This window comes from Cricetulus griseus, chromosome 6 (assembly GCF_003668045.3).
Source record: "Cricetulus griseus strain 17A/GY chromosome 6, alternate assembly CriGri-PICRH-1.0, whole genome shotgun sequence".
In the NCBI taxonomy this organism is placed as follows: Eukaryota; Metazoa; Chordata; class Mammalia; order Rodentia; family Cricetidae; genus Cricetulus; species Cricetulus griseus.
The window spans coordinates 9,423,667-9,495,755 of record NC_048599.1 but is presented as its reverse complement, the minus strand read 5'-3'; the positions used below and the strand labels follow the sequence as shown (position 1 = coordinate 9,495,755).

Below are 72,089 nucleotides of genomic sequence, written 5' to 3'. Positions count from 1 at the left end.
AATGTTGTCACTGGAGCCATGCCATTCATGCTTTACATGTGGAGTCTTTACCTTTATTCTCCCCCTCTGCCTCCTGATCACCTTGATCACCCATACCACACTTTTCTACCCTCCCAATGTTCTGCCCAAGTACACGGCATCGCAGCCAAGCAGTCTGCACTAATTCGTCCATGAGGTTAGATAAATCTTTCCCTCTTTAACTCCTTCTTGTCACTGGGATGATGAAAGCAACCAGTCCACCTGGCTGTAAACTCCCAGTGTCAAGCAAGGAACCTACACTGAGCCCCAACATTTAGAGATTTGGGCTAAACATGCCTAGAGTTGCCAAGTCTTACACTTACTCAAGGAAACCCAAAATCTGATCTGTTTTAGTGATAATATCTGACTTCCCAAATATCAATATCTAATGATCAATAACTCATGTTTAATTTTAACTCCTCTGAGCCAAGTTAGGTATGTATGTGGACTCAGAATTGACCCAAAGTTATTGGATGGATACCTCTAATCTGGTTATGACCTCTTGTTTTTATTTATTCATTTATTTTATGTATGTGAGTGTTATACTTGCATGTATATGTGTGCCCACCATGTGCCCTCAGAGGGGTTATGGACATCTGTGCAATTTTGTGCTGGGGAACAAACCTGGTCCCTCTGCAAGAGCAGCAGGTGCTCTTAACCGCCAAGCTCTTCGAACTCAGCGACTTCTTACTTTTGAAAGAGAATGTTGAGTGATGTTCAGAAGGCTGTCAGGGACAGCTATGGCGATCACATCCACACAGCTTAGAAGGCTGAGGTGACTGAGACAAGGGAATTAGTTCCCTCTAAAGTATGCAACATAGGAAGCTCGGCTGTGACCTTCCAATGAGATTGTAAAAATAGTTCATTCTAATAGAAGCATCCACTTACCTCTGCAACCACAGGGGTTATTGCTAGCTAACTTCCCTTCAGGAGGTGGCTCTTAAACTCTCCTATTTCTTCTGGAGGAAGGTCTTTTGGGGTGACAATAGCAGAACAAATAACGGCCATGAGCCAGTGAACATTTTGTAGTAAAGGGTGAGGGAGTGTGGTCAGTATCTATGTGTATACACACTCACACTTGTGCTGGAAGATGGTGGCTCAGGTGTTAGTACTACTTCTACTGAGCATGCTCTCTTGATGAGATCATCCCTCCACAGAGTTACCCCTGAAGGTCTAACTCCATTGGTTAGTTTACTTTTGTTTGCTTTCCCTCCCATGTCTGGGTTGGCCCACCCATGGACCAGCCTGTTTTATAAATAAAGTTTTTTTGGAACCCAAAAATGACCATCATTTTCACCTGGTCCATGGCTGCTGTCAAGCTAAGACAGCAGAGTTGAGTGACTGTGGCCAAATGAAAAAGATGTGCAAAGCCTAGTATTGCTTTTATGGGCCTTCAGAAATGGCATGCCAACCATCTGCCCGATGCTATAAGGCAGCCATGTGCCCCTGACATGTTGCACAGCACAATCAGTGTCTTGTGAAGGAGACTTGAAAGATGATGTTAAGAGCCAGGAAGCAAAATGGTGATGGAAGAAAAAGCAAATTAATCACCTGGGAGTAAACTCCTAGGGTGTTCTTTCTCCATCTCGGGGGGGGGGCATGGACCCAGTCCTGGAGTGTCATCTAGCAAGAATGTGGATATCTAAGGGTAACCTTTCCAATGTGGGCAACTGTATTCAAAAATCAATACCTTTATTCGCCTTGAATCCCAGCACCCAGGAAACAGAGGCAGAGGCAGGAGGATCACTGTGAATCTGAGGCTAGCCTGGTCTACCTAGTGAGTTCCAGACCAGCCAGGGATGTGTAGTGAAACCTTGGCTTAAAAGCACAAAGTGACTTAGGGCTGAGGCGATGGCTCAGTCTCGGTTAATAAAGGTGTCCAGTGAGCAAGTGTGACACCCAAGTTTGATTCCTAGCAACTACTTGAAAAAGTCAGGCATGCCAGGCCTGTCTGCAAGGTCAGTGCTAGAAGGGTGGAGACAGGAGGGTCCCAGGAACTCAGTGCCAGTCAGCACAGCGAAAATGGTGATCTCCAGATTCAGAGAGAGACCTTGCCTCTACATAAAAACTTGAAGGAGTTGGGAGTACTAGAGGAAGATATCTAACTTTGGCCAGTGGCTCCCATGTGTGCATTCAGGAAAAAGTGCATACACACACAACACATGTAGAGCACACACACACACACACACACACACACACAGAGAGAGAGAGAGAGAGAGAGAGAGAGAGAGAGAGAGAGAGAGAGAGAGAGAGAGAGAGATTCCCTATAGGTATGTACAGGGACCACCTGCACCTACACGAGATGTCTATTTGTAGCACCTGTTTGTGACATCTTTTGGATTCAGGGAAGGGGGTGTTTTTACCTTCCTTGTCTCTGGCCAGGTTATAGAATAATGAACAGAGAACAGAGCTTTTGTGTCTGGGTCGTTAACAGGAGGAATCTGGTTGCAAAAGGCTCATTCCTGGTTATAGTTAAGTGCCAGCCCCTTCTGTGTGTGCCTTCAGACCATGCCAACACCTAAATCACTGCAATAATCATGGGTAGGGAGAGACAGAAAGGTTAAAAGAACCCTCACAATCGCTTGCTTTTTTGCCCCGCCTAAGCGTGTTGGAGAGCAATATCATTCTGTAAAAACAATATGACCCCATTTCTAAAGCAATATTCATGCTAAGCCAGTCAGCTGTTAAATATACCCAGCAGTTTGCATTATGATGAAGCTAAGCCAGAATTTCAATTATTTTCTGGACACATTTAAAATTATAATACTTTACTGGCTTCTCGTTATAGTTCATCCAGATTACTCAAACCATCGTATCAATCTCTTGCAACTGCTAATGCCTTACAGATTCGTGAAGTTAGGCAAAATAAGAGAGTGACCAGGGTAATGACCTTCATGCAGGCAGTGCGCTTTGAGGCATCTATGTCCCTGTGCATCCTGATGGCTTATGGTCAAATGCTACCCTTTGCTGCCTATGGTGTGTAGGCAACAAGAAATAAGAAATGGACTGCTCTCCCAGTTTCCAGGACAATGTTTGACTTTGTGCAAATATTCCCAGTGGTCCATCCATCCCACAGATTTTACCTCTTCTGCCAAGTGACTTTTTAGAAGCCAGTCTTCACATAACCAAAGATGACTTTGCTATTTTAACCCTATCTGGGACATGGCTACAGGCAACCTGTAAAAAACCTCAGTGTTTCCATCTATCCTCCACACTCAGCTTTCGGGCGCATGCCTTGTCCCAGACCAGAGGGGCAAGGCTGGGGAGATAGCTCAGTGGACAAAAGTGATTGTCACACAATACCGATGACTTGAGCTGGGATCTGCAGAGCCCATGTGAAAGCCAGACACCATCAGTGACACACCCCCTAGTAATCCCAGTGTCCACCGAAAGGGAGATATCTGGGAGGGGAGAGAGGAGACTCACAACACGTGAGCCAGCTAGCCTGGCTAGCACAGCAGTAAAAAACAAGAGACCCCAAACCAAACAAGGTAGAAAGAGAAAACCAACATCTGAGGTTATCCTCTGACTTCCACACAAAAGCAGCAGAGGTATGTGCATGCTCACACATGCTCACACATGCACAGGCGCACGCGTGTGCGCACACACACACACACACACACACACACACACAGAGAGAGAGAGAGAGAGAGAGAGAGAGAGAGAGAGAGAGAGAGAGAGAGAGAGAGAGTTTCTTTTAAAGAACAATTCTGGTATTATGTTTAATGATCAGGGATTTGCCGATATTCCCACCATCCAGTCCTTGAGCCGTGGGTCTTCCTGAATAAGGCATGCTTCTAGCAGTCCCTCACCACCCACAAGGCCTCCACATGCCACCCAAAAAGTGTGGAGTATTGTGTGTGGTGTGAAATATGCCTTTGTCTGTGTATGGCTGCCTGTCCAAAGAAACCTATTTTAAAAGAACTTTTATCTACTCAAGTGGCCTTTGCAATGATGAATAAATATAAGAAAACAAAAATTTAGTTTTCAATGGCTTTCTCTGCACTGTCCAGCGAAAGAGCTGTTTAAATAGAAATTTGAGTCAATTAAAATGAAGTAAAATGGGAGAGTTCTTTTTTCACCAAACAAGCCACATAAGGGCTCTGTAGCCACAGGAGGCTGGTGGCATGAGGAAGGGGCAGGTCAGATAGTTAAGCCCTTCATCATCACACAGACTTCTAGGAAGCATTGACCAGAAGATTTCAGTTGGTTGGAAAAGTCTATGTGAGGACCATTTCTGTCGTTTGTCTACCAGGCATTATTACAGCAGTGGGGGCCTCTGTGCCACCGATAGCACTCAAGATCATTTCAACATGAGTGACTGCTTCATCTTTAAAGCAATCTGAATGTTACATAATTACTCAGGCTACAGAATGAATTCCAGGATAGTATAAGCTCTGGAGAGACGCTGTCTCAAAAGGCCAAAATATAGCTGGGCCTGGTGCCACACACCTGGACTCTCAGTTCTCTAAGAGACAGCAGGATTGCTACTAAGCTAGCCTAGTCTATACAGCAAATTCCAGGACAGCCAAGGCTACGTGGAAATACTGTCTCAAAGCAAACAAACACTTTGTGTGTCTGTGTCTGTGTGCCTGTACGTGTGTGTGTGTGTGTGTGTGTGTGTGTGTGTGTGTGTGTGTGTTGAATATGCTGGAGAAAATCCATCTCAAAAGCAAGCATACTCAAAAGTTTATGTATGATACTTCTAGAACTTCCTTATCATGAAAAGAAAGCATAGGAATTAAAGAAAAAAAAAAAAAACCCTAGGGCCCTTCTGGAGGAAGGCGGAAGGCAAGTGGCTGTGGAGGGTTCCCAGTGATGGAACTGTTCTATACATGACTGTTGTGGCAGTCATGAAAAACTCCATATAGGATAAAATCATGAAGTAGACTAAATATGTGTTCACATACATAGACAGGACTGGTGAGATCTGGATAGGTTGGCAGATGGTATCAAGCCCATTTTTCTGGCTGTGATTTTACTCGTGGTCATCATGAAAGATGCTGCCCTTGGGTGTAACTGGGCAAATGGTACCCAGGTTCACTCTGCATCCATTTCCTAACGCCATGTGAGAATCTGCAACCGTCTCAAGAGGAAAAGTTTAAAAATACATATGACAAGCACGTCACATCCCAAGTGTTTTGAATATAATTTCTTAGGATAAAGTAAAAGGAACAAATGCCATGATAATCCATTATTCAAAGGAAAAATGCAAACTTAGAATACCAACAGGGATCTGCATATGAAAGCATACTGTGGGATGGTACGGAAGAAACCTAAGAGTAGGAAATTCTGCCGTTGTGATTAGGAAGACAGAGGCAGCCAGGACCAAGTCACAATGACCAGCAGAGTGCACCTTGGGTAGATTACCTTAGACCTCAGTTTTCTTGTCTACAAAATAGGAGTAATAATTACAGATCCCATGCTATCTGAAGCCCACGGCATTAGAATGTACATAGAATGCTAAGGCATTCTTTATGGACGGTGTTATTATTGGAGTTTGTGTACCTGGTTTTACAAAAGCTGGAGAGAGTAAATTATTCACATGATGGCTTAAATGTGGGTCACTGTGTTAGTTATTTCTGCATAACTGTGACAGCAGCTTAATGGGGGGATTCATTTCTCTGAGATCCATTGCGGAGGTTTTCCTCAGCCATGGTGGGACTGTGGCAGAGCTAAGAATCCCCTCTCCCAGCTGCCAGAGCAAGAGGAAGGGAGATCTGAGGCCAGTGGAACCTTCAAACACATAACCTCGATGCCCTCGGGATTTCTCCAGGAGTTTCCTGGGTTTCCAACGCCTTCCAAAATAGTGCCACCGGCTGAGGACCAAGCTTTTAACACATGAACAGGGATGGGGTGGGCATTCCATGTTCAACACGTAACAGTCATCAAGCTCTCACAGGAGAGCATCCGAGAATAAATACGTGGCTTGTGTGACAGCACCTAACTCTACAGATGAAACCGAGAGCAAGACAATTCTAATGCAGTTTTAACGACAGGCAGCGGCTCCGACTTAGCCTATGAGCCGTCAGTTGCCAAACCCTGGCTTAAATTTCTTTCTTCTGGCTTTGGTGGTGAGGGAAGACTGCTGCAGGCTAGCCACTTTGCCTTCTCTTCCCTTAATCTTTCTGCTCACCTTCTCCCTTGCTTAGAGACCATCCCATTAGGAAGCCAACCCGAGGTTAAGTTGGAATACATTTGCTAATTGTCCCACAGCATGCTCTTTTATTGATGGGACCCTTTCACAGGTCTCCTGGGCCTTGTACATAGTAGGCTTTCAATAAATATTGAGTGATGGATTGATTGGCCCATTAGCAAAGAGAGCTGAATACTGACGGAGGCCGGTGCGTCTGGTGACCTCACCCTGGTGCTGGGAGAAAAGAGCATCACCGCCCACACAGACACACATTGACTCAACACTGCAGGGCCTGCAAGTGAATTTTTTTTATTAACTATTATACCCTTTGAGCCTCCTGGTCCTCACAGCACTGTTAGGGGATGGGGCTCTCTAGAGCTTGACTTTAACAGTCAAGCTGATGGAGACTCAGAAATCAAGCAGTTGCCCTAAAGTTGTATGACATGTGGCCTGGCAGGTGTCCCCCTATCAGACACAAAGCTCTATCTGTGCTGTTGCAATGGCCACTAGAGAAATGTGGAACAAACGGAAATGTGCCCTGGTTGCTATTGCAGTAGCGTTTCAACTCTGAACTGTAACAGGAAGAGAGAATCCGTTCAGACGTTTGGTTCTATGTTATTCAGGCTATAAGGAAAACTCTCCATTTATCCCATTTACATCAAAGTGTATGGGAGTCTCTGAAACCATGACATGCAATACAAATATAGAGATGATGTAAAGAATGAATGCACACGTATTTGATCGAGCATATGCAGACTCCTGTATAATTTGTGGAAGGCTCGCAGGGCTAGGCAAAAATCACTTCTTTGGGTTGGGCTGTAAAGGGTTAATACACTTGAATCTGCGGCCTTTGGACAGGGTACCACAGGCTCCTTCACTTCCCAACACTCCACCTGTGCAGCAGAGTCAAGCAAAACAATCTGTGGAGCCCACTCACTCTCTCCTGTCTCTCTATCTCTGTCTCTGTGTCTCTCTGTCTCTCTCTCCTTCCCTCTCTCCCTTCCTCCCAGCCTCCCTCTCCTTGCTTCTTCTCCCCACTGCCTTAAGTTCTAATTCCATCCTTGCCAGTCCCGCAGTGGCTCACTCCTTCTCTACACACACCCTCTGTAATTCAGCATCCAAATAAATGAATAAACAGATTTCCGTTTTCTCTAAAGTGGGGTGTGTCCTCCTTGCTTCTTCCTCAAATCATCCCCTTTTCCTCCTTAGCAGCTGAGGAGAGTGGAGTTTTCACACTGCTCCAGCAAGCAGCAACACGTGCGCACACAAACACTATACCCACACACTCCTTAGGTGCTAATGAGGCCAGAGGTCCTGAGAACTTTGGAGGCTAGGTCTAAGTTTGGGTCTCAGCTTTGCCCTGTTCTGACAATAATTTGGGGTAATGGCCCCTTATTTATAAAGAAATAAACCTGAAAAACTTCCCCTGCACAGTCCTTATAAGAGTCAAATGGCATACCCATGAGTAAAACTCGTCACATGGTGCCAGGCATTCCGTGAGCAGGGGCTGCTGCTGTCATGAAATATATGTTCACTCAGTGTACAGGTATGGGTTCATCTGTCCTCCAGAGCCTGTGGTTGGTACTCATGGCAAATCCTTTTTCTGCAAAGGACTTGGCCTCGTGAGTTGTGTTTAGAAGCCTCTTGATAGAAGTGGCTGAAGCCAGTGAGCAGCTGGCCACTTAGGGCATGGGATCACCAAAGGTGGTGTGATTATTTAATGGGGCTCGGGAATCTGATAGTTGCTTTAAAGTGGGAACTGGAAACCTCAGCAGTGCTGACATTGGAGTCTGGAGAACTCTTTTTTCTTGGGGCTCCCTGTGAGTACATGGAAGGGTGACCAGTTACCTCCCTCTCCTCTTTCTACTCGATACCATCACCATTCCCATGGCATCTGAGATGAAGGTGCTTACAGAGACAACCATGTGTCCCCTGGGAGACAAAAATCACCCCTGTTGAGGTTTAGATCTTGAGGTGTCTGAGACCACCTTCCAAGGTGAAATTATATAAACACTAGAGTGGTTTTTTTTCGGGAATTGAAGCTTCAAGAGTTAGGAAAATTGGGTAGGGGGGGGGTCACAGGTTGATAAACCAGTGTGAGAATGCAATTCGCTTTGTATGCAGAACTTCCTGCTCCAACAAAGGGCTTTGGAAAAGAAAGCGCTGATCTCACACCAGCTTATTGAATAACATTTCTGCAAGCTCCAAGCCTCCCCGAAGAAAAGCCAGGCACCCAGTGCACCCAATAATATAATAAGGAATGTATAGAATCGGGGTTACCAGTGTGCTTTTTTTTTTAACATCAAAACAAACAAGGGGCATCGGGTCTCCCTTGTAGCCTCTGTCTATTTATAATTATATTTTATATAAACATATTTTATAATTGTGGCAAAGGCTTCATGGGTACGTGGTGACAAGTGTTCTTCAAAACTGTCTTTAATTATTCATTTAGCTCTGCTATATTTTATCTTCCTTTTCATAAATGTTAATCTTTATTATTGCCTTCTTGAGGGGGAGGGGGAGGAAAACACATACTCAGACAACGGTCACACCTGCTATTAAATAGCCTATCAGAGCTGCATGGATGGATGTGGCCAGTGGTTTAATTGTCTCCCGTCTGCAGTTTTATATGGTTTCTATCAAACTGAAGGGTGATTTTGGGGGGGTGCTGCTTATATTAAATGTACAAAACCCTTGTGTAACTCCATTAGCTGCCCTACAGCATTGCAATCTAGAGTTTCCCTGGGGCTCTTGTGAAATATTGATGGAACCCTTGCTTTTGTGGCTTCCTGTGATACGCTAAACATTTGTCTGATGTTAGCTGAGCTTGAACAGGTCTGCTCAGACCTGGATCAGCAGTGACTTCAAAGGCAGCAAGACAGTAGCAGTATTTTTCCTTAGTTTTCCTTTCTTGTCTTCTTCTTTTATTTTCCGTATTTTTTTTTTAACGAACGAAGGTTTTTAAGCTTTACCTTCTACTTGTTCTCTAAAAGTAACTTTTTAAAGTTCCAAATCACAGAGTCAGTCATCCCAGGGTGCCAAGCAAACTGCCAGTATTTATAATGATGAATGTTTGTTAGGATCAGCCGCAGGTGTCACTTCAGGTCGTTTGATGCAGAGGTAGTACTGTCTGGCAACACAGATAAACATCCATGTGGCATGCACGTCTACACACACAGGGTTGGGGAGGAGACTGGTTTTATGGAATTGTGAGTTTCCGAAGCTGGGATGCATAAGATTCTTCTAGCCAGCATCCACGGACAGATGAGAACATTCATCTCAGATACACCTGTTTCCAGCTCTTGCTGTTTGTGTTGAACTTTGTAACACTTGAGGCCAGTGAACCAGGGTTCATATTTGTCCATGTTCTCTGCTTGGATTGTGTTTCTATCTGTAGATACATTTTTAAATAGCCCCATAGCAGTCTGGTGGTCTCTAACCCAGGTACTCCATGGGCCTGGTGCTTGTGTTGTGGAGGGAACGGTTCCCTGGGCCTTGCAGGAGCTTGACCGTCATGCCCTGGACTTACACGCTAGTAGTATCTTCCTTCCTAGTGGTGACAGCAGGAATACCTCCTAACATTTCCACATGACCCCAAGGGCCAAGGAGCATGACTGCTGCCTCTCTCGGTTGAGAAGCTGGACTCTGCTCATCCTAACACTTGCCTCCAGTGCAATACAAAAGAATTAGTCACTCCAGTGTCACAGGCAACTTGGCAATGGGTGAGCCTCCAGAATAACATCTCACGACATTGTTTTATTGTTTGTTTGCACTCAGGTGTTTGCACGCAGGTGGACACACATGTTTGTGTGGGTACGCATGTGAGCCTGTGTGTGTGTGGAGGCCAGAGGTTCACACTGGGAGTCTTCCTTGATCACATTTCACTTCATTGACTGAGGCAGTGACCGAACCCACGCTCAGGAATGCAGGCACCATTGGCATCCTTGCTCTAAGGAGCAGGAAACAGAGCAGCAACATACTGAAGCTTGAAGTCACCACCCTGGTGGTGAGGTGACTTTGTAAATCCTGTCCATAAGAGCTCCTCATTAAGCTATAAAGAGCAACTCCCAGAATGAGGTCCCCAGCCTACAGACACACACAGATGACCTTTTTTTTCCTGGTTTTTCCCTAGCCACTGACTTCATGCTTGCAGCTAGTGTACAAGGCAGAGTTGGCACAACCCTCTAGATGACAGGGCATTTCCTGCTTCTCACACTATAATTGCATTTAGTTAGTTCACCTGCAGCTTTCTCATCTCCACAAAATGGGAACACCTATGTCTCCTGCTTTTGTGTTTCTGGGGCCCAGTTTCTGGGACACACAGCAAGTCTTTGGCTTTTCTAATAAAATGACTCATTATTTAATTAAGCAGCTAGAATTAAGCGCGCGCGCGCGCGCACACACACACACACACACACACACACACACACACACACACACACACACACTTCTTCTCTGGGGGCAGCTCTCTTTTCCATAGTCCTGCCTCACAATCTGGATGGAGAAGATTTGAGGGGAGCTCTCAGAATAGGGGCCTAACAAATAGAAGTTAAACCCCACTTTGTTCTCCCCATCCCACGAGAATCCTAGACAAGGATGTGCTGCCCCCTCACATACTCGCCTAAGATAAGCTCTCCACACTGTGCTGACAGTAACTGCAGCACATCCCCCACTCACTGGGGCATCACAGAGACCAGAGCACAGTGGAGCAAACTCAGCCCTCGGATTGGATGCTTCCCAACTGCATGTTTCATGTTTTATTTGTGGAACCGTGGTAGCTTTTTTTTTTTAACAGACTACACAGAGAATGCAGGTCTTGTCTGTTCTTTGGCAAGTAATGTACAGTACTGTTCTGATTCGCTGCTATTAAAATACATTGTGAAGTGACTGGAGTCTGATTAAAAGTTGTGTTTTCCCAAATGTTTGGAGTAGTGATTGTTGGAGGAAAACCCATGAGTAATACAGGCTGAATGTTGGGAAATGGCTCTGCAGCTTTAAGTAACACTTGGTTATGATTGAAGCCGAGTTCCTTTTGCTGTGCTGCTTTAGGTAAATGTTTTTGTTCATTTTGGGTGAGGAGGTGGGGGCATTGAAACCTTTTTTTTCTGTAGACTTTTTTCAGATAACACCATCTTAGTCATAACCAGCCCGGCTAGCTCAGTTGGTAGATCGTGAGACTTAATCTCAGGGTCATGGGTTCATGCCCCAAGTTGGGCGCCAGATAATGAGGTGAATAACTGATACAAAATCCGTAAGGTTAGGATAACTTTTAATAGATAAACGCCAGCCAACAGCAAGCCAGAGCGTGCCAAAGCAGCAAGGTGAGAGCTCCCATGTGCCTTGTCTGTCCCTTTAAAGCTCTCCCACACCACCCTGACATCACCGTGACCACACCCTGACAGGCATGGTCAGGCACACCTGTAGCCAGTCCTTAGGAGGCGTGGTTACGGTGTCTCCCTACAATCTCTCTCTCTCTCTCTCTCTCTCTCTCTCTCTCTCTCTCTCTCTTCTATCCACATTTGTGAAATGGCTGTGAAGCAGCCTCTAAGAAGTGGCTGCTTCTGCACTTGACATAAACAGGAATGAGCCCCCTGGTCTCCACTGGAAGGGTACCCTGTGTCCTCTCTGGGTGGCACAAAGACTAGAAATAATGGCCACAAGAAAGAGAATAGAATGTGCTGTCCTTGGCAATAAAGGCTGAAAAGAGCCGGCCATGGTGGCACTCACCTGTAATCCCAGCACCATAGAGACTGTGTCAGGAGGATCCAGAGCTTTAGGCCAGCCTGAACTACACAAGGAAAGACTGCCTCAACAAAGCACAACAAAACAGATTGAAAGGAGGGGACTGGATGTCAATGACAGGAGTAAGGATGCAATCAGTCAAAAATAGCTGGGCTGCATAGTGAGTTCAAGGTCAACCTGGGCTGCATAATGAGTTTGAGGTCAAACTGAGCTACATAGTGAGTTCAAGCTCAACCTGGGCTGCATAGTGAGTTCAAGATCAACCTAGGCTACATAGTGAGTTCAAGGACAATATGGGATACATGGGACCCTAACTCAAACAAAAAAGAGAAAGAAGAGTTTAAAACTTCTTGAACAGCCATGGAGTTTAAAAGTTAATTAGCCGAAGTAAATCCCAGGCATGAAGCCTACACTTACACACTTTTTGAGTGCAAAGAAGTTGGCCAGTTTGTCTAGTACTCTTTTTCTTTCTTGAAGAAGACTGTCTATCAAAGAAGCAGTGGCAACTTCCATTTGTCTCTGCTGTCAGTGGGTGTGGGGTTGGAAGAGGTGATTTTCCCACCAGTCCCTTCAGCCCCACACATGTCTGCCATCTATTTACACTTTGCTAAAACAGTATAAACAGTTGAGGGGACATCATTCACGTGGTGACGGCATTCCTGACATCCCGCATATACAAATCACCAGCTGTCCTCCTAACTAGCTTCAGTTGTACATCAAACCAGGCGCCCGTCAGGGACAATCTACAGAAAAGTGATTTGACTTCAGCTGGCAACTGATGAAGTGAGTTGTGAGAGAGCTTGTCTCCTGGTTCGTCTACAGAGCCAGTGCTGGGGCTTTGAGGTGGTCATGCCAAGAGATAGCCTTACTGCACACAGGTTATGATGGGAACTTAAGAATTGGGGACAATGCTGAGTGGAGTTTATCAATGAGCCTGGAAAAAAGCAAAATACTCTGAGAGGGTGGCAGTCTGGACACGTGCTTTCAGCCACACAACACAATTTTACTGAGCACTTTTTAATGCCTGGCAGAAGTCCCCTTTTGTAGTCTATCTATCTGCTGTCTGTCTACTTAATTTCATGTGCATTGACTCTTAACCAAGCACTGCACCATCTCTCCAACCCCACAGTCTTAAGAAGTCCTTAGGGTTGTTCATGTCTATATTCCTAGCCCTTGGAAGGCCAAGGAAGGCAGGATTCCATGAGTTCCAGGTCCATCTGCTCTATACAGTGGGTTCCAGGTCAGCCTGAGCTACAGAGTGAGACCTTGACTCAAAATACATACATAATTAATAAAAAACAAAGTTACTTGTCCTTAAGAGGAAGGCAAGCCGGTAGACAACCCTCTGTCAGCCTGCCAGGTAATGTAAGGACCCCACTCTGACTTCTGGATGAACCCTCGGATGAGACATCAAAGGTCCTACCATCTGGAAGTCCTGCCGAATTCAGCAAGAATACCAATGTTCACCTAAATACTGACTTAGCCAGACACTGTGCATGCTTCAGCTGGAGAGTACAGTTATCTATTGGACACTCTCTGTATGCTGAGCATTTTTACCTTTCTTCATCCACTCAACAATTACTTTACTTTATCTCATCTAAAAGGCCATTCAGTAAGCTTCAGTACTCACATTCCACACCATGAACAAAGAAAAACACTTCTAATTAAACCATGACATACTGTTCTCTTATCACTGAGAATTTATTTCATACTTACTGAAAGAGTCTTTTAAATGTATTTCTTAAAAGATCCTTATTATGTAGTGTTTATATAAAAAAGAAAGATAAGCAAAATAAATTAGTTAGGGCATTCTGGAAATTGCTTCCAACTCGCCCCTGGCAGCCATTTTAAGATATCATTGATTATATGATTTTCTTTAATTTCTGGGATGTGTAAACCTGACAGGAATGCCTTAAGTAAGTGAAATGATGTTTTGGAAGTGGATGCTATATTCTAGGCTCTTGGGGGAGGGGTGTTACCACTGCCACACCTAACATACCAGCCCCTCCCTTGTGACATTTAAATGGCAGAATCAAGAATTACACATCTAACTGTTTGATGACTAGGATGGCTCATTTTCATTGTCAAGCTGGTGGCATCATCTAAGAGACACACCTCTGGGTCTGTCAGTAAGGGTGTTTTCAGAGAGTTTATCTGAGGAAGGAAACCCCATCCGGAATATTGGTCATATCTATGGGCTAAGGTTGCAGACTGAAGAAAAACAGAAAAAGTGAGCTGAGCCCTGCATCCATCTCTCTGCTTCCTGACTGCAGGTGGCCTCAGGTTCTCACTGCCACAACTTCCCCACCAGGTTGGACTATTGCTTCAAACTGTGAGCCAACACAAGCCCTTCAGTTTCTAAAGTTGCTTTTTGACGGGCGGTTGTCATAGCAATGACCAATGCTACCAATACAATAAACACTTTGAGGGGCAGCTCCAGAACAAATTCAGTGAATGTAGAGTAGAGTAGAGGGGAGCCTGACCAAGCACAGGAAAAGCTTCCAGGGAGATCTCTATGCCGAAACTAGAAAGACTTAGAAGCAGAAAAACAAAAGGAAGACGTTAAGACGTGTAGCGTTTTCTCATTAAACCCTCTCTAGCCAGGTTGGGTCACTGCTCTGCTGGTTCCCATTTCACAGAGGCAGAGAGTGAGATGTGGAGAAGACGAAATTCTTGCCTGAGAATGCATACCTAGCTCACAGCAAAGATAAAGATTTGTCTCAAATGATAAGTAGTTCTACTTATTCAAGTAAGTAGGCTTAGCTCTTGCGGTGGCGGTGGTGGGGGTTGGGGGCTCCAGTACAATCTAGGCAACCTCGAGTGTTTTAGTACAGAGAAATGAGGAATATCATAAGCCTCCCATGTCCAGGTCATAGGTCAGAGACACAGAAGGACACAATGTAAGAATATGCATCAGAATTTTCTCCCCCAAAATTAGTAAGTTATTAAATGTCTGGCTTAAGGAGCTCTAGTAAATATATTCAATAATCCTGGTTATATACCATCTATAGCCAGTAGTTACTGCTGGGAACAAAACCCTGAGTAAGAGGGGAGACACTTCCATCCTAAAAACACCCTTTTGAACACACAAGGTATGTCTCCTTGGTGATTTTAAAATCCTGTGCCTACTTTTATACCTAATATTTCCACTGTCTACTCTTATGAGTACATCATTTCTGGACCATAGACAGCCATATCATCGTGTCAGAGAATGTGGGGGAGCAAAGGAGCACACTTCCTGACACACAAGAGACAGAAGGTGAGAAGGGTAAGAGAACAAGATGGATCTTCCCAGCATGAGTGACCTACTTCCTCTAACTAGACCCCACCTGATGACACCATCATATAATGGATTCATAAAGGAATCCATCCCTAATTAGTCCAGATGCCTCAAGATCCATTTTTTCCCACTACCCCTGTCAACACATGAGCCTTCCAAGGGCATTCCATATTTAATTCATAACATGGAGGCCATGGTAGAAATGTAAGAAGCCATATTTGTTCCCTGGATTTAATCAGAGAGCAGGATATGCGTGCAAATCTGTAGCCTTCTTTTCTTGTTGCTATGATAAGATACCCTGACAAACGCAACTGAAGGGGGTTAGAGTTGGACTGGAGAGATGGTTCAGTGGTTAAGAGGACCTGAGTTAAAGTCTCAGCGCCCACATCAGGTGGCTCACAAAAATAATAGCTCTATGGGGATCTGATGCCGCTAACATTTAAGGGCATGTGCACAGACACAGGCAGACAGACACATCTACATAATTAAAATAATCAAAATAAATTGGAAAGGCGACATGGAGGATTTATTCTGGATCACAGTACCAGATTACAGTCCATCATGGTGAGGAAGGTGGCTGGAGCCAGAGGCAACTGGTCACATTGTACGCAAGGAAAGAAGCAGAGATAAATTAACCCACTCATGCCAGTGCTCAGATCTCTTTCCGCTCTTACACAATTCAGGGTCCACTGCCCAGGGAATGGTGCTGTCCACAATGGTTGGATCTTCACACTAATCACATATGTCCACAGGCTAACCTGATTTAGACAATCACATGTGTCCACAGGCTAACCTGATTTAGACAATCACATGTGTCCACAGGCTAACCTGATTTAGACAATCACATATGTCCACAGGCTAACCTGATTTAGACAATCACATATGTCCACAGGCTAACCTGATTTAGACAATCCCTTATCAAGACTCACTTTTCAAGTGATTCTAAATTGTGTCAAATTGATAATCAAAACTAATCACCATTGATAAATTTCATTCACGCTTAGAGTCTAAGATGTCCAGAGATTCATTGGGAATTCATTGAGCCATTCAATAAATATACTGGAGTACATATCACATGTCAGGAGCACATGCTCCTGAGCCAATAGACACAAAGCCCTGCTCTTTGGAGCTCACCAAGAAAGATACCACTTGACAATAGACTTAGTAAAGAAGTCACATCTACAGCAAATGAAAGTTGGTAAGCATGATAGGTAAAGAAAGATACAGCAGATTGAGGGGAGGAAGAAGACTGTTGCCATGATGAGTGGGATGACAACAGGGACAGTCACTAGAAATTGTGTTCAAGCAGACTAGGAGGCCAAGGAAAAGTAGAGAAAGAACCAACAGAGTGAAACCTAATGTAGGGTGTGCCCTACCTGTTGAAGAAAGAGCAAAGAGGCCAGTTTGGCCAAGATAATAAAAAAAAAAAAATCTGAGGAGGGAACAGACCAACTAAGTCACACACATAGGAATCTAGGGACCCTCCTGAGAAAACTGTAACATGGACAGTTATTAACTCGAGCTAATTTTACCGATTAACAGGTCTCACTGACATTTCCATACATTCACATGTATGCTTTGGTGGTGTCAAGCCTCCCGTTGACCTCTTGAACAGAGACTTAATATCTATAACACATAAAGAAAGGACAAGTGTGCCATTCAACAAATAGGTGAATAGAGGATGCATAGCCCCCAAGGAAATGCAGATCAAAACCAGGCTGAGAGATTCCATCTTACCATTGTCAAAATGGCTACTAAACAGATATCCAGAAACTGCCCAATGCTGGAGCGAGGGGGAACGGGAAGGCTTACACATGCTTGATGAGACCGTGAGTTCATCCGGCCACTCTGGAGATGAGCGTGGTGGAGGGTTCCTCAACAGGGACGACTTGAACTTTGGCTCTCTAAACTTTGAGTAAGGTGGATGTCCCTGGAGGATTTGAGCAGGAACATGTCACCTGATGGCCAAGAGTGTTAAGAAGTGACAGTATGGAAGAGCAGCGGGCAAGGTTGATTAATGAGAATGAAAGCCCAGTTAGGAAGGGAAAATGAACTGCAGCATGGTGGGGGACTAAGTGGACAATGGTTCACCACTTATTTCAAACCTGCTAGAAGAGAGGACATTGAATGTTCCCGACACAAAGAAATTATGAATGTTGGAGGTTATAGGCTGCCAATTATCATGGTTTTCCCATTACTATCTATATATATATATATATAGATATATAGATATATATATACATATATATGTACATATATATGTATATATATATATATATGGTTCATCACACCTCATATATATGCAATAAACACATATGCCTTCAAAAATAAAAAAGTAATTAAAATCTCACTGTACAAAATAAATAATCAGCTGTGGGTAGCAAGGGCGTGGCTGGAGTCTGGAGGAGCTGAGGTGGACAAGACTGTGATGGACATCTGGAGGAGCTGAGGAGAATGGAAGGAGCTAAGCAAACAGCTTTCACTTTCCACTGCATTCCAGAATGTACTCAATCAGTGCAGGATGCTCAGGGGAGATGCTTGGCTTGGGTCTACACGCCTCCCTCCCATCCTGACCCTGCCCACCCCTTCTGCACAGCTACTTGTGTCTCTTCTGTTGGCCTCAAACCCCTTATTTTAAAGCCGAGGCAAGCTGAGTGTAGTGGTGCACTCCTGTAACGCCAGCACTCAATAGGCCAAGACAGGGGGATGAACCCAGGGCCAGCCTAAACAGCAACCCAGAGCCTGTCACACACGCACTGGCACACACACACACACACACACACACACCATACACACACATACATATACTCCACACACACCACTCACAGACACACACACCCCATACACATATACACACTACACACACACACACACACACACACACACACACACACACACATGCACACTTACACACACACATCATACACAGACACATACCATCCGCAGACACACCATAGACACACATACAGACACATAGTAGGTGCTTGAAGAAATTGAAAGGAACCCCCCCTCCTTCTTGTCCCCTGACAGGAGAGATTTCATGGGATGCAAATTCTATCCTAGAAGCCATTCAGATCCATACTGTTGAAGTTGGTTTGCTGAAGTAATTAATTCAGGTCTGGGACTGCACTGGTGAGATGCCCAGGATTTTAGGTCTTTATGGATGAAAGATAAAATAAAGGCTGGTCTGCTAGAGCTCGTGGTGCCATGAGACACATGAATTCATTCCCGATTGGTAGAATTGGTCAGATTGGTCAGTCATAGGAACTGCTGGAGCAGATTTCATTGATTTACATAGAACTTTTCCCAACATGCTATTGCTCAGCAGCACTGATGCCTGCCAGTTTCACCAGCACAACAGAGGAGAGAGCTGTGGAGAAATGGCTGGTTGGTAGAAGGGCCAGAAGTCTCAGGCGCAATTCTCTCTCTCTCTCTCTCTCTCTCTCTCTCTCTCTCTCTCTCTCTCTCTCTCTCTCTCTGTGTGTGTGTGTGTGTGTGTGTGTGTGTGTGTGTGTAGTCATATTCTATTTATGATTTATTAAAGCATGCCTGAGGATTCAGAAAAACAAAGCCACCTCAAGCTATAGAGATCAAGCACTGGTGATACATACCTTTAATCCCAGCAGCCAGAAGCTAGGGCTACACACCTTTAATCCTAGGACTCAGAATTAAGAGTTAGATCTCTGTGAGTCTAAGGCTGCCCAGATCTACACAAGATTGATCCAGTCCTAAAGAGAAACAGCTCACACAAAGATGATCTCAGCACCTGGGATCACACGCCTTTAATCCCAGCACTAGGGAGGTGTATAAGACAGGAGCAGGGCCTTCAGTAGTCAATTTCAGGCATTCATTCTCCAGCCACACTGAGCATAGGAAGACATTGAAATCCTAGAATTCTCCAACCACACTGAAGAGAGGTTACAGTCTGAGGTTTGGTGGAGCCATGATCACCTTTCAGTCTGAGTTAGAGTGAGAGCTAGTGCCCGGCTGGTTTGCTTTTCTGATCTTCAGAAAAGCTTTAATAAATCATAAATAATATATCATCACATATGTGTGTACCATTTTCCTGTGAACATTATCACTCCATTCCTTATGGATGAAAAGTTCCCGTTCTATGTTTGCCACACTGTCATTGCCTGGTCCTCTGCTGTTGGGCATATAGGTTGGTTCAGAACATTAGCTATTGTGAGCTGCACTCAAAGAATGGATGTACCACGATCTCTGTGATATGCTGACAGGGAGTAAAACCCAAGAGCAGTGCAGCAGGTCATATGGAAGAGATTTCCAGGTGTTTCAGAACTTTAGGAGTTGACCAAGTGTATTCATCTGAACCATTATTTCTCTTTGAAGATTTATTTTTATAGTATGTGTATAGTGTCTGCTTGCATGTATATATGCATGCCAATCAGTTCCTGGTGCCTTCAGAGGCCAGAAGAGGGCATTGGACTCCCTAGAACTGGAGTAATGGATGGTTGAGAGCTGTCGTATGGGTGCTCGGGACCAAACCCAGGTATCCGCAATCCCAACAGCTGCCACCTAGCCACTGAGTCAAACTCCACACTGCACAGTCACACTCACCTGTCTCCACCCTGCACAGTCACACTCACTCACCTGTCTCCACACTGCACAGTCACACTCACTCACCTGTCTCCACCCTGCACAGTCACACTCACTCACCTGTCTCCACCCTGCACAGTCACACTCACCTGTCTCCACCCTGCACAGTCACACTCACTCACCTGTCTCCACATTGCACAGTCACACTCACTCACCTGTCTCCATGATTCAAAGCATCACACAGAGCAGAGCACAGTGGGAAAGAATGTTGGAAACCTGGCCCTGTGCACAGTTGGGCAGGACACGGACTCTGGATGCAATAAGCTCTCTTCAAAGCTGAATTAATTCTACCAGATCTGGCTCTGTGGTCATGGGAAATTTAACTTCTGGAAGACTAGGATTTCTCATCTTTGAAACCAGAACAGATAATGCCATGCTCATCACTGGAGCGCTGTGAGCATACAAAAATAAATAAATGAATAAAATTTAAAAACCAAACAAACAAGCATTTAAGGCACTGACAAAGCAGTACTACTAGAACATGGTCCACATAAGCAAGAAGGACTCTAAATAAGTCACATGATCTCAGCCAGCCTTATAGCAATACACAGTCAGATGGGGCGCGGGGGGGGGGTGTCTCGAAATCTAGACTTGTAACTGGTTTCAATAGAACAGTTTACCCATGTATCTGAATCACACCCGCTGAGCAATGTAGCAACCTCCAAACCAAAATGAGAAGCACACAGGCCTCTGGTGTCCACTCCCCACACTGGGTCATGGCCTGCAGCTCAGTTTACTAGGACAAGACAATCTTGAACAGACATAGATGCCTCCATGGGAGGAGGGTCCTTCCTCTACCTACGACAGACGGAGCTGAGGGAGAGCTGCACCCTCATCTGGGGAAGATGAGCTCATTTGTAAGTGGCTTGTTAAGGCGTGCATCATTTTCCTGATCAGCGGTAGAAGGCTGCAACTTCAGGGACTAATGTGATCCATCACGTTATTATATATTTAGGGGCTTTTGGAAAACACTGTTATTTACTCAACCGACTGTGTATATAGACTATTTAAAGCAGATTTTTGACCCAGTAGACTGTACCAGCTCCATCCATCGTCTCAATGAGCAAGTGGGGACTCTTAAATATGCAGATTATTGACACAATAGACTCTGAGCTCTACAAATGTGCTCTAGACATTGAAGTCACTGGGGGATGATATGTCTCTCAAAAGCAGTTTCAAAGCAGACCCAAGCACACAGCCAAGCTCTATGGCTGATGTACCTGCAGAGGGAGGAGACTTCAGAACACAGATTCTGATCTCTAGAAATGGGACATCCTTCTAAGTATTACTTGGTTCTGCTTGTTTGGGTCTGTGAGTATAGAACATGCCAGTACCTCTACTGCATGTCTGGCAATGCCACCAACAGCTTCAGATTGATGTTTTCTTCTTTGAAACCGGGTCTTGTGAAGCCCAGTCTGGCCTCCAACTCTATGTAGATGAGGCTGGTCTTGAACCCCCACCTTGTTTCTACCTCCTAAGCATTAGGAATATAGGCATTGAAGGAGTTTTATTTTACTCTACCAAGCTACGAATTTATTCTGGGAGCTGGAGAGATGGCTCAGCAGCTAAGAGCACTTGTTGCTCTTGCACCAGACCTACTTGGGTTTAACACCCAGCTCCCACATAGTTTCTCAAAACCATCTGGAATGCCAGTTCCGATGTCCTCTGTAACAATAAGTCTTTACTCCAACCACCCAAGCCCTGCCACCACATTAAGGTCCCAAGTAACAAAGAGACTTATATTAGGTACAAATGCTGCTTGGCCAGTGAATAGGATTTCTCATCTGTTAGTTCAGTCTTAATTATCCTAAATCTATATATTTATAAGACTTATCTTATCAAGGATGCCTTCCACTGGCACCCTTTCTTGCTGGTGGATCACATGGCAACTCCAGAGCAGAGACCAGGAGGAAGAGAAAAGGGGCACAACTTCCTTCTTGTCCTTGCTTATATATGAGTCTGCCTGCTATGTCACTTCCTGCCTGGATTGCAAGACTTCTTTACTACATTTCCCAGAATCCTCCTTGACTCCTAGTCCAGCATAACTTGCTGCCTCATTGGCTAAACAGTACTTTAAATGATCATACACAGAAGGACCTCCCCCATCAGTCCTCTTCTGATTTCCATGGGCACCAGGCGCACACACAGGTGTGCACAGACATACACACAGGCAAAACACTTATACACAGAAAATAAATAAATCCAAAAAGAGTTTTGAAAATAGCTTATTCAGTTTGCATTCGTGCAAATTCATTTCTTTAACTCATGGAGACCGCCATTCATCAGAGAGTGAGTGGGTCTTTGATGGCAAGAAATAGTCACCATTGGAGACTGTACTAGTTTTCTTGTAGTTTTGACAAAACGCCTAATGAAGGCGTTTTGCTCTGGCCCACAGGGGAGGATACAATCAACCGTGACAGCAAGAGCCTGAGGCAGGTGGCCACATGGCATCCCCAGTCAGGAAGCAGATGGTCACATGACATCCACAGCTGAGAGAGATGAATGCTGGTGCTCAGCTCACTTCCTCCTTTTCATTCAGTCCGGGACCCCAGCCTAAGGAATGGCACTAGCCAAATCTTCACCTAAATGAAACTAACCTAGATAATCCCTAACAGACTAGCCCAGAGATTTGTTTCCATGGTGATTATGAATCCCATCCAGCTGATGATCAAAATTATGTCCTGGAACTTGAGAGGAAACAAGGATCTTGTTGGGAGGAGAGATGGTCAGAAAGGGGTGGGTCCCCTATCGCTGTGAGGACTGGAGACATGGGATAGAGTTACTGGCAAGATGCTCTTGTCAGGCAAATCCACTTTTAAAAACCACAACCCATCTTTGGACCATGAGATCAGATTCACAAGAGTCTGGTAGGTCAAGCTGGGTCATGTGACTGTGTTTTAAAATCAGGAAGAAAGAGGAGAAAGGGAGAGGAATGAGGAAGCGTTCATATTTTGTATCTTTTTTTCTTTTAAATGAATCATCAAGTTGGGCTTGGAGGTACACTTCTTTAATCACAGCACCTAAGAAACAGAAGCAGGCAGATCTCTTTGAGTTTGAGGTCAGCCTGGTCTACATACTGAGTAGAGTGTAAGTGAGAGGCAGGAGTGTAAGTGTTCTGGTCGAGTTACGTCTGTAGTCGGGAAGCAGGAGAAATGTTAGCACTCAGCTTACATGTCTTTTTTCTCTCTCTCTCTTTTTTAATCTTGTGTGTGTGTGTGAGAGAGAAAGAGAGAGAGAGAGAGAGAGAGAGAGAGAGAGAGAGCATTTGCACCTGTGTGACATACATGTAAGAGTGTAGTGTACATGTTTTACAGTGAACATATGGAGGCCGGAGGCGTCAGTCCTCTCTTCCTTTGTTGAGGCAGGGTCTCTCTTCTGTGTTTGCTGTCTGCTGCATGCACCTTCTAGCGCACACACTTCTTAGCATCCTCCTGTCTGTGGCTTCTATCTCACTGTGGCACTGGTGGAATTACAGACACACACTGCTGCATCTGTCTTTACACAGGCTCTGGAGACTCGAACTCAGGACCTCATGCTTGCATAGCAAGCACTTTACCCAGTGAGCCGTCTCTCCAGCGCCTCACCCCTCCTTTTCCTCAAGTCCTGACCCCAGCCAATGGATGTTGCTGCCTGCATTCAGGATCCCCGCTTCAGTTAAAGCTTTCTGGAAATACCTCCACAGATGTATACAGGGTGTGTTTCTATGGTGACTTTAAATTCCATCAAGTCAACAGTAAAGATTGACCAACACACGGGCCACATGTTGTGTCCCCCAGTTAAACCGCCAGGCAGCGCTGCCCCCGCTTCCTAGAGAAGGGCTGGTACAGTGCCACAGAAGGGAATGCCAACTCACTGACACCTTCCTGTTGGCCTGGGTCCTTTAGAAGGCAGGACAGGGAAGGGATGACAAACTTTAAAAAGACCATTCTCAAAGAACTTTTCGCCCAAAACTGAAGGATCAAAAGAGCCTGCAGAACTTCCCTTTGGATGAGTCCAAGAGACCAGAGGGCTGTCTCATCTCTTCAGGGTTTGGGAAATCGGCCCATTCAGCTGCCCAGTGGGGCTCCATCCCCAGGTCCAGCTGCCTGTATTATGTAAGTTGCCTCGTTTGAAAGCTAAAGCTAGTTAAATAAGGACTAAACTTGGTCAGGATTTATTTGGCATAATTACTGGAGCTGTTGAAATTGCCAGTCCCTCCCATCACTACTTCCTTCTTTTTCTTGTTTGATAAAAAAAAAAAAATTCAATCATATTAGGGCGCTTAAACAAATTCAGAAGAAATCGGCTAAGAATAATGATAGACTAATTTTTTCCCAGCTGTAACTAGAGAGTAGATAACTAAATTCATGAGAATCGTAGCTTCAGCAACACTGCTTCTCACAGCTGGGTTTCTGTTTCTGTGACAATAGCAGGGTAACACACGTGGAGACCCGGGCTCTTTCCTGCTTGTCCAGTTACTTGTCACAGCAACCCTTAAGGCAGGGTACTACAGAGGTCTTCAATTTATAGAGGGTGGGACCGAGGTCACATGGCATGTTCGTGATGACAAAGTAGGACAAGACAGAGGAGGACTCTGATGCAGCAGACCACTTCCTTTCCACCCCTTCTGCAAACACGAGGAACATGGCCACAAAGTCTCCTCTGGCTCATCTTATACAATAGACAGGATTCTCTGCTCTGCCCCAAATCCCACTGACAACCAGAGGCACCAAGAATAGTTCCCTTCCTCACCCTCAATTCCCAAAGATCCAGCTGGCCGTCACCACCACAGTTAGAACTGGGTTAATATGGAGCGCAGCCAGCAGACCCCCTGTTCACATATATAAGAACCGCAAATGTCTTCAGACAGTATCATGTGTCCTCCCGGGAAACAAATGGCCCCAGGTTGAGATTGCTGCGGGTATGATGAGGACACACCTGGTCCCTGATCTTCTAGAGAAATCAGCTGCCAGACAATGATCTCATAAAGCCACTCACCCTGAAATACAAAAATTGAGAAAAACAGCATCCTGTAGCTAGCCTTGCCCACTGGCCTCTGTAGGCACTCACACATGTGTGCACACACAAATAACAGCAACAACAAAAAGAGCAGCAAAGAAAACAACTCTGAGTGATGAATTAGGTCCAGAGAGTGGGGTAAAGGAAGGACCCCAGCGTGGAACCAAGAATCCAATGGGTGCCAACTCAAACCCTGATCCAGCTGTGTGACCCTGGAGGTGTAATTAACATTCCCAAGATTCTATTTCCTCATCTATACCTGTGAGCTTGGGCCCCACAGAATCTAAATATTAGGGCTGTTTTAAGTCAGGAAACAAACAGCCTGGATGTGGGGAGCTCCCTGACACTGACTATGCTCTTGTATCTGCTGATTAATCATCTTCTTGAGGATTGATACAAGATGAGAGCAGTCATGAAAGCCAGAACTCAATGCTCTCCCCGGTCCTTGCATTTAATCACATGTTCAATGGTAGGAATGTGGTGCTGTTTCCAAGTGGATGGGATGTGAAGGAATTCCATTTGGGTGGGCTACTCACAACGATCACTAGTGAAGAATGCAACATGAAAAGGAAGGGTTGGAAGGTCTCCTCCCAGAGTCATGCGCTGTAGGATCAAAGAGCCCCAAGGCCAGTCCACGCTTCCCTGTCCTCAGACTTGGCCTCACTCCATGAAGCCTCTTACCACCTTGGATTTGTATGACTCAGGAGACAGCAAACACTCCTCACTGAAACACAAGAACCTGCCCACTCCCTGACAACACCAATTTAGCTTCAGGAGGCAAGGCTGGACTTTCTTCTCTCTTTCTTTCTTCCTTAATGGGAAGTGGTCACAGCCACGAACTTAGCAAAAGACATGGGTTAAAGTTTGTCCGTTCTTGGCTAATGCAGTTAGACGTTTTCGAGAAAAGGCAACGAGAAGTGATCATTATCCATTATCTGCATGAAATATTTCAGAGAAAGAAGCAGCGTTTGCCAAAAAAGAAGAGAAGAGCTTTTTGACTTCTAGCCAGGCAAGAGGGAAACAGGATCACCTTCACATTCTGTAGGATGCTGTGAGAGCGGCATCATTTCAAGTAAACTGGAAAAAGCCCGAAGAAGGACAGATGGTGCACTGGCTCCCCATCCTTTCTGAAGGTCATTCTGGACAATGAGCCGGTGTCCCTTTCCTTGGCACAAAAAGCAGATAGAATCCTTCTGTTCTTGAAAGGAACGATGGGTAGATGCTCGTCCATGTGCAATTATAGAGCCTTGTGTGGGAGAATGCATAGGAGATAAGTAATGCCATTCCACTGCAAACAGTTGCTACAACTTCCAAGTCAAAGCCTGTGGGTCTCTTTTGAATAAGGAAGCATCCATCCTGTTGCAGTTTCCTGGCCCCTGTTTCGTTTCACATTTTCTTCCCTAGTTCCTGATTGATGGCCATCTCCATGTCGAGGGTATTCTAAGGGTAATGATTTCTAAACTGGAGTCACCAGAAAGCTTCCAAAGTGGCTCCCTTCTCCATGAATATTTTCTCACTCTGCTTTTTTAAATTGTCACTAAGATGCATCCCAATAGCAATGCATGCTGGCCCAAAACCTGAGGTTGCAGAATATAAAGTATTTTTTTTCTCGGAGACCCTTCTGCTTTAAGCATTTGTCACTTCTCTCAATGCAAAGCCTGAGGCTCTAAACAGAGACCTTTTTCTCTTGGAGAGTGGGCCGATTTATTTCTCAAGGATTGCAGACATTGTCATTATGGGTAACCATCTAATAACTCGCTGCTCTGTATCTGAAAGTCACTTCTACAGAAGTTTCCTGCATGTATCCCACTGGCACCTTATATAAATGACTCCGTATTAAATAGATTAAACCCCCCCCCCGAAGGAGGCTATCTACTTGCATAAACACTAACAAACGGCCTCATAGCGATTGCAAATACTATGTGAGTGCCATCGCTTTGGGATAAGATTTCAGGATAACAGAAAACATAGACGACAACTGATTTCAGCTTTCTATAGGTCAAGTTGAAGATTGGGATTCTCAGCTCTTATGGTATCTAGATTGGAGGAAGTTCTGCATCCTGAGTGCTTTATATGCCTTCTGGGATGAGATGCCCTGGCCACCTTGCAAACTACATCCTACTATTATTCCTGTAATCGGTGAAGATGCCATCCCTTTGAAAATAGCAGCAATTTCCCCAGGATCGCAGTAAGCAATATGTGGTAGATCTGAACTTCCACCTGCCTGATCCAAGGCTGTGCGCCATTTCACCTGCTATCTGCCTGATCCAAGGCTGTGTGCCATTTCACCTACTCCTTACTTGACTAGTCCTTTCCTAGACTTTCCTGCTCCTGGGCTAGAACCTAGGACCTCATACATGATAAGCAATCACTCTTCACTGAGCCTCATCCCAGCTCTCTTTCTACTTTTTATTCCAAGACAGGGTTTTAGTAACTTCTTCCCCATACTAGCCTTGAGTCCACTCTGCAGCCTCGGTTCACCTTGAATCAAAATCTTTCTGCCTCAGCCTTCCAAAGAGCTGAGATTACAGGGCCCAGCTTCTCAAGCCTGGTCTAAGTGGTTTGTGTGTCTCTTGCCTAGCGTTTGGCTGGTGTTTTTCTAATAAAGGACATCTTTATCCCAAGCACCTTGTATTTCCCAGTCAATAGTTTCCTTGGCAGTGTCATCTGGCAGCAGGGTTTATGTGTGAATCATTCCTTCTTCCCCAAAGCTGGTTCCCACCCACCCTTACGATCTCTATACTGGGATAGAGACATGTATTCCAACTATCTCTCAGCTTAGCCATTTACAATGTGGAGTCTTCATCATAGGGATGATCCCCACCCTGCAGATTCCGGGCAAGTCTGACAGTCCGGATGTCTACAGCTGCTGACACAGGGAACATACTCTGAACAGTGGGAGCTCACAGCTCACTGGGTGCCTGCTGCTGATTCTTTGCCCTAAAAAAAGAACCTAGAGGCAGGTGGGCTTAGAGTATAACGGACAGGTAAGGAAGTTACAGTCAGAAAGTTGGTGAGACGAAACCCAGAGAAGCAGCCCAGGCCTTCTGCCTCAGTCTCTCCTACTCCCAACTTAGTTCAATGATTGTAAATGAGTGGACCCCAGTTTCATCTCTACAGTGTGACCAGAACAAAACACCTGCGGAAGATAGCTCAGGTGGCAATGAGCTTACCTTGCAAGGATGTGGACCCAGGTTTGGTGCCTAGAACCATAGATAGATGACAGATAGAATAGATAGATAGATAGGTAGATAGATAGATAGATAGATAGATAGATAGATAGATAGAAGATAGATGATAGAGACAGACAGACAGACAGACAGACAGACAGGCAGGCAGGCAGGCAGGCAGGCAGACAGACAGACAGACAGACAGGAGATAGATAGATGATAGGCAGACAGACAGATAAATGTGAGGTGCCATGGTCCATACTTGTAACCTTAGCATTAGAGAGGCCAAGACATGCAGGTCCCTGGGTCCCACTGGCTGGTCAGCCTAGGGAAATCAGTGATCTCCAAGGCAATGAGAGATGGTTTCTGAGCAATGACACCTGAGGTGATCACATCTTCACATTCACCCATGTACACAGACAAAACCTGCAAACCCTTGACTCTACAATAGAGCTTGAATAACCAGTATGCTTCTCTAATGTGCACAAACCGTATGGCCCCTCAGCGTCTCTCCATCCTGCCAAATGTCTGTTCCTATTTATCCTTGTGTGTCAGGGTTGTTTCTTTTTCCATGTGGCCTACTTTCCCCACTTAGTTACCTGCATTCTTGAAAGGATGTGTGACCTCTCTGTGACCTCTCTCTCCCCGTGTTGATGCCCTGCTTCTGTCAGGCTTTGGGAGGATGCCCCAGCACAGAAGTCCCTGGGAAACTCACCCAAAGCATCTAAGCTATGGTAGTAGAGAACAATTTTGTTTTTCAAATAAATTAACAAGGGGAGCATGATGGGCTGGCTGAGGTTCACTTCCCTGGGCTTTAACCACTTTAGTCCTTTTGGCTAGTGATGAAGATATGGAGGAAGTCACAGTGTACCGTGAGGACAGATTCACAGTCTGAAGGCTGGGGTGATGGGCCAGGAAAGTACATTGCATAAATATAGACCCATGATAATACATACCCCATCTGATAGGCGTCCACAGTGCTTGCTAATTGTTCTAACCCACTGACCAGTTTCAGAGAGAGAGAGAGAGAGAGAGAGAGAGAGAGAGAGAGAGAGAGAGTTCTTGTGATCTCAGGATGAACCTTGCCAGGATTGAACCCACCCTCCTCAGTGTTCCCTCAAAGAATTCTACTTGTTTGATTCTGAAATTGAGATCCAGGAAGGAACAAAAACCCCACCTTCCCTTTGAGACAGGGTCTCACTATGTAGCTTTGAACTCAGAAATTGGCCTATCTCTGCTTCTCAAGTGCTCTCTCTCTCTCTCTCTCTCTCTCTCTCTCTCTCTCTCTCTCTCTCTCACGCACACACACACACACTCACATACACACACATGCACACACTCACACATGTACACACTGTCTCTCTCTCTCTCTCTCTCTCTCTCTCTCTCTCTCTCTCTCTCTCTCACACACACACACACACACACACACACACACACACACACACAAAAGAAGATACTGGGTACCCTTCCCTATCGCTTTCCACCTTATTCGCTGGAGATAGGGTCCTCAGTGAACCTAGAGCTAGACTGGCAGCCGGTAGTTCTCCTGTCTCCATTTCCCCACAGCATTAAAGTTACAGGCACACAAGGCCATGTCTGGCTTTTTATAGGATTTCTGAGGATTTGAACTCAGGTCCTCATGCTTGCTCAACTGACACCCCTCTCTACTGAGCCATCTCTCAAGTCCCACGAACCCTCCTCTCTCAAAGATTATGCCTAAGTCACAGTCACATGAACAAGTATATACCAGGTGGCACTGAGGAGACTCTCTGTGCCTTGAGTGATGGTATGGTTGCTGGAAATAACCCTGCTTCAAAATGTGTCAGAACTTGGTTAACTTCTCTAGACTACAAACAGGCTAAGCCTGCCTTCCGGGACTGGGTTCTATGTGCATGTCATGTCAGGTGGCAGAGAACCCTGCAGTCCCTCGCCCCCCCCCACCATTCAGAAAGAGAAAGCAGAGGGGCCCCTCCGCACTGAGCTCCAGGCTTGGCCACCATCTAAAAGCGGCTCAGGGTCCTTATAGACTATATCCTCTAGCCCTCCTGACAGTCAATAATCATGTATGTGCTAGCAGACTTCAGACCATACTCACCCAAACATGACAAGGTGGCCTTTCGCTGTGTCATCACTTAGCGTACCAACAGGATATGTTGCGTGGAATTGTCCCCACACACAGAGGGTCATTTATGTGACTTTAAGCTGTCACTTGGTGGAACAGACTGGCAAAATGATCATGTCACAGTCAGGTGTGTTATTAAATGAGATTTTGGTCAAATTCTGGTTTGTTTTTGAAAATCTGGCTCTTAAGCTTTATGTTTTTCTCTGGTTAAAATCTTTGTTTCAATTCCTCTGCCATTTTAAAAATTGTCAATGTTTGAATCAATTAATTCATGTTTCAAGGCAGCCCTAGAAATGTACTGTAGCAAACGTCTGATATCTAACATAAGACGACCTGTGAGTTATTTTTGTACAGTCTCATTTAAACAATTTTTACTGGAGGTTTTTAGAACAACCAAGGTAGTAGTTTTATTTATACTTTTTAACTTTTAACATAAGAGAAAATTTCCCAAAAGTTAAGGGTTTATTTCTAAAATTGCCCACATACTGTTGAAGCACAAAGAATTCAGATGATCACTCTAATGTCTATGAGTGTACACCAATGAACTGTGATGGAGTTTATCTTCATACGTTAGAGGCAAAATTAGCCCGTGGTGTCAGCCAGCCTATGTGTGAATCTTTCTTGAAGCAGGCTGCTCATCCTAAGAGCCTAATTGTTCATGTTCCTTAGTCTTGATGTCTAGTCTCAATCTTCATAAATACAATCCCACACAGCAGAAAGTTAGCCAACAAGAAAGCTGGTGGCTCCGTTAGCTAGAAGCTACGCTTCCTGGTATGCTCTTGTCTCCCTGAGTAAATTGATAAAGGTGGTTGTAGCTCACACCTGATCTATTTGGAGGAGGTGATCACTGCTCGTGAGAGAGCCAGTCCTCTTGCTGAGTAGCCTGAGGCTGCAGAGAAAGTAATGCTCTCATCTAATCTATTCATCCAATCCTTCATTTATTCAGACATTTGTGGACAAGATGTAATCATGTCTGCCAGGGTGGCACTTGGGGCTAAAAGAAGCAAAATTTGTGAGATGCATTGTTGGGGCAGATATTTTAATTCCATGTTCAGTGAGAGCCCCAAGCTATCAGTAAACTGAGGAAGAGGACCATTGTTAGTACAATGCTCAGGGATGGCTAAGACGTGGGCTCTGGTTGAATTTACAGAAAGAAGAGAACCTGGCCAGGAAAAGTATCTTTTTGAGAAAGGGCCTTGTCCAAAAGGCCAAGAGAATGAATTCTTGGGGGTGAAATCTGCAATTGCAGAGAACCAGGTTAATGGTTTGCTCCTTAGAATGCAGAGCCGGGAGGGTGTGGCTACAGAGGACAGAGCTGAGAGGTACACCTGAACATATTGGTGCCTATAGTTAGTCCTAAGAGTTTGCATTTCACTTGAAGTGTACCAAAGCCACTGCCAGAGTTAAAACAGGAACTTCCTGGCCGGATCCATTTTGCATAGAACGTTCTAGCAACAGAGCCAGTGAACACCTGTCATTCCAGAACTCCAGAGGCTAAGACAAGAGGATTTTAAGTTCAAAGCCAGCCTGGGCTATATAGAGAGAATCTGTCTAAAACTGAAGCACATTCTAGGAGACTGGAGTAATTAGAAGTGAGAAGGCCGTCATCCTACCCCAGTGGACAGTGTGCAGCCCATCGGAGCAGAAGGAAGCATGGAAGAGAAAGGGTCTCACAGGCCCATCACTGAGACAAAGAATTGACAGGGTTTGTTCATTTGTTCACTGTCCTGGAGATGCCAGGTTTCTTATGGCCAGATTCAAACAATGGTAAATGGTGGAATTAGAAAATTAGTTTGCTCTCCAAGCCAGAAATATCAACAAAAAGGTTCTACATAGTGTCGCTCCCCTCACAACACTGCCCCCGCCTCGGCATAATTGTGATCGTTCTTTTTGCTAAGCAAGTATTCATAAGAATGAATTTGCCACTCATCTGCTTATAGCCAGATTCACACATGATGCCAACTCATTAAACAACTCATCGGTAGTGAGAGAGACACATCCTCATTATTCACCCCCAGTCACCCAGATTCTAGCTGGCTGCCTCTCCTCGCTCACCTCCACTGCCGGTGGCAAACAAAATCACTTGGATCAAGTGAACAATTTTAAATGTTTAATATTAAAATGCAGTTTCGAGAAACTCCTTGGAACCCTCAGCCATTGTTAAGATACACTCCCTTTGACAGGTGCGCCAGCACTTTTTTTTTTTTTATGAGGCTTTTCAACGTGTTATTTTATCCGGTGCCTGAGATTTAGTCTATTCTGCAGAGGCAAACAGACAAAAAGGGTCTCTCAGCACGAGTTACTCTGCTGTAAAGGTTATAGTAAACATGTCAATGCCTAATTAAGCAGAAAATTTTATCTGTATTGTGGGGGAGGAGTGTGCTGTCTCCGACTTTTCTTCTGGGGAATCCATTTAGAAGGACAAAGTAGATTGTGAGGTTGAACCGGTCCAGAAAGCTCAGCACCAAATGTCAGCAGAAAAAAGGAAAAATGGGAAGGAACACTACTTCTTGTCCCTTGCTGGAAAATGACTGTATTGGTTGGTAGGTGTGTGTGTGTGTGTGAGTGTGTGTGTGTGTGTGTGTGTGTGTGTGTGTGTGTGTGTGTGTGTTATATTTATATGTTATATATGTATGTTATATATATTTATACGTTATATATGTGATATATATATTTATATGGTGTGTGTGTGTGTGTCTGTGTGTGTCTGTGTGTGTGTGTGTGTACATACTTTTCTTTCTCTGTGTGAACACACTACCCATAGCATGGTGACAATGACAATATGTTATAGCCTGGAGCAGGCATGGATAATATTGTTTACTTGGTATTTGTCCCAGAGTCATAACACTCATTTCCTTTACAAAAGTGACTGTATTTACTTCATAAAGTTTGCCTGATTTCACTCACAAACATGAGATTATTTCACCAAGAGTGGAGGTTGATGCCTGCATTACCAGGGCTGAGTCAGGAGGATTGGGAGAACTCACAGCCAGTTTGGGACTACAGAGACATTCAAAAGAAACAGCAGCAACAAAGTGACCCATATCTGATGGCTAAAATGTATCTGATTTTTGAAGTATCTTTGTCTCAGGAAACTATTCTTTTTTACACTTAAGAACTTTCTCCTTGAAAGTAATAGTGTATGTAACACCTCTTTAAAATGTGGAAGTCAATCCTGGGGGAAGAGAAGAGATGTGAACAGCACGGAAGACCCTGATTCGGGCATTCTGTTGTTTCAAAATGCAGCTTTCTTTCAAGAAGAAGTGGCCATTTATTAATGGTTGCTTGGCTGGATTGGATAGTTTTCCTTTCTTCCAATCAATTTTTGGCACTAGAGACCAGCAACACCAATTTAATGAAAAACCTGCTTGTCAGCTTGCTGGGGAAGCAAAAAAAAAAAAAAATTGCCTCACCAATAACAATAAAATAACAAACACAACCATAAAACTCGTGGCCGGGCTGAACTTTTACATTTTATCTTGTTTTATGGACTCCTGCCCTCAAAGCCATGGGCCCTTGTCTGCAGCATTCCCACAATCCTCTCTCTAGCTGCTTAGAGATCAACCAAATTCACTGCTGCCCTGGGAAGATTTTCGTATTCATTAAGTTGGCAGTAGAAAGAAAGGGGAGTGTCCTGCGTGAAACAATGGATTCCTTCAACAAACAGGAGTAGGCTTTGTGGGGACCTGCAGGACGTGCAACTTTCTTCCTTTGTAAGCCTCAGTCTCCAGACCTATTTACAGTCAGTGCTTGCTGACTGGAAAGACGGCTCAGTGGTCATTGTGTACGTGTGAGGACCAGAGTTTGGATAGCAAGCATCCAACCACATATGTGCCTGGCAGAGGTGACAGACTGCCTATAACTCCAGCATTCTGGAGGCAGATGCAGGGGACCCGCAGAGAAAGCTGGATAGATAAACCAGCTGAATGAGCCAGCTCTGGGCACAAGGGAGAGACCCTGCCTCGATGTATAAGGAGGAGAGGCTCTGAGGAGAACTGCATCAATCTCTTATCTCCACACAAAGCTGCACACATGCCCCCACACATGTGAATATACATACACATGCCAAAATGCATTTGCAGTGATTTACCTAGGAGCCGGGGGAGAATAATTTCTCAATTAAAATTCTTCATCAACAGCAACAACTTTGATAGCCCTGACTACTGACTGCCTCTTTCTTCCTAACTCCCTTCTCTTTGAACTCTCTGCTGGCCTTGAGTGTGGGAACACCTCCCTTCCAAGCTTTAGTTTTGTGGATAGAAAGAACAGAACCTGACCTAGGGGTTTTGTTTTGTTTTTTTCCCCTACCATCATGAGGGAGAGTGATGCTTATGAGGAGAGCATAGCATTAAGAGCATGCTAACCTTGCAGATTTGGAGCCGCGTCTCTTTTGCATGGGGGCATCTTTGGTTGCATTTTATCCACATGACTCTAAAAGGCCAGGTGGAGAAAATGAACCCATGGGCATAAATAGTCACATTCGCCATTGGCGCTGATGGATATCTGTCCATTAATTCTCTTTTGCACCCGCTCTCTCGTGCCTTCATTTTCCCTATGCAATTACTGGCCCTCAGTCCTCTCAGAGAAGGGAAAGCATGCATTCCCCAATAGCATTTTGCATCCACAAATCAACTATGTAATTGGCATCTCATGACGGGTACCCACAAATCACAGTGCGTTTGAAATTACAGGAACAAGATCGAGAGAGTATTTTTAGCCGTGTCTGGAAAGGTCTTCATAAACCCGTATGAGAATAATAGACTAGCCCCCAAATCTCCCATTCTAACACTATTCCCCATTATTCTAAAATCATTGTATTTGCTGAGCTTACATAATTTTTCAGCCATTGGTGGGAGATTGTATTTGCATACTCCATGGTCTCTCTCCCAGCAACTCTCTATAAATAAAAATGTTACAACAGAAAGACACAGGCTACCAAAGTTAAATGGTTATGCATCCTGGTTCCTATTTAGATGCATGTATGCCAATACTCCCAAGTATCCTGGGACAGTTTGCCATTGATGTGCTAGGGGCCTTTCTTATAAGCCAACCTGCTCCTGTACTGTGATAATCACAGGATTTGTATTTCAGTCTAGATGTCCCAAAAGCCATACACGCGAATTTAGCCACTGCCTCACTATGGTAATATCAGAATGATATTTGATCCCTAAATTGTTAACTTGCGATAGTGATCACTCATAGAGAGTGATGTCTTTGCCGAGTTAAAAGGGAACAGCCAATGGATGTCATGAAAGACATCATCTGGGGCCTGGAGATGTAGTCAGTTGCCATAGTGCTTGCCTGGCATAAAAACCGGGTCCAACCCTGCACCACATAAACTGAAGGTGTGATGGTGCATTCTGGGGCGTCAGAGGCAGGGGAACTAAAGTTTGTGTCCTGCAACATAGCAAATCTGAGGCCAGCGTGGGCTACATGAGACCCTGCCCCCAAATAAAAGCACACCATTTGTCTTTTCCCCTCTTTCTGTTGCTTGCAGCTGACAAAAGTATAGATTAAATTGCTGTTCTTTCAGCCCGGGAAAGCAGGGGCACGGGGATGGACTGTGAGGCGTTATGTTTAGCTCATCTCTCTGTATCTCTCGCAGGCTATGCCCAGGAGGAAGTGCTGAAGGAAGAGGAAGAGATAAAGGAGGAAGAGGAGGAGGAGGAAGACAGCGGTTCAGTGGCCCAGCATCAGGGCAGCAATGACACTGGGACGGACGAGGAGCTAGAAACAGTCCCAGAGCAGAAAGGCTACTTCAGCTGCCAGAACTCTCCAGGGAGTCACCTGTCCAATCAGGACGCAGAAAACGAATCTCTTCTGAGTGATGCCAGCGACCAGGTGTCAGACATCAAGAGCATCTGTGGCCGAGATGCCTCGGACAAGAAAGCAAAGGCTCTCCCCAAGCTTCCAAGCGAACCCCATAACTGCATGGATAAAATGACGGCTGTCTATGCCAATATCCTCTCAGATTCCTACTGGTCAGGCCTGGGCCTCGGCTTCAAATTATCCAACAGCGAGAGACGGAGTTGTGACACCCGCAATGGCAGCAACAAGAATGATTTTGATTGGCACCAAGATGCCCTGTCCAAAAGCCTCCAGCAGAACTTGCCTTCCCGCTCTGTCTCTAAGCCCAGCCTATTCAGCTCCGTGCAGCTGTACCGGCAGAGCAGTAAGATGTGCGGCTCGGTGTTCACCGGGGCCAGCAGGTTCCGCTGCAGGCAGTGCAGCGCAGCCTATGACACTCTGGTAGAGCTGACGGTGCACATGAATGAGACAGGCCACTATCAAGATGACAACCGCAAAAAAGATAAGCTCAGACCCACAAGCTACGCAAAGCCCCGGAAAAGGGCCTTCCAAGACATGGACAAGGAGGACGCACAAAAGGTTCTGAAATGTATGTTTTGTGGTGACTCCTTCGATTCCCTGCAAGATTTGAGCGTCCACATGATAAAGACAAAACATTACCAAAAAGTGCCTTTGAAGGAACCGGTACCAACCATTTCCTCTAAAATGGTCACACCAGCCAAGAAACGTGTTTTTGATGCCAACAGGCCTTGCTCCCCTGACTCAACCACAGGGTCATTTGCAGATTCATTTTCTTCCCAGAAAAATGCCAGCCTGCAGCTGCCCTCCAACAGCCGCTATGGCTACCAAAACGGAGCCAGCTACACCTGGCAGTTCGAGGCCTGCAAGTCCCAGATCTTAAAGTGTATGGAGTGCGGCAGTTCCCATGATACCTTGCAGCAACTCACCACCCACATGATGGTCACGGGTCACTTTCTTAAAGTTACCAGCTCTGCCTCCAAGAAAGGGAAGCAGCTGGTGTTGGACCCACTGGCCGTGGAGAAAATGCAGTCGCTGTCTGAGACCCCAAACAGCGAGTCTCAGGCCCCTAAGCCATCAAGTAACTCCGCCTCTGACTGCACAGCCTCTACCACTGAGTTAAAGAAAGAGAGCAAGAAAGAGAAGGCAGAGGAGGTCAATGAAGATGAACAAGGCATGAAAAGTGAGGACTATGAAGACCCTCTACAGAAACCTCTCGACCCCACCATAAAATACCAGTATCTAAGAGAGGAGGACTTGGAAGACGGCTCAAAGGGTGGTGGGGACATCCTAAAGTCACTGGAAAATACTGTAACCACAGCCATCAACAAGGCCCAAAATGGTGCTCCCAGCTGGAGCGCATACCCAAGTATCCATGCAGCCTACCAGCTGTCAGAGGGTGCCAAGCCACCCATGGCAATGGGCTCTCAGATACTGCAGATCAGACCCAACCTGGCCAACAAGCTAAGGCCAATCGCACCCAAATGGAAAGTCATGCCGCTTGGCCCTGTGCCCACAAACCTGGCCCTGTACACTCAAGTTAAGAAGGAGGCAGAAGACAAAGATGAAGCCGTGAAGGAGTGTGGGAAGGAAAGTCCCCACGAAGAGGCCACATCTCTCAGCCAGTCTGAGGGGGAGTGTTTCTCCAAAATCGAAGCACCTTTGGAATCCAGAAAGGCTGAGCCCTGTCCCCTGAAGGAGGAAGAGAAGCTGCTGAAAGAGAAAACAGAGCCCTTAGAACCAGTGTCTTCTCTCAGCAATGGATGTGCACCGGCTAACCACACCTCAGCCCTGCCTGGCATCAACCCACTCAGTGCCCTGCAGTCGGTCCTGAACAACCACCTGGGCAAAGCTACAGAGCCCTTGCGCTCACCTTCCTGCTCTAGCCCCAACTCAAGCACAATCTCCATGTTCCACAAGCCCAGTCTCAGCATGGTGGACAAGCCAGTCATAAGTCCCTCCTCAACCAGGCCGGCCAGTGTGTCCCGACACTACCTGTTTGAGAACAGTGACCAGCCCATCGACCTGACCAAGTCCAAAAGCAAGAGAGCCGAGTCCTCGCAAGCACAATCCTGCACGTCCCCACCTCAGAAGCATGCTCTGTGTGACATTGCCGACATGGTCAAGGTCCTCCCCAAAGCCACCACCCCAAAGCCAGCTGCTTCCTCGAGGGTCCCTCCTATGAAGTTGGAAATGGATGTCAGGCGCTTTGAGGATGTTTCCGGTGAAGTCTCAACGTTGCACAAAAGAAAGGGCAGGCAGTCCAACTGGAACCCCCAGCACCTTCTCATCCTGCAAGCGCAGTTTGCCTCGAGCCTCTTCCAGACGTCAGAGGGCAAATACCTGCTTTCTGACCTGGGCCCGCAAGAGCGCATGCAGATCTCCAAGTTCACAGGGCTCTCGATGACCACGATCAGCCACTGGCTGGCCAACGTCAAATACCAGCTTAGAAAAACCGGTGGGACAAAATTCCTGAAGAACATGGACAAAGGGCACCCCATCTTTTACTGCAGTGACTGTGCATCCCAGTTCAGAACCCCCTCTACTTACATCAGCCACTTAGAGTCTCACCTGGGCTTCCAAATGAAGGACATGACCCGGATGGCAGCTGACCAGACAAGCAAGGCAGAGCAGGAGCTCTCCAGGGTGTCGTCGGCTCAGAGGTCTCCGGAAACAATAGCTGGAGAAGAGGACACAGACTCTAAATTCAAGTGTAAGTTGTGCAGTCGGACATTTGTGAGCAAACATGCGGTAAAACTCCACCTAAGCAAAACGCACAGCAAGTCACCCGAGTACCACTCTCAGTTTGTAACAGACGTGGACGAAGAATAGTTCTGCAGGTATGGGTTTGCTCCCAGGTGATGGTGACCATGGCCTTGTGAGGAGCGTGTTCAGAGGAGATGGGTCTGCTTAGAGGCAGCGGGTGTCTCCCGAGGCCACGCAGGACCATAGCTTGCTGGCATAGACTTGCTTTTTACAAAAGACAGAACATGCTGAGTAGGTCCCAACCATTGCCCGTGTCCTTCAGGTTAGTGGGGGAGCAGGATACAGTGCATCTAAGAGTGACGAGGCTCGTGTTTGCTTACAGAGCCCCGGGACACACAGAGTCCCTTAGCAATCTAAAGCCCTACCTCCAAGAGGACTAGATTCCATTTTGCCATCTGCCTTCCCACGGCAGTGCTAATGCAGAGTGGGGGCGAGGTGAGCACCGGCGTGGAGATGGAGGACTTGCTGGGGCCCGCCATATCCAGAGATAGCTTCGTCAGTTCACCAATGGCTTAAGGTTATCTTTACGGTTCTTGCAGCGAACGCATTCTATAGCTGGCTTTTATCATGGTTCCCTTTCCAGTTCTTCCCCGTTTCCTTCCTACATTCATGTTCCTACAGAAGAGCAGGTACCCCCTGAGGGGAGAGTTGAGGTGCACTCTTCTCCATGGAGCAGGGAGATGAGAATGGAGGAGGCTTTTGTTCCTCTCTCACCTTTTGGTTTTCTCTAGGATAAGCTCGGGGTCGAGCCCACCATTAACAGAGACAGGTGCAAAGCCCCAGTACCAAAAAGAGAAAGGAATTTGTTCCAAGTATCATAGAAGTTCAAGCCTTGTACGGTTACCAGTATCCAGGTTGCTTATGTCACCTCCAGGAGAAAGGACAGAGACCAAAGGCCAAGGCCTTAGCGGATTAGACACATATTGTGTGTTCAGATGTTGAGCATAGGCAAGGCTGGACAAAGCTCTCTCGAGGGATTCCTCTGCTTCCTTTTCTCTCCCCTCCAGCATGACACTCCCCTACTCTAGGGACCCCAACACATATTTAGATTGGCCTCTGCCTGGGGCTCCACCCCAACACAGGACCCACCATGAACTAAAGCTTCTGTATCTCCAGCCCAGCTTACGGCCCACAGCGTTACAGATTTGCTCTTAATTAATTCATGACCAAGTATAGAAAGCTGGTGATAGCATATCCCATGAGCCCTCGCCAGCCCCTATTCTCAAAGCATTTGCTTTTCATGGGGGACTTCCAGGTCAAGTCCCACAGGTGTGGACGGTAGGGGGTTCCCAGTAGAGAAAGGTCCTTGAATGACCTGGCTCTGAGTGTGTCTGGCAGAGGCAGAGAAGTTCTGAGTGTGAGGACGGTCAAAAGGAAAGGAAGGAAATAAGTGCTTGACTTGAGACTCCACCCTCCGGGTGGGAACCCATGCTTCAGATTTGGGTGGGCTGCAGTGAAGACCACCCCTGTTGTTTGCATGCTTTTATCATGGAAATTCAATGTTCCGGGAAGATTCATCTCCGGTTTTCCAAGCATGATTGTACATCTCACCTTATTGAATGGAAAGCTATTTTGCATCTGTTGAACCCACATGTGAGCTCGGGGTTCTGCCACATGCTATTTATTTGCCATATCACATTTTAAATTTTTATGTAATTAGCCATTATGCTCTTCTGGTCCTTAAAAAAAAAAACACAAAAAGGTGGAGATACATAAAGTACCTAGAGATGAGATGTATGTTTCAAATCTAATAATTGTGGGTCCAAACCGCAGGGAAGAAAACAAATAGGCAATGTTTATTTTGTGCTATAATAAAGGTCGATTTTCCACCTGTTAGGTCTGTAATCATTTATTAACTGCGATATGTAAATAGGGAGATGGGAGAAAAAGGAAGGTTTTGTTCACCCCGAGTCAGAACCTAGAGAAGTCAAAGTCAACCAGTAATTCGGGGAATGTACACAAAGGCTACTTGTAAATCCAAAAGCCGCCCATGGGTAAGATTGCTGTTTCTGCATCTGTCCACACTTGTACAGAATAAATACTTGTAACTTATGACAGTCCTATCCTTCTATAGTATAGCAAAGCTCTGTCTTCATGCATTCCCTACCATGCTGCAATGTCAGCCAGGGTTGACGTCAGAGGTTTGGAGTCATACCATCCAATGAGAGTGTACCATGTGTGTTGAAGAGGGAATGTGGGTGCCGGGTATGTTTGTGTTTAGAGGGAAACTCTTCCAGTCTGCAAATGTTTGCCCCCATATGTGAAAGGTGATGCTTGAAGCTTGGCTCATCTAGGAGAGAGCCCTTGACTAAAGCTATTCACGTAAGCCCCACCCACTTCTTAGAACTTATGCATGGGATAGTTTGTTTTATAATTTTATAAGATTTATTATAAAAGAGAAAACTTGATGGTTTTAAATAGCCACAGGGTTCTACTATCATCTGAAATTCTAATCTTAGCTATGATATGAAAAATGACATGGTATTTTAGAAAGACTTCAGGATATGATGGGATATTCAAGAGTTTACCATACCCACATGTTTCTAAATGGCATGAATTCTGACCAGAAGTTTTTTTCCTTTCTTGTGCCTACTTTAAATCCTGTGAACACCCTGCCAGATAGCAAAGTCAAATGTTCAGTTAAAATCCTTTCAGAAGTATTAACTGGGCATCCATCCCCTCTTGTAGGACATAAGAAATCTAAAACAATTTCAGCATGTATTTGTATATACCTTTAAAAGTCTCTTGCTCTTGACTAGAAATTAAACAGAGAGTAAATCATTGAGTCTCAAATGCATAAGGACTTCAAATTATAGTCATTACCTCGTAATATAGAGTACGCATTTAACAGCACACCTAACCTTGAGACTGCTGGCAGAAATGTATTCTAGTCCAACAAGCTACCTGCCACTTCTGTTATGGATGGCTTGATGAAAATGTATGTTCAGGGTAAAATGCATGGAAGGCTGCCAGATAAGATAAAGGATGGACGTCTAATCCAGTTGAACTTGCCCTTCAGATAAACCACGGAGTCTTAGTATAGCTGTGTCCCAAATATCATGTGGACTGTAGTTTTATTTTCAAAAAGGAGTCGTTGTTTACATGAGATTCATTTTTAACATGGAAACCTGTAATTCTGTCATTATTAATCATGTAGATCACATGCCAATCTAGGAAGAGCCAAACAGGATGAAGTCATTAAGGCCCACAAGAGGCACCCACAGTTTCTCTGTCCATTAAAGAAAGTCCCTTCTTTCCAGCCTTCCTCCCTCCCTCTGGTCTTTCTATCCCTCAGTAAATATTGGTTGTGTTTTACCACACACCACCTTCTATTTAGTGATAGGGTGTAGCAGTGAGCCAGCAGGAGCACCAAGTATAATAGCAAACAGCAATTGCTTCACAAGCATGGCTTCATGCTATCTCACAAACAGCCCTATAAAGTATGGGTTGGTTCCAAGAAATAACGACACAGACACAGTACCACATTTCCCAAGGTCCCACCACCTCTAACCTTCACTTACGCATTAGCTCATATCAAGAAGGCCATTGCCCCATGGCAAGCATGGTGGTGATCCCAGGAAATAAAATAATGGCCAAGAGGAGAGTCTGCTGCCATGGAGGCCAGTGGTCGATTGCAACTCATGGGGAGCTGAGGAGACCATAGGGGAGACCCTTTCCCTGTGCCAGGGAAACAAAGATGGGGAGCACTCCCTGGGGGAGTATCTGGATGCTCAGGTCATCCAGCCTGGCTTCGAACATTGTACCATCCACCATGTCAGATAGGGACATGATAGCCTGCTCGTAGAAAGGATCTGAAAATTACATAGATGCATGTGATCACCTTGCAGAATACCTGGTACCCAGTCAGTCCACGAACGGAGGTCCTGGAGAATCCTTACAGCCCCTGTCTGTCCTACAACCTCACCAGAAGTACCTCGAGTCTGAACCCTCTCAATAGACTGGTTCATGTCCAGGGAGCCTTTGATTGTGTAAGCAACAGCAAAACTATCATTTATCGGCCTCTTCCTATGAATCAGGAAGGGTTACCCTTGGCATCCTCATTTTGAAGGAAGAGCGTCCTTAGTGAACAGGTTTCCACCACCCCTCCATTCACTCAGTCAGCAAAGGTAGGAGTTCCAACCTCAAGTACCACCTGTCTATCCAGTGTTCATCTGCCGTCTTCCACCCTTGGTCTTCTCTCCTTACCTGAGTTGAGAGTCCACTGTATGACTGACAGACAATGCAGGGGAAAGGCTGGAACACGTGGGTAAGAGGTGTACCAAAAATAAGGGTTCCCCCAGGGCTTCTAGGAAACTAGAGCTGGAAACAAATCAAAATTCTGCGTGGCCTAATGACAGACATGCATTATAAGAAATGTGTCCTCATACAATTTCACAATTGCATGGACACGAAGGAGTAAGAACAGACAGCCATGGTGTCACTGAGTACTGGATCTCAGGAAACGACCAAACAGAAATATCACACAGAAATATGGGGACCTAGGGAAGACCTGTGGGGTGATCTGGGCACCTTCCTTCCTGTCATTTGAATTACCCCGTTTAGTTGTATGGCCCACATTTGTATGAATATCTAACCAAGACACTACCCAAATCCACGTGGACATATGTAAACATCATCTTGGCTCTCAGGAATTCATGTTAGGCAAACAAATTAAGATGAGATCAAGTGTGTCCAAGGTGGTATGGCCTCAAGTGGAGACAAAAATGAGGAACCAGGAAGCGGGGTCATGTGGGAGGCTCTTGCCCTTCTCAAGCAACAAGAACTAAATGCAGAATCTCTTCTAACTTTTTTTTTTCATTTCGTTTGAGCGATCTGCCTTACCTCCCTGAGCACGTCGGCCCGTTGCACTTTCCCCCTCATTTGGACTTCTGCGTGCTCAGTCTTGACGTGTGTAATTCGATGCTTTAATATAGATCAACATTGTTTTTAATTTACCCCAGTCTGCCATCACTCTCATCTTTTCATTTAACCAGACGTGATTCTGAGGTTTTTTTTTTTTTTTTTTTCTTTTGCTAAATTGAAACTCCATGAGCGACAGGGAGTGCAATGTTTTAATTAGCTCATATTTTTTATATGGATTTATGTCTTTAAAATACATTTGTGTAATTCTTCAGCTAAATTAAAAACGTCTTTCTGCAAAAGCGAGGAGGGAAAATAAAGACTAAATTGCGTCATTAGGTTAGGAAGACGCACGAAGAAGGGGTGGGGGAAGCCAGCTGAGGGACACAACACACACACTTGCAGGGGCTGCTCTCAGAGATCATTTTGAACTTGCCCTTCATTTAATGAAGTCCTTCTCTATAAAAGCATTTAAAAATAAGGCTGGGAGGGTTTTCAAGCTCCCTCACAAGTAAACAGTCCGTTACCTTCCATGAGCTCGCTCATTTTAAAGCCAACCTGCCGCAAAACAAAACAGAAAAATACGAGTGCAATGATAAACCGTTTTCCTCTGCATTTCTCTTTGTCTGTTTTTTTTTTAACTATCAAGTTTAAAGCTTTCCACGATGCTTTTTTTTCCTACTTTATAGGAGACAAGTGACATTCCGTGGTAAATGGGAGAAAAAGCCATGCAGAACTGCGATCTCTCTAATGCATTGACACTAACTTGCCCTCTATTGTTGGAAATGAGCAGGCACTCATGATTGTTCATCAAACAGCTCCTAATGCTGTTAAGGCATTCAGCTATAATTTCTCCTTGCATTTATAATTACTGTCATAGACTGCACACCTCGGTGAGCAGATTAAAGCTATAAACTATTTAGCCGCGGCTCTCCGACGAGGGACTTGATTTGTCTGGCAGGAGGTATTTGTTAGGGAGCTTGACACTTCACATAAAAACGACTCAACTTGATGAAGAACAATGCAGTTTGAGCAATGCGGGGGTTTTAAATCAGTGGGGACGCCACGCCCTGCAAGAATCACAGGGCAGTTTGTTAAATGATATGTAGGCCAGAGGGGTGCAGGATGCGCTAGGCTACCCAAATAAGAGGATCCACTGTTGCTTGGCTGCCTTTTCTCCACTCTCCTCTGGAAGACCAGGAGTTGGTGGAAAATCTGTGTTTCATGCTTGGAAGTGAACCCTTTGTAAGTGTTCTAGGAGGCTCATCTAGCAAGGGAGAGGGATGTCAACACCCCCAAGGACAGGAAACTGTGGCTAGATGGAATATACACACTCGGGATGCCAGGAGTATATGGGAGATCTTTGGGTGGCTTTTCTCCCCACTTAAAACATTTATGCATTTGAGTGTAAGAGCTTGTAGGCACATGATATATTCAAGTGTGATGTGTGTTTCCATCAGACTCATTGCATGACTTTTAGCTATAAAAGTGAACAAAGGTATTTTCTAATTGTTATCTTGTAAGTGCTGGTACTCCTGAACCAGGAACTATTGGTATCTGTGAGTTGTTTCTGTGCAGGTGTTAGTTTGCATTGCTGGGAATTAAACTCAGAGCCTTGAACACCAGAACTCCACCTCTAAGATACACTCGTGTGTGTGTGTGTGTGTGTGTGTGTGTGTGTGTGTGTGTGTGTGAGCGTGCGCGCGCGCGCGCGCGTGCGCACACGCGCGTGTGCTTGGATTTCAGATCTGCTTGATAGACTTTTTCATGAACATTGATTTACCATGGAATCACATCTCACATCCCTAAATAAATACGAACTTACTTTGAAAGTGTCACTCAGGGTCAAGACCTACAGAGTGCCTATAGATAGCCAGGATTAGGTGCTTATATTAAAATGTCAGGGAGTGACAACACAAGGGCCCAACAGCCAGAAGGTAACACACAGATCCAGCAGGCTGGGCACAACTGTGGCAAATTAAAGCAAAGAGCCCCTGTGTAGCTTTATATGGCAACAAGGAAATCCTGCTCTTTGTGGGGAGACATTTACTGTTTGCATCGATGATTTTTATTAGTGTGATCTGGGTTGGTTGTTATTGAAAACTCTTCAAGCTAAACATGGCATATCAGAAATCAGATCTAAGCTCCAAGTTACCAGTTTGGCAAGACAGATGGGGACAGGGGTGACATTGGCTAGGTTCTTTGTCCCCTTAAGCTCTATGACACTAGGGCCTCAGTTTTGACATCAGTGCACCTCACCCAACAGTGGAGGAGCCGTGGGTTCATCAGGTGGCTCTCACAGAGAACAGAAAAGCAGCCCGGAATTTCTAAAGGTGCCAGCCATCCATATTTGCTGACGACTTGGCAGGGAGAGTTCCTGGGGTTTGGGCAGTGACCAGAGAAATCCCTAACACACTGGGCTGAGATGACAGCCTTTGACAGCCTTTGCTCCCCCTTCCACAGTCCACACCCTCCTTCCTGTTTCCCAGCTCTCTCCCATAAGAGCACTAGCCCCATTGTGGGTGCAGCTGGTGAAATGGTGCCCGTGCTCTAATCCCAATGACATTCCATCAATGATAATGTCCCTAACACATCTGGGCCCATGATATTTGCTCAATCCTCACAGCAAATCTGTAAAGCAGATATCATTCCCCTTGTAGAGATAAGAAACCCAGGCTCAAGAGAAGGGGCACCAGGAACCTGAGACCCACAGCAGCAGGTGGCAGAGCTGTAACACCAAGCTGGACAGACCCTGGGAAATCTCCACTCAGGGCTGTTCACGCAGCACCAGCCTCCTGCATACATCCTGGCTTGACCGTACACTGGACTCTCAGTGTTTCTAAGCTCTGTGCCTTTAAAGTGTGTAACATCTTCAGCGACTGATGTTTTAGGTCTAGGTGGCTATGGGCTGGGGAAGTGGCTCAGTAGGTAAAGCCTTTTCCTGATAAGTGCGAGGACTTGTGCCTGATAAGTTCGATGCCCACATGTCATATAAAGCTGGAGGCAGTGGCTCGTGTCTTTAATCCCAGTGGTGCTGTGAAGAGATGAGAGGCAGAAGCCTGCGGGCAGCTGCCCTGTGTATGTGTCAAATTAGATAGGCTCCAGAGGTGGTCATCCAACCCTCACATGTGCACACAGCATGCCCACACCTACGTTTGCTTACACAAACATGCATTCATGAGATCGTGTATACACACACACACACACACACACACACACACACACACACCACATCACACCAAAAAAAAAAAAAAACTGTATGCACCTCTATACTGTCAACATTATCACAACATACAACCTGTTAAAAAATAAAATACATGAAATAAAATATGGATGGCTATACCTCAGTTATGCTTACTACAAACAATGGAACATTCTTGCATGCCCAAACGCTACCTCGAAAGCTAGGAGCCCCAGAAATACTCTGTCCCCCAATTTGCTTTAAAGCTGAATCGACTGTAGCTCTTGCAAACCAACCAGTATCCTTATCACCATACAAAGGTCCATGACTCATTCAGACTCCTGTATAGTGAGTGACATGGGCCCTCAGTGGATTGCTTTATGGCACATACAGACTAACATGTGAAATTCTCCTCATTCTCTCAGGCACCATAGTCAAGCACTTCCTGTTTGCCCCCTGCAAGCACTTCCCATGTGTCCCATGCTCTTCAAAATCCAAGGGTGGCATAAACAAGACAGGCAAGTCCCAGGTGTGAATGCTTGACAGATGGATGCAAAGTGTCACAATGAAAGGTCACCAGAGGCTTTACAGGAGTTCGGGAAAGGTCTCTTGAGTGTCACCTCCAAAAATTTTGGTGAAATTTAATTGCCACTGAGCAATATCAACAGGTGGGGTTCTCAAGACGTGATTAGGGTTAATGGCAACATCATGGCTGTCTGACAGTTTTCCTGGGAGTGAGCCTGCTGATGAGTGTGTAATTTTGATGAGGAAATTGAATTGGGGGACTGAGGATGTGAGTAGAGTTCGCACCTCGCATGCTTGAATCGTTGGGTTCCATCCCCAGTGTGTGTAAGTCAGACACAGTGATGTGCACCTAAAATAGCAACACTGGTGAAGTGGAGGCAAGAAGATAGGAAATTCAAGGTCACCACTGGCTACATTGTTGCTAGAGTTTTCTTATCCCACCAGGTCCTGCTGCCCTTCTCAGTCCCAAATAAACACACAAAGACTTATATTAATTATAAAACTGTTGGCCGGTGACTAGGGGTTCTTACTGGCTAGCTCTGTCTTAATTATTAACCCATTTCTATAAATCTATGTATTCCCACGTGGTCTTGGCTTACCAGAGAATGTCCAGACCTGCTATTCGTTTGGTAGCTACATGGCATCTCTTTGAGGCGCCTCTCTCTGCCTACCTTTCCCAGAATTCTCCTGGTCTCCTAGTCCTGCCTATCTACATGCCTCTATTGACCAAAGAGTGTTTTATTCATCAACCAATAAGATAAACACATATACAGAAGGATATCCCCCATCACTGCATAGTGAGTTCAGGGTCAGGGTCAGCCTGGGTTACTTGTGACCTTGTCTCAAGAAGAGAAAGGGAAGATGTGTCTGATTCTCTTCTAGTATGTGATACCTCCTGACAATAACAGCAGATCCCACATTGTACAAGCTCTCATCAGAGGCAGCCTCTTCATCTTGGACTTCCCAGTGCCCACAGCCACACATCAAATCCATTTATGTAACTTATCATTTACCTGCTGGAGTTACTGTGTTGTAGAGGCAGAAAATGCTTTAAGGGTGCCTCTTTCTGAGACCAGCCATGCAGCACCAGGACAGACAAGGTCTCCAGGAAGGTGGAAGATCACACCAAGACACTGAAGGCAGTAGCCTGCCTGGCTGATACATGATGCTGGGGACCAACTCAGGTCTTCATGTTTGCATGGCAAGCTCTTTACCAACTTGAGCTTTTGCCCCAAACGCAGACATTGGCTTCTTGTTTCACTGATTAGACAAAGTAACTGGAGGCTTTGGTTTCAGGACTTGCACACTTCCATACAATACTAACCAGGACCACTGGCAGGCCAAAGTGGTAGCCCTTGGAGCCGCATCTCAAACCAAAGCCATTTCTGTGGTGTTTCCCAAGTAGAAGTGATTTCATTCTCCATTATTACAAATATTAAGAACCATTTTTATATTAATAACAGGGTTATAATACTAATCTATTTTTTCAAAAAATTCAATGAATATTTGTTGAACATCTGCCTTGTTACAGGCCCTAAAGAAGATGCTGGGGACACAAGCCAGTCATGGTGACACTATCACTTCATGGTGCTCCAATCACAAGTGAACAAAACATGCTGATGAAAAATGCTACCAAGGAGAGAGCCATGTGCCTCTAAGAGTCTCCAGAAGGGACTTTGACCTGGGAGGGAAGGTTGGAGACACTGTCAGGGCAGATATGAAGGACAGTTAGGTGCTAGTGCCTGTAACAGAAAACGTGATCCAGATCAAAGGGGATTCGTGTGCTGAGGCCCTGTGATGAATGAGATGGAGAAAAATACAGGAGTCCAAGAGAATTGATCAAGAAGAGAGAGGGTGAGATGATGAGAAGTGAATTGTGATCACTTGTTAGCTCCTAATGTTTTAGTCTATACCTGCCCCTTACTGGTACCTTTAACTCATTTCAATGGTCATCCAGATGCATATTGCATAAAATGACACTGAGGCTCACAGTCACAATGGAGTCCCCAACATCTCAGTCAATTGCAAAGGAGGATGGTAGACCAATTTCCACCAACTCTAAACACGCATTGCTTCTCTGCCTTGTGGCCCTTGTCACTTGCACCACCTCTTAATCCAATAGCTCACTTTTCAAAGCCATCTAGTAGGCATCAGATGTCTGCTACATCCACAGCCAGATGCTCATATTCACCTAGTAGATTAGAGACAGCTTAGTTGGCTAAATGCTTGAGGCTTGAGCATGAAGACCTGGGTCCCCTGCATCCACTTAAAAAGCCAAACATGGCAGCATGCATCTGTTTCCAACACTGGAAAGGCAGTGACAAGAGCATCCTGTGGTTCACTGCCCAGCTATACTAGCCAAATGGGCAAGTTCAAGGTTCAGCAAGAGATGCTGTCTTGGCAATCAAGGTGAAATATGATAGAGGAAGACACCCGATATCAAAGCCTGTTTTCTACATGTGCATGCACACATGCACATGGATCCCACACACATGTGGGCACACATGCATGCACTAAGTCATTTATTCACACATACATACATACATACATACGTACATACATACATACATACATACACGAATGAGACCAAGCAAGGAATAAATGCGTCTTAAGGCATTAGCCAACACTGATATCTATTGAGCACTTCATGTTTGCTAAGCTCACACTAAGCAGTTTTCAGGGTTGCTTTTGAGTTCTTCCAATACCTTCTGGGAATGGTGGCATGGGTTATCTTTCTTTTATTACAGTTAAGAGAAATGGAGTTCAAAGAGTTCAAGGGACTCTTCTGAGGTCACTCTTCTAGTAAATGTCACAACTGAGCTCAAACTCTTCCGTCAGAGCTTGTGGTCTTAGACCTCTGACTTCCCAAGGGCCCCTCCTACGCAATGGCGCAGGAGAGTTGACTGTGTCACTGAGGGTTGGGGTACTTGGGTCTTTGGGGAAGAATTGTAGAATTTGAGCTGAGGAAATATCTCAAGAGTGGGCCATATATGTGGATGCCCACTAGTCCAAAATATCTTTCTGCTTTAATCTTGAACGCCCCCACACACACACACACAAATCTACGTTCTATGTGGATTATGAATTGAATTTGTACAAAATACAGACCAGAACTTAAATTACTTACATTCATCCTGGTATGTAGAGTCATAAAGATGGGAGCCTGGAGACCTGATGCAGCTCTTTCTAAACAGGAAGTGAAGACGTTTTTGTGCTTGTGAGCTATTGACATGGATCTGGGTATGCCCATGTGAGGCAGGGATCAAGCGTAAGTGATGTTGCCCGACCACGATCTCTTTCTATTGTACAGGAAGCATGTGGAGTCAGGAGACTGGCTTCCCTGGTTCAAGTCCTTGGTGTGCTTCCTTTCCTATGTATGAGGATTGGGCTGGGCTTCAAATGCTATCTATCTTCAGAACTACTATAACTAATGAAAAATGAATGATAATTGCTTTCAAATATATGTCTCAGTTGGCTACTATCCTAGTTACATTCTGCTGCTGTGATAAAACACTCTGACTAAAAACAACTAAGGAAGAGAAAGGTGTGTTTTGGTTTATGTGTCCAATTACTACATAACTCTTCTTTCAGAGCTCTGACTCTGAAAGAAGTCAGAGCAGGAATTCAAGGCAGGACCCTACAGGCAGGAACTGCAGAGGAACACTGCCTGCCAGCTCACTCTCTGGCTCACTCCTTAAGTCGTTTTTAGCTAGGTTGCTTTTTTTTAATTTGGGGGGTATTTTGCCACATGTATGACTATGAGGCATGTGTGTGCAGTACCCATAGAAGCCAGAAGAGGGTATCAGTTGCCCTGGGGCTGGAGTTATGAATGGTTGTGGATGTGCCATGTGGATGATAGGAATTAAATATGAGTCCTCTGGAAGAACAGCCAGTGCCCTTAACTGCTGAGCTATCTTCTAGGCCCTATCTAGCTGGATACATACATGCATACATACATACATGCATACATACATACATACGTACATACATTCATACATACGTATGTATCCAAGGACTACTTGCCCAAGGAGTAGTGTCTTAGTTAGGGTTTCTATTGCTATAAAGAGACATCATTGTTGTTGGTTCTTTTTTATTCTTCACTCTTTTAACTCTTTTGGGGTCTTCCACCCAACTCCCAAATAAATCACATGGAGGCTTAGTTACAAATGCCTGGCCTTAGCTTAGTTTATTTCTAGCCAGCTTTTTTTTTTAACTTAAAATACCCTCAAACTACCTTTGGCCTCTGTGCTTTTTCCCTTTCTTACTTCTGTGTGTCTTCCTTTCACTCTTACCCTGTGGCTGGCTGGTGGCTGGTGGCTGGGTGGCTGGGTGGTTGGCCTCTAACACCCTCCTCTCCTTGTTCTATCTTGCTCCTTCCCTTCTCTTTCTATTTATTCTTTTTGCTTTCCAGCCCCACCTACCCTTTATCCTGCCTTGCTATTGGCTGTTCGTCTCTTTATTAGACCATCAGGTGTTTTAGACAGGCAAAGAATCACAGCTTCACAGAGTTAAACAAATGCAACATAAAAGAATGCAACACATCTTTGCATCATTAAACCAAAAGTTCCACAGCATAAACAGATGTAACACGCCTTAAAATAATATTCCACAACATACCATGACCATGATATGTTTCTCTTATAAAGAACCTTTTAATTGGGGTCGGCTTCAGTTTCAGAGGCTTAGTCCTTTATCACCATGGCATGAAGCATGGCAGCATGCTGGCTGACATAGTGCTGGGGGGGTAGCTGAGAGTTCTATATCCACACTGTCAGGCAACAAGAAGAGATGGTGATACTGGGCCTGGCTTGAGCTTATGGAACCTCAAAGCCAACCTCCCTGTGATACACTTCCTCCAACAAGGCCATGCCTACTTAAACAAGGCCACACCTCCAATAATGCCACTCCCTATGAGTCTATGGGGCCATTTTCATTCAAACCACCACAAATGGTATAGCCCACAGTGGGGTGGACCATCCTCTCAACTAATAATCAAGACATTCACTCACAGACATGCCTGCCAACCCACCAGATCTAGGCAATTCCTCCTCTCAGATGACTCTAGGCTGTATCAAGCTGGCAATTAAAGCTAAAGTAGGACCGATATTTCATTTGACTAATCACTGATCAAGTAGAATCAACCAGCCTCTTCTTAACAGGGCTATGATGAAAGAGATTGTTGACATCTACAACCTGAATCATAGCAGGCCCCCAGCTAATCTGAAGCATTGTTTTCCTGACTCTCAGAGTCTAGGAGAGACTTCAGTTTCATCATACCTGACCCAGAATCCCACCAGTACCTCTTCTCTCTGGGCCTCATCCTCTTCTTCCCAGATGTGCGACTTACGATGCCAGTCTTCCAATAAGGTGCACACACCCAAGACACTCCGAATGTCCTGACGGCTGAAAGAGCCCGGAGCAGATCATGGTGGCAGTAACTGACCTCACAGTCTCCATTCCCATCCCTAAGTGTGTGCTCCAGATGAGGTGACCTCACAGTCTCCATTCTCATCCCTAAGTGTGTGCTCCAGATGAGGTGAGATGGCCGTGGGAGCCCTCAACTCTGCACCCGGTGCACAAGCAAGTGTCAGATGCACCTGACTTTCCTCTATGTCCCTCCACCCTCTGGAATGCCTCCTCCAAAAACCACAGATCCACTCCCATCCACTTAAGGTTTAGATCAAACGCTAGGATTGATGTGCCCACTTTATTTGAATAAATAAGGACATCACGGATGCTGATTTATCCAAAACAGTCCTTGGAGGTGGGAAGGAAGTAACACTTCAGGCAAGGACTAGGCTACAGGCATTACACCGGCATCGCCTTTCATTGCTTTCCATCTCTTCCTATTGCGTTTCCCCATCTCACTCTGTAGCCAGCTTTCTCAAAAAATTCTTCTCATTATCACACAAATTCACTGGTGACTGAAACACACTCAAGAGAAATCTGCACTGGAATATTCCATTCAGAAAATGGTGGTATCAGTGATGATATTGATATAATACTGATAGCAACATGATACGGCAGTGACGGTGATGTCGATGATGAAGGTGACAATTTTGGTATGATGACGATATTGATACGATCGTGGTGATACTGGTATGACGTTGACATTGATAAGAGATGGTAGTGGCGGTGATGATGAATATGACAATCATGGTGGTGGTGGTGACAACAATGAAGGCTATGACATTTAGATGATGACTGTGACTGTATGAGAAGAAGTTGCTAAAAATGATTAGGATGATATCAACGTGGTGTTTGTGGTGATAATGGTGACAGAGGAGAGGCACCTGTATTGGAATGATGATGACAATGATGATGGTGATGGTAATTATGGTTAGGTTTACATAATATACTCGTGGTGATGACAGTGAGGAAGATGTTGGTGTTTATATGATGTCAATAATACTAACATGAAGGCAATCGTGATGTGGATGAGATTGTGACGATTGTAGTGATATTAATAGGATGAAATATTGATGTTGGTAGACAACGTTGGTGAGACCGGTATGGTGTGATCATTACCGTGATGATGACGGCGGTGTTGGAGCAAAGGGATGTTGACGAGATGATGGTGCTATTGATATGATTATCAGATGACATTGATTAAATGTGGTGAGGCACATGCAGAGAACTACGCCTGGCACAGTATTTGCTGTCGCCGTTGTCCTTATTTTCATTGACATAGACAGAGGGCTCACATTCATTGAACCTTGTTTTGAACTGGTTGCTTTGTCAGTAGCAGTCGGTAATATACACCTCTTCTTTTGGTGCTTTCTTTAACAAAAAGAACTGACATACTTTTAAATGATCTCTGAGGCATACATAAAGACTCTAACATCATTCACAAATTTAACTTTGAAGTAACAGAAGTAAGTAGCAAGTAGAAATAAGATAAGACCTTAGGCACAGTGAAATCCACCTGTAATGGACTCTGTGGGCATGCCCATGGATTCTTGATACTATATTCGTGTGTGTGTGTGTGTGTGTGTGTGTGTGTGTGTGTGTGTGGTCGGATACAAGAGAAGTATCTGTGTTTCCCTTTCATGGACACCCCCTCACCTTACATGGAAGCCATTCCGTCATCCTCAGTGCCTGAAAATGGAGCCCCCAGAACAGCCTTCACCAACAATTAGTTGATGTGAACTACAGAGCCCAGCCCTGGCTCACCAAAAGCCAAGTGCGAGTGTGATGTGATAGGGTCCATGTGTGCATAGCCTCAGTCTCTTCCTTAAACTCTATAAGGACATAGCTATGATGACACCAACTTCCAGGTGATGAAAAAGATCCCAGAGAAGTACAGTGACCAGCAAGACCAACCAGGTAGGACATGAAGGGGCTAGAATCAAGCATGGACCAGAATTACAGTCATTCTCCCAACATCCTTCTGGTATGTCTTGGTCAAATCCTCTCAAGTGTTTGCTACAAAGAGGTGTGTGATATAGACACCTGTTACTCTCAGGGGAGAAGTGAGTGGAGTGGAGGGAACATTGCAACCCCTCCAAAGTCCAGATGTTTGGCACAAACAACTTTCTACCACTCTGCTTCTGGAGCAGATTAGGTCTCTAAGTATGCTTGGTCTTATCTGGTATTTTTTCATCAATGAGAAAAAAAATACATTTCAGGTTATGTTATTTTCAATGCTGCATTACTTGATTTCATAGTCAAATGATTCCGTTTTTACTCATGAGGGGACTGTGTCCTGGCTAATTGTTGTGGCTGCTTCCTTCCTACATATTTGCTGGGGCCTTCACGTCATCCCTTTGCTGCCTTCCTTTGGATTCTCTTGGGTGCTGTAACCATGGTGATGGGTCCCTATTTGATCATCTTTGCTCTGCCTTAGAAGTTGAAGAACCAATCAGGATCTCTCCATCCCTCAGTCATAAGAGGATGGAAAATGGGAGGCCTGTGTGAGTGGAGGGAGGCCTGCCAGCTGTCTCAGGAGGTGGGATTCTTGCAGCCTAGAATCCTGAGAAGGAATTGTAGACCAGCTAAGTCATTGGAGAAGAATACAGACTCAAGCAACTGGGACCTTGGGCTGGCTCTCTGCTTGCTTTCTGTGGACCTGGAACAGCCACCTTTATGGTCACCTCTATGATACAGCTGTCTGTCCTGTCATATGGCTATACAAAGGCCAAATTTATGGGTCACCATGATGGTAAAATCAGAGCAAAGTAAGTACAAAGCACCTGTATAGGAGCACGACTGATGCCCAGGATACCTTGGTTAACATTCTCAGTCTGGGAAGACTGCTCAGTTGGTCACATGTTTGCCTCATAAGCAAAAACTCATGCTTTAAAGTTATGAGTGGTCAGGTATGGCTGTGAATGGTCCAGGCCAGTAAGAAACTTTGTCTCAAAAGTAAGGTGGACTGCTAGGCGGTGGTGGCACTCGCCTTTAATTCCAGCACTTAGGAGGTAGAGGCAGACAAATCTCTGTAAGTTCCAGGCCAGCCTGGTCTACAGTGCTAGTTCCAGCACAGCCAAGGTGAAACAGAGAAATCCTGTCTCAAAAACTTAAAAAAAAAAGGGGGGGTGGACAGTGCCTGAGGAAATGTACCAGAGGTTATACTCACATGCACTTGTGTGTGCTCACAGACAGACAGACAGACAGACAGACAGACAGACAGACAGACAGACACGCACACACGCACGCACACACGCACGCACGCACGCACGCACGCACGCACGCACGCACGTACACACACACTTTCATTGAAGCCCAGGACGGGGTATGTGCCAGGCTGGCTCAGTGTGGTATTTGTTAAGACTCCAGACTGCCCTGGAAAAATAGGAAGGAAGAGAAGGTGTGGGCAGGGCTTTCTAGGAGGTGAGCATAATTTCCTTTTGACACCACCCATACATACAATGAATAGTGTTCATGTCAGTCCTCTCCAGACAGATCAATAGACAGAGGTGTAAGACATTTAGTGCAGTGCCCAGCACATAATAGCTGTCCAGTGAAGGTGTCCGCAGGCTCTGAAGAGCTCAGGAAAGCACGAGGAAGTGAGAAACATCTCCTGAGCACCATATCAATTATTTGTCCAGGAGACAGATGCTCTGCCGTAGGGTTTGTACATCTGGGTTAAGAAATGTCTTTCTGGGTCAGACTTGGAAGGGGATGCTTATAGCTTCTGAGGCCAGATATACAGTGCGACTAAAAGGGAGAAGGGAAGGAGCAAGGGAGTAAAGATGGAGGAGAGGAGGAGGGAGGGAGGGAAAGGGGGAGGGAAAGAAGAAGGGGAGGAAATGAGGGGTGGAAAGACAAAGGAAGGAAGAGACAGAGGGGAAGAGGGATGGAAAGGGTGGGGGAGGGAGGGAGAGAGGAAAGAAGGGGAAATGAAGGGAAGAAAGGGAAGGAAGAGAAAGAGGGAGGAAGGAAAAGTATGGAGGACAAGAAGGGGTGAGGAAGAGATGGGAGGGAGGAGGGGAAGGAGGGAGGAAGATAAGGAGGGAGAGAGGAAAGGAAGCCTTGCATTCCATTCAAGGAACCATGAGATGATAACAACACTAATAACTAACACTTATGAGCACATAAATGCAAGTGACTATTTCCAGGGCACCGAGGAAGAATAGGACAGTGCAAGGGGTGGGGAGAGACCTGCTTTAAACACAGACCAGTGCAGCAAAGAAAGGAAGTTGACCAGGAATCAGCCACGTGGCAGACTGGCGATAGGGCATCCTGAATGAGGAAATAAGAACAAGGTGATACAGCCAGTGTCACAGGCTGCAGATGGCCAAGGACAAGTCGGGGAGAATTTTGCAATCCCCTCTGGTGCCATGGACAACCAGTCATGATGTTTAATCAGACAAAAACCCAATCTTCCTTCTTTCTTCAAAGTTTACTACGGACAATGCGTGGGACGGGTGGGAAGGGCTCTAACAGGCACAGAAAGCAATGAGGGGCAAAGAAATTTCAGGGCCTTGGATTGCATTGATTGCTTGGAGGTCACGGCGGTGGGAAGAAGTGGTAGGAGTTGTGGGTCCTGCAGATCACACTTGAGTCTAAGAAGGAAAGGGATGGCAAGTCAAGAAACAGCGGCAGAAGGAATACACCCTATGGGCTTCCTCACTGGAGACGTGGGTGGGCTTGAGAACCACAATACACCCCAACTCCAGGGACCATCCCAGTTCACAATCACACCTTTCCTGGCCCTGGACCACAAAGAGTTCATGGTGATCAAAGGAATGCACTCCTTTATGCCTCCCTGGGAGCTTCAGAGTACAAATAAATAAGAGGTCCCTCTGTGCTGCCTCCCTAGTTTTCATCCTAGCTGAACTCCTCTTTCTCGGCTGCCCCAGTCCTTTGAGCAGCACAACTGGATAGTCCTGGTGTGGGGGTGGTGGGGGATATTTTCTCATGAGATGAACTGGAGTCACACACTGTTTTTGTGGAATGATTTAATGTCCTTTTCAGCATGCCCGTGACAGCTGAAATACCCCCTAATGACTCGGTTTGGCGGCAGAGTTCTGGGGATCCGAGGAGAGCTGATGAGGGTGTCAAAAGTCAATAAATGACAGATCCGTAATTGTAGCAGCTTGATGCAGCAACAAGCCAGGGAATGGTGGCTAGGTCACAAGGTCACAGAGGGTTGACACAGTGCAAGCAGCCAAAAGTCTTTGGAGTCAACCAGACAAAAAGGAGTCCCATCCTTTCTTCCCCAAGGGCAGGATTTCTCTGTCCCTACCCCTTCCTCTTGATTTTCACCACACCCATTCCCTAGGTGTAAGCACAGTACATAGAGGCCGCTCCTGCTTTTCTATGCAGAGTCAATATGGCCGTGCGTTTCCCAGTGTGTCCATTAGCTCTTTTTGTTCTCCTTCATTCAAGTCTACTTGGCCTTGGCCAGAAATTGCAGGTCTTTTCTTCTCTACTTGCTTTCCAGCAGTGTGAGTTAAACTAGAAAGGTCTATGTCAAGGATCTGAAAATGTCCCTAAGAATGGGGAGAAAGACCCTCCCATAAATATACCATCTGTGGTCTTGCACTTTGACAAGTATGAGTGAACTGGAAAAGGCCGGGAATGCTGGGAAGGCAGAGACACTCACAGAAGTCACAGAAGCTACTCCGGCTCACCTTATCAAGCTGTGACCTCTGAGACTCCGGGTCACCAGGTCAAAACACACACATCCCTCTCCGTCCTCCAGCTAATTTTTAAATTATATATATCATGATAAAGAGGCCCTCATGGTGAGCCTCACAGGCTGTTTTCAAGATCTTAAATAGGGAATTATAACTGAACACCAGCAAGTGCCTGTAAGTCTTGGGAGGCAACATGCTGTCTGTGACCACTGGGCCTTCATTGAGAACAACAGCAGGGTACCAAAAAAAGAGGGGATGAGGAAGGGGGGAGGTTAAGACAGGAGACTGCAAGCCCTGAGTCAGGGTTGTCACGAAGCCAAGGGGTTTATCCCCGCTCTAACTGCCTCTTCCACTTCTCGGGGAAATGTTTGCTTCCATTACATGCATGCAAGTGTCTGGGTGGGGGTATGTGCTCGTGTACTCAGGAGCCCAAGGAGGCCAGAGGAGCAGGACTTACAGGAATTTGTGAGCTGCCAGTATGTGCTAGGAACCAAACTCAGCTCTTCTGGGAGAGCCATACTTGTTTTTTGCAATTGAACCTTAAAGCCAGCCCTGGAACACTTCTGTTTTGTTTTGAAAGGGAGAGTTTGTCACAGACTGAGAAATCCATCCTGAAGCTCACGAGGAACCACAGAAAGACCTTGGGCCACATTGTTCTGGACAGTGTGACTTCCAGTTAATGGACGGGGAGGCAGGCCAGGGAAGCTGGGGCAAACGGATATGTGGATTGGGCTGCCTTCATTTCAATCCAGGTTCCACGACTCAGTAGCAGTGAGAGCAAAATGTCCTGACCTAGCCCAGGATGGCCTTGAACTCACTGTGTTGACCAGGTTAGCCTCCCACTCGAGGAGAGCCTTGGGTATCTGCCTCCCCATGTTGGGCTTGCAGAGTGTGGCCACCATGTCTGGCTGAGAACCACTGCTTTAGAATCTTCTGCTGACCAGTTGGAAGCAGACAGAACAGCTTGCTCTTTACAGTTGACCTGTTAGCCTTTGAGGCTGATGGCTCCTCAGTCCTTTGCAGACCATCTATGTCTGCTTTTACGACCCAGTGGCAAGTTGGGTAACTCTGACAAGACTGTGTGGTTTGCCACTCCAAGGATCTTTACTTCCAGGCTCCAACAGGAAGTTTAATGATGCTGGATGGAGGCAGAATTGTTTTTAAATGTCATGAAAGGAAGGCTGAGGCTGAGGTGAGGATGAGGCTGAGGTGAGGATGAGGCTGAGGTGATGAGAAAGGAAACGGGAGGGTTATTCTTGAAATGTCTAGGACAGAGCAAACACTCACGCTGCCTGCAGTTGCTCTACTCTTTATGGTGTGAGCTTTGAGTTGTGGCTTTTAAAATGCCAGTTGCTCTAGCCAGGTGGACCAGAGGAGGAGGGAAAGATAGGAAAACCTGAATGTGGCCATTGCATCCATCCCAGCACCCATGTGTGTTCAAACACCATGGAAAAGCGTTTTTCCATGAGTAGTGGAAAACGAGTAGTGTCTAGGAAAACGAGTAAAGAGATGAGAGTGACAAGAGAGAAGAAGAAAGATGACTCATGGGTTCGAATCTGGGGTCCCATGACACTAACAGCCGGTCACTTCAGAATCAGAGCACTGAGCCGATGTCAGGAGAGTGGGTGGCCCTGGTCAAACTTTTTCCAGATAAGCTGGAGTCATGGCCATTTCTCGACAAATGACCCTGGCATCACTGTCTTTGGAGCAGACCAGTTCTAGTCCAGGATCTACACTGTCCCCTGATTCCTGATCTCCCAGTCTAAGGCGTCTCTTTCCTGGAAGGTCCCCTAATAGGTCCGTTATGCACTGGGTCCATGTTTGATTAGTATAATCAGCAAATAGCCGTTCTTTCCACAAGAGCTTGTGAACTGTCAGAGCAAACGCCCAGTGCTGGGCCAGGCTATCACAGAGTTTGACCGAAAATGAAAGCCAACCAGAGAAGGAGCACCCTTGTTTTACTTGGTGAAGCTGGGGGTGGTTTGAGGACACTTCAACACAAGAGGTTTTGATAAGCAGAACATAGAGTGCGCATGCAAAAATTTGTAAACTATTGCTTCCGAGGAAACTCAATGGGTGCATTTCCCATTTATGTATGAAGCTTCATCAAAGGTAGAGATCTGTCATGGAATAGGCTCCCATGGATGAAGGGGAAAGGCTAGGCTCAATGGCATGCACCCCCTTCAGAGACTCGGCACACGCATGCACGCATGTGTGTGTGTGCACGCATGCGCGCACACACACACACACACACACACACACACACACACACACACACACAATCTCCCGCTTTCCCATATGTGAGACCTTGCCCCTGTGTTTCTCAGTGTCTGCTCTGTTTCCCTCCTCACATGGTGGACCCAGATGAAACCCCTGTCTTGGTTCAACCAGAACTTGAAGAGTACATTAGGATCTCCCAGGCAACCCCCAAATCTTTGCAAAGGACAGGGCAGGTTCAACTGGCAGAAGCAACTAGACGGATCAGTTCAACACTCCAGCCCTTCAGGCAGTGTTGCTAAGCTGGGTATGATAGCCCCTGCCTGTGACATGACCTCCCGTCCTTTCCTGCATTACCAGGAAGGTCCTTGAAGACCTTATACACAGGACCCTGAGCCTGTCATACTCGACACAAACACCTGGTGACCAGAGGCCTTCGTTAAAACCATGTACGCTGTAGCTCTCCTCCTGCAGCCACTCAGTCACAAGGTGTTTTATAACAGGTTCCCGAAGCCGGCCAGTTTACATCAGATATTATAGCTGATAGCCAGGAGTGACTTCCCATGATACCATGTGGTAGAGCAAGCAAATTAATACCAGAGGCAATAAATGCCAGGCTTGAGCATGAAATATGTCCCCACACCCTGGGATTAAGAATTTTAAAATGAGGCTCAAATCACCCAGCACCACCTAAACCCAGTTCACCATGCTCTGCCCTAGGCTGTAGAAACCGCCATAATAAATGTGTATGCATGTCTATGTAATGTGTCCTTCTTTTTCTTCCTGTGTGGGAAGGGGACTCGAACCTAGAACCCTCTGCATGCTAGGCAAGAGCTGTGCCCCTGAGCTGTATCTCCAGCCCTATCTCCCCTTCTTCTGCATTGTTCAGTCAGCAGACATATTCTTTAGTACAATCTATGTTCTCGTACAATGCTTAAAAATGCGCAAGAGAGAAAGCCAGTGGCTTAACAGAGCTGCTGGGCTGTTTGGTGGTGATCAAAGAAGATACGGTCAACATTGAGAGTCAAGGCAATGGGACCAGAGTGGGGAGGTAACCTGAGCTGAGTGACCACAAGGCCCTTCCTGAGAAAGCAGCTTTTTTATCCTGAATAATGAAAACTTGTCCACCAAATTAAGGAACCAGAGCTCTGTGTAGAAGGCACAGTGCGTGCAAACATCCTGAGACCCAAGGAAGCCTAACACATCTGAAGAACGTGTCTAGCCCAGGAGTAATGATGCTTGAGTCTCTTTTAAATTCAAAGTTCTTTTCAGAAGCTGCTTTGAGATGTAGGGTTTGTAACTCTTCATAGGATGAATTATGGTCGCTCCAGATGTATATCTGATATCTTGCATCTGTGCAAAAGTGTGGCTCAGGGCACCTCCTTTTTAACTTCTGGAAACTGCACCATGCTCTGACATGGGGGCTTTCCTGAGCCCACAGATAAAGAAACGGAAGTGGGGGCTGGAGAGACGGCTCAGACGTTAAGAGCACCGACTGCTCTTCCAGAGGCCCTGAGTTCAGTTCCCAGCAACCACATGGTGACTCAAAACCATCCGTTATGAGATCTGGTGCCCTCTTCTGGTGTGCAGATATACATGGAAGCAGAATGTTGTATACATAATAAATAAATAAAATCTTTTAAAAGAGAGAGAGAGAGAGAGAGAGAGAGAGAGAGAGAAAGAAAGAAAGAAAGAAAGAAAGAAAGAAAGAAAGAAAGAAAGAAAGAAAGAAAGAAAGAAGCAGAAGTGGGCCTGGATTGCACAAACACTTAGAGATAGGGCAGAATCCAGTTTTGCTGGAGCTCTGAAACTGCACATGTTAGCCTCACCTGGAGCCCCCCCCCCTTCACGGAGGACAAGTAGGTGGCTGCTTCCTGGCTAGTTGGGCATAAGCCAGGTTCATGAGGAATGAATAGTTGTGGTTCCTTCCCATCTACTCCCTTTCAAGAACCTCTAATGAGCCAAAGAGACTCAAATAGTGTTGAAGGATTCGGGTGAAAGGAGGTTGAATTTCAGAAAGCAACCGACAGGGCCTGCCATTCCTCCACACTCCGTGTGAAGTTCCTGACCGACGTGTTCTGGGCGAGGGGCTTCCTCCTTCCTCTGCCTCTTCCTTCCTTCATCAGAGCTCTGCAGCCTCCAGGAGACGCAGAGCTGAGGCTGGTCTGGATGGGCCCAGGGCCTGCTAAGCATCTCTTCTCCAGTGTGAGCCTGCCACCTCCATCTCTGTCACGTGTGCCCATCTTTCTCAGTCTAATGAACTCCAACCATCAGCGCAACTTAAGTTCGGCTGTCTGTTCGTGCATGCTTAATATTAAAAATGTACTAACAGTGTGGCTGAGAAATCAAATTATGCACATAAATATGCTGGCATAGCAGAGGCGGCGGCAGGAGCTGAACTTAGCAGAGCTGACGCCAGTTCACATTTGCAAATCGCCCGTCAATCTGTCATTAAACATGTTATCAAATGATGATAAGTGTATGCTTCTTGCTTGCATTGGTGAGCCGACTCCTCTTGTTGATGCACCGTAATGGGATAATACGTATTAACATAGCTGTGCTTGGATGAACACAAAACATTTCTTATCTGTCTCAGTTTGTTTCCCCTTGTGGCCCCCAAGTAAATGTTTTGTGTTATCAAATTGCCAAAGCGGGGGGGGGGGGCATATTACTTTTAATTAGCAAAGCTTGTTGGTGGTAGGGATTTTTTTCTCCCTACCTCCCCACCCCCATCCCATTCCCTGTAACTCCTGTGTATTGGCAATGAAGGAGACAGAGGGAGAGACAGAAAGAGGGGGTGAGAGAGAGAGAGAGAGAAAGAGAGAGAGAGAGAGAGAGAGAGAGAGAGAGAGAGAGAGAGAGAGAGAGACCCTATTGTCTTCTTTTGGTAAAACGATTCATGTCAGCAGCTCAGAACCTGGCAATTATTCCACGTCTTAATGCACTGGCCTTTCATCCGGGGCCCTTGCTCTTGACAGGCCCGATCGTTTCAGTTCAGTGATATGAAAGGCAGCAGAGGAAATGAGCAGAGACATCCCGGGTCTGTCATGCGGCCCTGGCACTGCCGTTCAGTCCCAGGGTTTGCATCATGATGCTACTAGAGGATCAAGAGACTTGGAGGCTTGACAGACAGATAGTGGCTCCATGTGTTGCCCAGACTTTTAGGGTGTTACTGTGATGGGTGAAGAGGTTGTAGCCGCCCCCCAACCACTGTTTCCAAAATTGTGACTTAAGAAATTATGTAGGCCCCTTAAAACGAGAAACAGTGTTAAAAAGTCAAGTGTGGTACCCTGATTGCAGAACACTCACTCATTCCCAAGACCAAATGCAGATGGTAGACCGTGATCTCATGAAGCCTAGATGACTAGAAGTCCCTTATCGGACAATCTGGGATGCAGAGGATTAAGTTTGTGAGTTATTTGTTTTCCTTTTGTGCGCATAAGTGTTTGCCTGCATGTATGTGTATGCAGCATGTATGTTCAGGGCTGTGCCTGTGGAGAACACAGGACATCATTGAATTCCCTGAAGCTACAATTACACATGGTGGTGAGCCACCATGCGAGTGCTGGGAACATATCCTGGGTCCTCTGCAAGAGTAGCAAGTGCTCTGAACTGCTCAGCCATCTCTCCAGTGTCCATTTGGATTAATCTTTCATCAAAATGTAAACAAAATTAATATATTCTTTTTGTTTGCTGTGTGAAATGATAGCTCATGTTGCAGCTCAGGCTGCACTGTAACTCACTGTGTAAGTCCAGGCTAGTCCGTCTTAACCTCCTAAGGGTTGGGAGTACAGGTGTGAGCCACCAGCCCTGGTTCAAAATATGAAGGCTTTGCTTTGTCTTGTTTTGAATGGACATTTCATTTGGCAAGCAATGGATCTGTTCAACATTCTTTGGGTGTGGGTCTCTGAACCAGCAGAATTCCATTTCTTCACAAGCAGTCCACCCCAGCATCTCTAAGACCTGGTTTTTCATTCACTCAACAGAAATACACTAGGTCTGGTGTATAGGCCTGTCATCTCAGCTACTCAGTAAGCTGAGGCAGGAATATCACAGATTCAAGGCCAGCCTGGGATACTTGAGAAGCCCCTGACTCAAAATTAAAAAAAAAAAAAATTAAAGAGGGCCAGTATACAGCTATATTGTAGAGGACTTTTAAAATCTGGTTCAATCATAAGTATTGGGGCAAGAAAAGTGTAAGAGTCCCTATTGTATTTCAGGGACATCATAGGCTCAGAAAGACAGATGAACAGAATTCCTGTGCTTTTGAAGCATCTGGTATTTGGGGGAAGACAGAGTTTGTTATAGTTTGAATGTGAAACATCTTCCACAGGCTTATGTGTGAACACTTGGTCCCCAGCTGGTGATACGTGTGCAAAGTTTGAGGAGCTTTCAAGAGCTAGCACCTTGCTGGAGGAAGTGCATCACTGGAGGTGGGCCTGGAGGTTTATAGCCTGGCCCCACTTCTCTCTCTCTCTCTCTCGCTCTCTCTCTCTCTCTCCGTTTCTCCTCCTCTCTCTCTCTTCTCTCTCTGTCTCTCTTTGTCCCTCTCTCTGTCTCTCTCTGTGTCTCTCTCTGTCTGTCTCTCTGTCTCTCTCTCTGTCTCTCTCTCTGTCTCTCTCTCTCTCTCTCTCTCTCTCTCTCTCTGTCTCTCTCTGTCTCTCTCTTTCCTAGCCACTGGTAGAATTGTAGGCCTCCAATATGCTCCTGCTTCTGTCCTTGGGTAGCATGAGGGCTTCCATCCCTACGAACACGTGAGCCATGATAAACCCTTTCTCTCTTAGGTTGCTTTTGTCAGGGTACTTTATCACAGCAATGGTAAAGTCGGAGCACTGTTTTTAAATTACTGCCTAGCAATTTGTTTCCGTGATATGAAATGTAAGTGGAGGTCTACAAGGGGCGTGGTTTTGTAGCATCTACTTCTCACGCTCTGAGGAAAGCGTTCTTTGCCATTAATCATGGCAAAGGGTTACTATGCTCCAGTTTCCTAGCTTCTTGTTTACACGTGTTTTGAAATTAACATTGACTTCTTGCCATTTGTGTTTGTTCCTTAGTGAGGCGAGCTGCAGACTAATGATTAGAGTGATTGTTGGTGTTACCAACGCACTAATTAAAAGAATATTCTGTGGCAAGGCTGGGAGAGAAGAGCACTGGAGACATCAGGACTGAAGTGTGGAGAGGAATGTGTGCAACAGGAGAAGTCACTAGGTCAGGTGTAAGAAGGGTCTTCAAGGGCCCCATCTCCTCTTCCGCCACCTTGCAGAGCATTTCCCCACCTAAGGACGTGAAGAGAGGCACATGGTTTTCATTGAAGGAGTCATTTTCATTCTATTTTGCTTGCTTTCTATTATTTGTTGTATTGTGTTTTCTTTTTAAGATTTTTTTGAGGGGCTGAAGAGATGATTCAGAGTTTAAGAGCACTTGCTGCACACCCAGAGGACATGGGTTCAATTCCCAGCACACACATGGAGTGACTCACAAATGCCTGCAAATGCAATTACCGTGACTCTGACACGCTCTTCTCATCTCTTACAACACCCACACATGGAAGCACAGACAGGCACACAGAGACACACAAACAGACATACACAGACACAGGGATTCCAAATGGGAACTGCCATACCTATCATAACCTTCCTGTTTCCCCAGGAAAGAAAAATTCAACCTCTCAGGCTGAGACATGAGGAGGTTTTGTCCTCTATAGGGTCATTCTGAGTTGTAACACGTCTGAGCTGATGACAAGCTACCAGACCCACAACTGGTCCCCGATGATGCTAAGATGAAAATGGGACAGTCCCTTCCTGGGTATCTCATGAGGGAGGGAAAGGAAGCAAGGCAAATGCAAGTCCTGGGATCTTAGCCAAACTTCTATAAAAAGGAAGGGTCAGCGTGTGCCAATGGGAGACAAGCCTTGCCACTGGTACAATGATCAAGTGACCTGTTTGCTTTAGGACTATTAATTTCACCTGTCCAACATATGGAAGTTCACCAAGGAGAGGGAAATGAGTGAAGCAGTGATGTGGGTTATAGTGACTAAGAACTAAATAGCGTTCTGGTGGCGCATCCCAGTGGGCTACTTCCAAGCCATCTCTTCCTTCACAGCTTTCCTCCTTCTGTCCCTCAGTTTCACCAGGGCAGACACGGTGACTGCCCAGACGCAGACCGAGCGTACACATCTGATGTTGGTGAGGAAATAACCGTGAAGGTCTGAGATATGCTATGAGCTCAGAAGAAGGAAACTGAGCCCATGGCCTCATACACAACCCACAGATGTTACCGAGTTTTCCCAGGAGAGAAAGTGGTGCTTTGTGTCTGAAAGGTTGTGACACTGTCATGGAGATGAGGAGGATGCCTGAGACACACCGAAGAGTCCCTGTTGGGAATGTGCCAGCATTCTGGATTCTTTCCTTCTGACAGGATTTCTGTGAGCTCGTGTTGATATCGGGATTGGTCTCTGCCCCCTTGGATGTCATGGTCCTTGTGATCTTGTGGAAGAATTCAAACACAGGCCAGAGTGCAGAGACAGGCGAGGTTTATTACAGGGTAAAGTGTAGCACTCTGAAGGAGTGAGAGTGGGCAGTGGGCAGAGGGACCACCGAGCCAACTTGAAGTTTTTGGCAGGCTTTATATATTTCTAAAGTATTTAGAAGTGCCAGCTTTCCCTGAAGGGTGTGTTCTTGCCTGGGTAAGTCATAGGCCATTTGGATGGACTTTTAAGGGAGGGGATGGTGGTATGTGTGTCTTTAATCAGAGAGCCTTTCGCTTCATGATGATCATGTGTAGCGAGAAATCCACGCATGTCTGTTGAAGGGGTACCGAGGATTTATTAAGATTTGAAAAGGGGAAAATACACCGACACATACAGGATATGGTAAATCCGGTTGTAGAGTCCTTGGGAAACTGGGGACCCATCACACCCTGCTTCACGCCACCTAACCTGGTCTTCACCACCCGAGAGAGGCAACCCTCTCTCTCCTTCCTTTCTAAGAGGTCAAGAAGCACTGCCTCTGTCGGGCCAGGTACCCCAAGGCCATGGATGGAGCGAATGCCCACTCCACTTCCCCTTTTTGTGTAAATAAGAAGGTTCTAGACCTAATACAAAACCATATGCAATAAGAATGACTATCAAGTATTGTCCAGGAGAAAGAGAGGGTAATAACATAAACAAAAATGGAGCTACAGCCAACAAGAACAGTGTCAAGGAAGAAACGCGTACTAAATGTCCAGATCATACACCAATGATAAACTACAGAGGTTACTCCAGTAGCTGTGCTATCCTGCAGGGTCTGAATCCGGTACCTGGTGTGCTCCTAGTTAAGATGGGAGGGGACAGTAGCTGTGACATCTGGTCTTCAGTCCCATCAAAGACCTGAGAAGGAAAACGCTACTACCCGAGTAAGCAGGGAGTGCATGCAGACAGCTTCCAAAAGGTGCAGGGAAGGGCAGAATCGGCTGGCTACCTGGACGGTCACCCAAGGTCTATCTGAACATTGTAGCTGGAGGTTTCTCGTCCCTCCCACCAGTACCCAAATCACCACTCTAAAGCTTAATATTAATTACAGTTGTTTGACCAGTGGCTCAGGCATATTGCTGGCTAGGTCTCACAATTAAATCAACCCATTTTTACTAATCTGTGTGTGGCCACGTGGCCGTGGCTTACTGGTAATGTTCTGACATCTTACCCCTTCAGCAGCTACGTGGCGTCTCCCTGACTCTGCCTTCTTTCTCTCCGTAGCTTTGGATTTCCTGCCTGGCTCTATTCTGCCCTGCCATTGGCCAAATCAGCTTTATTCACCAACCAATAAAAACAGCACATATTCGAAGCATACAAAAGGACAACCCACATCAATCAAACGGCCTTCCAGGCAATTCAGAATGCTGTATAACCACCCAGGGCCAAAGATACATTCTGAACCCATTCTTTCGGCCATGGTCAGCATCCTATTTCCCATTTTTACAAGCTGTTGATGACAAGGGAGGGACTCACAAGGATCTCCAAGCCTGTTAATATATCACTGTTGCCTAACATCGGTTTGAACACCCATAAAGTTCACGATAGGTGAAAAGACGAGTTCTTCTGCAGGTGTCGTTGCTTTCCTGCTTACATGGGGAGACTCAAGTGGAAACTTTATAATGGCTCCTTGCCTTCCCCCCCCCCCGCAAGAATATCTCAAAATAGGAGAGCTTTGTGTCCTATGAAAATATGTCAGGCCTTGTCCCTTCATCTGTCAGTGCCGTTTGCAATCTTCAGTGTCCCCCTAATTTCCATGCGGACATCATAGGGAATCCGTGTAGCTGTTGCCGGGAGGCTGGTCTTAGAAAATGCTGAGTCGTAGACATCATGTGAAAACTTGGTTCCAGACAGATTTCTGGATGTTTCCCAACGTCAGAAGTCAGTTGCTGGTTAATAAGGTTGAGGCCTAAATTGATGTTCAGATTTTTGTTTACAGAAATTGTTTTCCCACTTGTGTGCTGGTCACAGTGCTGGTAAACGAATTGCCTTGATATCTTTTGTGTGTGCATTTGTGTAGGGGGGTCCAAGTTCATTTACATGTGTGTATTCAGGTTTGTGTGCACCCCTGCATGTGGAGGCCAGATGTTGGCATCAGTATCTCCCTCAATCACTTTCTACCTTCCTTGTTAAGACAGGGTCTTCCACTGAACCTGGGATCCTTGATGTAACTAGCCTGGCTGGCCAGGAAGCCCCAGGGCTCCTCCTGTATCCACCCCCACCCCCAGTTTTGAGATTCTGGTCGCTCTTCAGGCAATTTTTGTGTGGGAGCTGGGGATCCATAGCCAGGTGCTCACATCTCCCCGGCACCCAGTCTGACATCAGCACATCTGCACACTACTCATTCAATGTGTTTGTTCAATGGCGACTACGGCCAGAGCGTGAGATAGGTCAGGTGTTCTGCAAACCATCATAGCAAAGCTGCTTCAGGAAGGTGACAGTCATGTCTAGCCCAAAGAGGCAGCTTCAAGAGCAACGGGGGAAAGGCTGCTTCAGCAAAGTTTGGGGAAGGCTTATCCAGAGAGGAAGCTCTGAGCTGACAGCAGAAGGAACAGAAAAGGAACACAGATTTCACCAGGAAGTTGGACTAAACCAACTCCCAGTACCTGGAGCAAATCGTGACGTCATAACACGATTCAGGGCCTTGGTGATGAAATGATGGGACATCTTACCGCAGTAGGAAAAAGTCTTCGCTCATGAAAGCAGGGGTATGCCACAATGAAACCTAAGAGTTTCCTAACTTTTAATAGTAACTTCTGTTTATATCTTCTAGAAATTACAGAAGAGTCACAAATGGTCTGAGAACAGGGCTTATCTGTTTCTAAACTGAGGATTAGCAACCTCCAATATTTCAAAATCCAAGAATGGACTTAGATACCCAGATTTCCAACATCTCAAAGGCTTGGGAAAGTCCCGCATTCCCACACAGAATCGACGGAGCTGAGGGCTACCATCCCTTTGTATAGGGTAACTTTCTTCAGTTTGCCGTGGACCCTACCTCCTCCTGCTTTTTCCAACCTACTGAACATAGTGTAATACTGTCTTCATCGTTCATCTAAATTAGTGAGAACTACTACACAGATTAAGCTGTTGACCTTTGACTGCCCCCTGTGATGAGTTAGGATCCATTAGAACCTTAGGTTACCCCTATCACCGAAATTTAACGGTAGAGTACTTATCTTCACACATAAAAGCCCAGGTTTGATCCCCGCACCCTTACAGAACCATGATGACTTTGAACTCAAGATCTTCCTTTCTCCATCTCCCAGGTTGTTATAGGCATGTACCACCATACCTAGTTTATTTGGTCTGGAACTCAATCCAGGGTTTCATGCCTGCCAGGCAAGCATTACACCAGCTGAGCTACAGTCCTGTCCTTGGGCTTTCTTTTTATTGAACAAACAGTAATAGTATGTCTAGTATATAAAATGTGCTAAAAAAAAAAAAAAGAAAAAAGAAGAAAGAAAGAAATTCAGAGTGAAAAGATACAAGCTTGTCTCTAGGCACTCACAGATTTCTGGGGAGGGAAGCTATAATTATAACAGTATCCTTTAAACACATATTCAATTTAGACAAAACATTCTGAGATCTGTTGCCTCATCTGGTCCCTCCGGAAACATAAGTGTGTTTGTTGGCTTGGTTAGTTTTTATGTCAACTTGACACAAGCCTGGGTCATCTGGGAAGAGGCCATCTTAATTGAGAAAATGCCCCCATAGAATTAGCTTGCAGACAAGTCTGTAGGGCGCTTTCTGGATTGATGATTGAAGTGCAAGGGCACATCTCACCCCAAACAGGTGGCCCTGCCCTGACTACCCTCCGAGACGGACTGATTCCTGGATGTGAAAGACAAATCAAGCCTTTTCCTCACAATGTTGGTTTTGGCCATGGTGTTTTGCTACAGTAATAAAAGCTCCCCAGGGAAGACAGCAACTGGTACCAGAAAGTATTTCTGTGACAGACCTGATCGTGTGTTTTTGGAGGATCGTGTGGTAGCACCTGAACTTTGAACTCGAGAAGGCATTGAGTTCTTGGAGCTCAGTGGGATGCTCTGTGGGACCTGGAGGGCAGGAAGGGGGAGAGAGGTGCAGGTGATAGAGCCCTGGCTTGTGAAGTTTCAAAAGGAAGTGACTCTATTGGAGCTTTTGGATTTTATGGACTGTGTATGAGTTTCTTCATCCTGCAGTAAGAAAGTGTGTAACTTACTTTTTATTTTACAGGCACCCAGAGGTAAAAGACTACGGAATACTGCAGAGACTGGGGAATTTTAGGGAGATGCCGGATGTTCTGGAGATACTCTGAATGCTTTAGAGACTGGATATTTTAAAAAGGATTGAACTTGGAAAGGGACTTGGGATGTTTTAAAGAGACCAAACTTTCAACGCACTTGGATTTTTTTAAAGACTATGAGATTTTAAGAGTTGGAATGTTTTATATCATAACATTGTCATCAATGTAAGATCTTGGGGAGAAGTAGGGAAGGAAAGATTACCTTTGATGATGTGTCAAGTTGACAAGGGGGTCAATGTACTGGCTGGTTTTTATGTCAACTTGACACAAGCTAGGGTCATCTGGGAAAACAATCTTAACTGAGGAAATATTTGCCTCATAGGATTGGCTGGTAGCCAAATCTGTAGGTCATTTTTTTGCTTGATGATTGATGTGGGAGAGCCCAGCCCCCGGCGGCTACAAAAAAGCAGGAAGAGCAAGTCATGGCAAACAAGCCTCCTCCTTGCTCTGCTTTAGTTCCTGCCTCCAGGTTCCTGCCTTGAGCTCCTGCCCTGACTCCTTGGGCTGACGGACTTTGAACTTAAGCTGAAATAAGTCCTCCCTTAGCCCAAGTTGCTTTGGGTCATGGTGTTTTGCATGAAACCCCAACTAAAACACCAAGAGAGCCAACAAGAGTGTTACTGGTTCTAGGCTGGGTCTTTGCAGAAAAAAATGGATGCAGATGAATGAACATATTTGCCCAGGAGAAAGCTGCTGGGTCAAAGTCCAGATTCAAGCTGTAGGTAGTGTCTTCCTACAGGTTCTCTGC

General features: G+C 45.6%; 1 protein-coding gene across 1 annotated transcript; it reads left to right on the top strand.

Annotated features, from left to right (window-relative positions):
* The first annotated feature begins 35,433 nt into the window (after positions 1 to 35,433).
* Positions 35,434 to 38,741, top strand: Tshz2 (teashirt zinc finger homeobox 2). Its single transcript, XM_035446581.1, is given in 3 exon segments — positions 35,434 to 35,507; positions 35,509 to 35,643; positions 35,645 to 38,741. Coding segments are annotated over 3 exon segments (3,306 nt in total).
* Positions 38,742 to 72,089: the final 33,348 nt, after the last annotated feature.